General features: G+C 42.8%; 1 protein-coding gene across 1 annotated transcript; it reads right to left on the reverse strand.

Moving 5' to 3' along the window:
* Positions 1-3,552: 3,552 nt before the first annotated feature.
* LOC126480952 (clavesin-2) lies at positions 3,553-54,712 on the reverse strand. Its single transcript, XM_050104379.1, has 7 exons — positions 54,543-54,712; positions 8,559-8,718; positions 8,410-8,471; positions 7,953-8,146; positions 7,547-7,663; positions 4,540-4,633; positions 3,553-4,278 (listed from the first exon to the last, which is right to left on the reverse strand). Exons 1-7 carry the CDS (start codon positions 54,709-54,711, stop codon positions 4,103-4,105), a joined length of 972 nt encoding a protein of 323 aa, XP_049960336.1. The 5' UTR covers position 54,712; the 3' UTR covers positions 3,553-4,102.
* Between the last annotated feature and the right edge of the window lie 17,377 nt (positions 54,713-72,089).

Consider the following 72,089-nt stretch of genomic DNA (forward strand, 5'->3'; position numbering starts at 1 on the left):
AGGCAGGAACAGAAAGCAATATCATATGAGATTTCAGTGGGACACTAAGGTAGAATGGAGTGGAGACAGGAGAGCAGAGAGAGGGGACTGACTGCAGGAACTAACAGAAATTGAGTTTTGTGTGAACAAATGAAATATTGGGGAGCAAATTTCCATTTTTATTAAGCTCATTGTTAACTTCATCTTAATCAACATTCTGTAAGCTTTCTTTATGCTTTTTCAGCTGGAGGGTTTTGTAACAATGATGGGCAATTTAATTTCATTTCATCATTACAGCATACTGTCTGAATTAAATGTAACTTTGTATTGCCATGAGATATCTTAATACCAGGCATTATCCATTATTTCTCTCAAGTCTTCCTCTGGTTTATTAGTCTGCATTTGCAAAGCCCCATTTCCTCCATGTCCTCCACTCTCTTTTTCCAGTGAAGGTAACTCTAGGTTTTAAAAGCTTGTCATTCTTTCATTTTTGCTATATTTTTCTCATTTAACTTGGGCTTAGTATGTTGCACTATCTGTAATTTCTGTCTTTATATAGTTGTTGTCTTAATGGATAGTTTCTTTCTGAATTGAATTTGGATACTTTGTCTTCTTACAGCTGTATTTATGTATCTCTGTTGCAGGTTAGTATTGCATGTAAACAAAGGTTCAAACAGTGTTAGTGGAAGAAGAACAGAATTATATATATACAATAAAGACACTAATTTTCTATTTAGAAATCAATTACCTTTCCTTACTTTTCTTTCTGAAAATTAGTTGATGGATTCTCATCACTTATTCTATACGAGATTGCATAGTGTGGTGGAACTGATGTTGACTACGTCAAGCATTTTTTTTTTTTTTTTTTTTTTTTTTTTTTTTTTACAATTATCAGGATACTCATACAAAAATTAAGCAAATAGCAATAGATACCATTCAGAAATGCTGAGCCTCCAATGTAAATAATGTGTCATGGCAAGCTGAAATCTGAGCCTAACAAGCTAACAAGGATGAAGAAATTACAACCACCTCAACTGTGCTCTGGAGTTTAGCTGGGATATTGCTCTTCCACATATTTATTAATGATTGGCAAATATGATTAGACTCCTATGTGAGGGAGTTATTCACTGCCTGTTTTATTTTTTTGAAGAATTCCTTCAAGTATTTTGTCTGCCTGCACAAATAGTCACTAACAATTGCAGTGGAAATGAAAGGAAGTGAATTCATGTAGATCACAAGAAAAAGACATGTGGTGGGTATACTGTATGCCATCAGTGATGAAAATCTCATGATTGAATCATGTGCATACCTGTCTATCATAACAATGAGAAACATAAATCAGGATGAATTTGTAAGAAGCATTTTTAACAAGGCTAGTCTTCTGTGGAACAACAAACAACTACAACTAAAAATAAATGATTAATATCAAAATGCTTGTGGGTTGGTACATGTTCTTGCTATTTTGTAGTTTACTCCATTTTGTTCTGTGATGTTTAGTTTGTAGGGCATTCAACTGCACAGTCATCAGTGCCTGTACAAAGTCCCAATTTTGACACTAGACCACAAGCTGCAGACAGTCTGTTTTGTTCTGAATGCTCTGTGGTACATTCAGCATCCAAGATTTCATTGATAGCTTTCTACCATTACATTTCATTACTTTTTTCTTTTATTGTTTGGAGGAGGTAAAAGGGAAATGTTTTCAAAAGGGGAGAGAGGTGGGGATGGGGGGGGGGGGGGGGCAGGAGTGGAAAAGGAGAGAAATAGAGAGAAATAAATAAAAAATAAAATAACATAAATAAAAAAGAGAATGGATGTGAGGCTGAAACGATGGCTGTGTAGTGATGGAGTGGGAGCATGGAAGGGGCTGGATGGGTGAGGACAGCGACTAACGAAGGTTGAGGCCAGGAGGGTTACGGAAAGATGGGATGTATTGCAGGGAAAGTTCCCACCTGCACAATTCAGAAAAGCTGGTGTTGGTGGGAAGGATCCATATGGCACAGGCTGTGAAGCAGTCATTGAAATGAAGGATATCATGTTTGGCAGTGTGTTCAGCAACAGGGTGGTCCACTTGTTTCTTGGCCACGGTTTGTCAGTGGCCATTCATACAGACAGACAGCTTTTTGGTTGTCATGCCTACATAGAATGCAGCACAGTGGTTGCAGCTTAGCTTGTAGACCACATGACTTGTTTCACAGGTAGCCCTGCCTTTGATGGGATAGGTGATGTTAGTGACCGGACTGGAATAGGTGGTGGTGGGAGGATGTATGGAATGGGTCTTGCATCTAGGTCTATTACAGGGGTAGGAGCCATGAGGTAAGGGATTTGGAAGAGGGGTTGTGTAAGGATGGACAAGTATATTGTGTGGGTTTGGTGTATGGCTGAATACCACTGTGGGAGGTGTGGGAAGGATAGTGGACAGGATATTTCTCATTTCAGAGCATGATAAGAGGCAATCAAAATCCTGGCAGAGAATGTAATTCAGTTGCTCCAGTCCTGGATGGTACTGAGTTATGAGGGTAATGCTCCACTGTGGCCAGATGGTGGGGTTTTGGGAGGTGGTGGGAGACTGGAAAGATAAGGCACGGGAGATTTGTTTTTGTACAAGATTGGGAGGATAATTACAGTCAGTGAAGGCTTCAGTGAGACCCTCAGCATATTTTGAGAGGGACTGCTCACCACTGCAGATTCAATGACCATGGGTGGCTAGGCTGTATGGAAGGGACTTCTTGGTATGGAATAGGTGGCAGCTGTTGAAGTGGAGGTATTGCTGATGGTTATTAGGTTTGGTATGGACAGAGGTACTGATGTATCAATCTTCGAGGTGGAGGTCAACATCAAGGAAGATGGCTTGTTGGGTTGAGCAGGACCAGGTGACGCAAATGGGGAGAAGTTGTTGAGGTTCTGGAGGAATGTAGATAGGGTGTCCTCACCTTCAATCCAGATAGCAAAGATGTCATCCATGAAACTGAACCAGGTGAAGGGTTTAGGATTCTGGGTGTTTAGGAAGCATTCCTCTAGATGGCCCTGAATAGGTTGCCATAGGATGGTGCCATGCAGGTGTGCATAGCCTACCCCTGATTTGTTTGTAGGTAATGCCTTCAAAGGAGAAGTAATTGTGGGTGAGGATATAGTTGGTCATGGCAACTAGGAAGGAGGTTGTTGGTTTGGAATCCATTGGGCACTGGGAAAGGTAGTGTTCAATAGCGGTAAGGGCACGGGCATTAGGAATGTTAGTGTACAGGGAGGTGGCATCAATAATGACGAGCAGGGCACCGTGTGATAAAGGGACAGGAACTGTGGAGAGTCGGTGGAGGAAGTAGTTGGTATCTTTTATATAGGAGGGTAGGTTCCTGGCAACAGATTGAATATGATTTGTTTGTATGTCTGTTTTAAACATACAGTATCCCTTATGTCTTACATATTTAACTAGTGATCCTTGCAATCTAAAGATACAGGTAAGAGAAAATACATGTGCTATTTTCTTGCTACAGGATACAAACACTATTAAAAACTATTTTTTTATTCAGTTTTGTATTTTTAAATACAAGTATTTCAATATTTTATTTACATTACAGTATATGTTCTACAACTATAAATTAAATAAGATGTATGACCATTCAGTACAAAAAGTTAAAGATATGAACAGACAGTACTTGATGTCTAGAAAAAAAGGAGGAAGCTCTCACAGAAAATGAACAGATTGTACTTAAAATGTAACAACCATGATATGCACTGAGCCTGATTGTGATAAAGTGACAGGACTAGCATTTACCAGCTCTACTGCACACTAGATGAGTATTATCAAAATCAGCACCCAGCTACAATGCAGCATCCTTCTTTTCCCTTGATAACATTAACATCCATGCACAATAAATAATATCATTAAGCACATTTGCTTTTTTTATTTTTCAGTACACAAATCCCTGAGGAACCTTGCTTTAACGAAAGGATCACTGGCTACTTCTCACTGTCTGCTGGCTTAGTTTTGAAAGAATTTTAAGGCAGCTCTTTAGAAATAATTTTAACTAAACTTTTTTGTCTTTAGAATATGTAGATAATTGAGGAATGATAAATCCCAAAATTGAATAGATTCATTTCATTTTGAGTTTGTGGCAGCTCCCTATCAATCCACTTCAAGTTTGCGAAAACTGCCATTTAGAGCCTCAATCCCAATTATGCTTTGGTGTTTACCATTCTGAGTATTTTTTCTTCTGATTATTCCTTGGTCACTCAGTATCTTCATATTTTCTAATGCCAACAATGTGTCTCTTTTGGCAACAAGTTCCTTCTTCCAGAGATCTGCAATAAAAATCATTTTCATTACTGTAATTATTGTCTGTAACAAGAACACTGTTGTAAGTAAGATGCTTAGATATCAGTTCTCTGTTTCTAACAGCAATTAATTATTCATACTTCCTCCTTTCCTCTTTTTTTCTTTCAATCTAGCATCTGTCATTACTGTTAAACGGGTAAGAATATGTTAGTTGCAGTGTAACATATCTACTGTTAATGAATCACTTTTTAAAAGGAGAATCACATCTCTAAAAAATAAAATCTTACCTATCATTTCATCCATAGGTATTTGTCCACCATACTCTTTAGGGAGTATGTCAAGTCCTACCGTGTTTTGAAGGTTGCCCAAGGACTCATGCATCTGAAAGGGAAGAGATTGTATTGAGTAATAAGCCGCATAGGATGGATGTGGTTTACTTAATAAATCATGTCTCATAGCTAAGTCTCCAGCATTTATTTAACAAAAAAATTAATTTTGAGTTGGATTATTGAAACTGGTTATGCAATTTTGGATGAGAAATACCTTTCCAGGTAATAGGTAGCTGTGCTGTGGTTGCTGGGAAAATAACTCATGTTGGTGTATGCTTAAAGCAATGAGTCATGGTGAGTTCATATTGCAAACAATAAAAACTCCAGTTCTCTATACAGTATTTTGAAGGACATTTATGGAGCATGAACTGGGCTGATTGATTGTTTGACACTATGAAGCTTAACTGATCAGAGCTTGTTGTCTCATTGTTTCACATTGTAGTGTCTTATCACAGCCATTACTGGGTTAGAGAAATTTAAAATAACTTATTACAGAATCTTAGAGCTAACATTCAGGTAGCTCACACTAAAAGCAATCAATCTGCTATTGTATTTAACAGTCACTGCCACGATTTTATTTTACAGATGCTTTTATTGAGTCACATTTACACAACATAATGCACACATTACCAGTTTTGCGAAGCTATAGTCATTTTCTAATGTGATGTTGTTATACTAATTGTCAAACTGTGCTTCATTAAAAAAAGAAAAAAAAAAGGACCATGTACTGTACAACACTTAAATATGTTTTGATACAGTTGAGATAAATAGCTACATCTACTGGGCTGAAATAGTTATTGCCTCAGCAATAAGTACGTCATTCAAGATGTATATGACCCTTCACTATTATCAGTGGCATTGCTGTGATAGGAATGATTCCAGTTTATTTTACTGTAGCCTTTTGTCTCGCATCTATAAAAATGAATAGAAATAGTGTTGGATAGTTATGTTGATTTTTGCTGATTATCAATTAACTGCATTGTGACAATTAATGTATGGTATACTACTGCAGCAAAAGAAGGTTATAGGCAGCTGAAACTGGTAATCTGTACATTACTTAGTGCAGTTGCAACTGACTGTACGATATTTGTTAATTTTAGTAATCAGAAAATGAGGCTGCTGTTTCTGCATTAGATATTGTGTTAGTGTTTACTTCCATGGTATACAATGATATTTGTTAATTTTAGTAATCAGAAAATGAGGCTGCTGTTTCTGCATTAGATATTATGTTAGTGTTTACTACTATGGTATACAACAATGTCCACCACTTTGAAAAAGAAAAAGAAGAAAGAAAAGAGGGGGAGAGAGAGAGAGAGAGAGAGAGAGAGAGAGAGTAGACAATATCGGCAAACATGACTTCTTAAGTAATAGAACCTAGTAAGTTGTCCTCGATGGTGAGTGTTCATCGGAGGTGAGGGTATCATCTGGAGTGCCCCAGGGAAGTGTGGTAGGTCCACTGTTGTTTTCTATCTACATAAATGATCTTTTGGATAGGGTGGATAGCAATGTGCGGCTGTTTGCTGATGACGCTGTGGTGTACGGGAAGGTGTCATCATTGAGTGGCTGTAGGAGGATACAAGATGACTTGGACAGGATTTGTGATTGGTGTAAAGAATGGCAGCTAACTCTAAATATAGATAAATGTAAAGTAATGCAGATGAATAGGAAAAAGAATCTTGTAATGTTTGAATACTCCATTAGTAGTCTAGTGCTTGACACAGTCACGTCGATTAAATATTTGGGCGCAACATTGCAGAGCGATATAAAGTGGGACAAGCATGTAATGGCAGTTGTGGGGAAGCCAGATAGTCATCTTCAGTTCATTGGTAAAATTTTGGGAAGATGTGGTTCATCTGTAAAGGAGACCGCTTATAAAACACTAATACGATCTATTCTTGAGTACTGCTCGAGCGTTTGGGATCCCAATCAGGTCAGATTGAGGGAGGACATAGAAGCAATTCCGAGGCGTGCTGCTAGATTTGTTGCTGGTAGGTTTGATCATCATGCGAGTTTCCCTCGTTCTGTTTGGGAGTGGAACAGGGAGAGAAGATGCTAGTTGTGGTACGAGGTACCCTCCGCCACACACCGTATGGTGGATTGCGGAGTATGTATGTAGATGTAGATGTAGAACTTGCTGCATCAGTTACAACACTCAGCTCCAAGTGTCCAAATTAATAAAAAGTAGTTGAGGGAAAGATTTATACAGTACTGACATTTGTTCACTTTTAGACAGATTAATAGAAAATGATAAAATAGGTGCAAATTGTACTGAAAGTAACAAATGCATGGGTAGAACTGTGTAAATATCAAACAGTTTGTTCTTTAGTTCAAGAGGTATTAAATATTTTGTATCAATAAGTGACATATTCTCAAATAGTTCAGCTCCTTTGGTGTCTGTGTGTAGTTAAATGTGGATTTGATCATCCATTCTCCTTCCTCTGGAAATGCTGTGTGGCTAGGGCCTCCCGTCGGGTAGACCGTTCGCCTGGTGCAAGTCTTTCGAGTTGAAACCACTTCAGCGAATTGTGTGTTGATGGGAATGAAATGATGGTGATAAGGACAACACAACACCCAGTCCCTGAATGGAGAAAATCCCCGACCCAACCGGGAATCGAAACCGGACCATTAGGTGTGACATTCCGTCACGCTGACCACCCAGCTACTAGGGGCAGATTCTCCCTCCTCTAATATGTAATGTTGTTCAGTATTTTAATTATATGTGTTGTAATAACTAATGGTGCAACATTTTAGCAAAATTGTTAAAGGGTACAGAAAGAAGAGTCAAAAAATATCTAAAGATATGGCAGTTCAGATTAAATTTTGTGCCACTTATTTTGATTATTCAAGCAAGGCCAAGCGACAGAGGAAAATTCAAAAAGAAATTAGAACAATAAACTCAGTCAATGAGAACTTATTGCTATTATAATAGTAAAAACAAATTGTAAACATGATAAAATGTACTTACTGTAATTCTGTTCTTTATCTTGTCGCTCAGTCTTGTTCGTGCAAAGTCATACACATATCGCACTGGGGCAGGAACATTTAGTAAATGAACTTCTTTGTGCCTCATTGGCACTGATTGCTGTAAATTCAAAAATAAATTACATAAAGTATATGTGTCGGTAGTACCTGTTCAGTGAATTCAGTTGTAAACAACTGAGCATAACTATCATCTTAAATTTAAAGCAGTTTTACACAGAAATTTATTGTGTTTCTACTTTTGAAATCTCTATAATACCTTAAATTATCTACATTGATATCAGGTAAATGACAGTTGTCTCATTAATATTCAGCATCTCATCACAGCTGTACAATTGAAAAGTCACATTTACCTTATTTAAAGCTCTGCTACACAGTCACAAATGTCTTACCTCTCCCCACTTAACAATGGTTGCAAACTCCGTTGGTGTAAGGAAGGTAATGAGTGATGGTGAGAAATTGGAAATATCACCAATGTGTGTTACCCCCAGCACTTGGTTGTCTTCATCTTCCATAAGAGCCTCATATGTCATCATGAATACTCGCCCTACATCCTGAATTGTATGCTTCTTTGGATCCAGCTTACCTTTAAAAAATAATCTACATAGTTCACACTGCAGGAGAAATTTTTCAGCTAATGTTCCAAAATTTCATTGATAAAAGAGTTATCTATTCCAATTTGGCACTCCATAATGAAGAAGTGTATCTTGTGCATGGTAAAATATGCTATACATTTATTACTGCAGAATAATGGAAAGCAAAGTTCTTTCAGAATATTAATATTACTAAAGTTATTATTATTATTATTATTATCATCTTTATCATTACTTTAATCTGAAACTTGCATACCTGCTGCATAGAAAATCACCCTACGACCATTTTTGTCCCTTCTTGGTAAAACAAACATGAATCTGTGGAGAATGCAATTGGTTCAGTTTTATGAAATTCACTTTAGTAAAAGAGGAGTCAACATATAACTGCATATTGATTTTACATACCCACGTCTGATAAGCTCATCTACTCGTGAGTCTAATGGGTCAAGTTTTGGTACTAAGTATGAGAATGTCTTCTTAAAATTTAGGTATTTCAGTAGGACCTGTTGAGCCATTGGTAAACTAAACTTCTTTACACGAAGAAAACGAAGAAGGAAGCTGTTGTCTGTAAAAAAAAAAAAAAAATAGAAAACAAACAAATAAATTTCATTGCCACATTTAACATAGTAAGGATCTAACTGGGGATTATAATGAAGGAAGTATGTGAGAGCCAGAGTTTTCATTCAAAACTGATTTGACAACAAGACAGAAAATGTGATTAAAATATAAGCATGATGAACTGTGTTCATATTCTAAAGAATTTGTTCTCACAGTGTTGCCTGGGAGCATAACATGGTGCCAAGCTGAAGTAATAATTCTGAACTGAAGAGAAAGACAAATGTTTAGACAGACACTGCAGTGTGCTCAGTTAAATGAAACACACAACCTATTTCAGAATAGTTGCAAAAGCAAAATATACCCCTATTATTCTTCTTTGGGCTTGGGTGTTCACTAGGGAACAAAATCTGGGCTGTAGTGGACATCTCTATTTTTATGTAGTTACTAGCTGAATATCCAGCATTTTTGGGTATGTAGTTATTCCAGCCTTCTATTAATCCACATCTTCCTCCCTCCTCTCTTTGTCCTCCTGCTCCTCCCCTCTAGCCCAACTCCTTATTCCCCAACTCTCTGCCAATCTCTTACTCCCTGCCTCTGTCTGTCTCCTCTTTCCTTTCTCTGTCCACCTTCTCCTCTTTTCTCTCTCAGTTCACTTCTCCTCCCCCCCCCCCCCCACCCCCTCTGTCCATCCCCTCCTCTCCCATATCTGTGCCCATCTCCTCCTTCCCCATCATTATGTGTCCATCTCCTTCTCTCCCCCCCCCCCCTCCCCCCCCCCCCCATTCATCCCAATGTGGAGGCTGTTTTTCTTTCCACATTAGATAGTAGTTAATTTCATGTTCCATGGATCCGATAAGTAAGTAACATGTGTACCAAATTTGGCTGAAATTGTTCCAGGGAATTAGTATGAGTTTTTTATCCATGTCTTTGCCCATGTAAGGACATGTCAAATATATTTCACATACACTTAATACATTTCACATGTATTTGTAGACAAGTTTTACCTGTATCTCTATTGAATTTCGACATGCAGTTTCATTTTCATGCAACTTAATGTTTAGGACATCGTAACTCCTGAACTATGTTCTGTACAATGATATAATTTTGCAGGTGTGTCCAGTGGTATGTGTGGTCACTGTCTGAAAAATGTGCTGTGAACAGTGTTAGTAGTACAGAAGTAATAAATTAAAAATTTCATGCATGATGTGGTAGATTTCATGTATCTCTGTATTTGAGGCCATAGCTCCTAAACTCTGTGTCATACAATGAGATATTTTTCTAGGTACATTCAATCACAGATGTGGATACTCTCTGCAAAAAGTGTTGTGAATAGAGTTATTAGCAAAGAAGTAATAAATTTAAATGTCTTGCTTGATGCAGCAGTTTTCACACAACTCAATGTTTATGAAATCATATCTTCTGAACTATCTGCCATAAAGTGATATAATTTTGCTGGTACATTTTGTGGTAACTGTCTATTAGTGTGTTATGAATACAGTTAGTAGTGAAGAAATAATAAATCAAAACATCATGCTTGATGTGACACATTTACTGCATGAACAGCAAAAATATAGTAAACAATGAACTTTCCTCCTTTTATAATTTTGTGGGGGTCATCAAGCAGAAGAAATTTCTTAAGGGTTTCAAATTGTGTGTCAGTTCTGTTGCAAGTCCCTAAGCACTCACATTCTCAAATGCTGGCTGATTAAAGAATGAGTACCGACACGTCATGGGCTACACCCCCACCCCCACCCCTTTGAAGTTAGGTGGTTCTTGCCCCCACAGTGATGATTTCCAGACAGTAAGTTATATGTTTACCAATGCTGATTAAGACCATCCAGTGCTTTATGAGGAGACGTGGAATGAACATACATGCATACATTTGTACATACATACTATAAAATGGTTGTATGTAGACTAATTTTCACAAGACTTAAAAAATGGAAACATCTTCCAACAAAACTCTGATTTACATGCATATGAATCTAGGCTGAACCTTAGCCTACATCTAAAGATGGTAAGTACAAACTTATGCAAAAGAGAAGTAAATCATACTGGAGTTATTTTGGATAATCATTTGCCCTCTTATGTAAAATGCTTACTGACATTAAATACATTTAATGCAAAGATGAAACAATCCTTGCTTGACACTGCTTCTGCTCTGTCTCTGAATTTCTGGAACACCATATTAAGTAAATCTCATTTATTAAATATTGTTAATTATGTATTATGCCACTTTATAATATAATTTGATTATATATTCTCACTTAATAACTAAAGCTATTATATGTACATGCAGTGAAGTATGTAAGTTTATATTACGATGTACTGTACTTGTATTAAGTTGATCATGTGGTCATAGTGTCTACTGTAATCGTAAATCAGTTTTTTACCTCTTGTCCCATATGTGAAAACAACATATTAAATTGATTTCCTGGACCAAATAAATAAATAATTAATGTGCTTTTCATGTTTCTGGGACATCTGTGAGCATATCAATATAATATAGTAGGCCATGGTGTAATTCAGAAGTTGATTTCAATTGAAACTATTGTTTCTTTGTAAAATATTTAATAAAATATTTTATGACAATATATATTTCCCAACACATTTTAACCATTTTCATTGCATTAATATGTATATATTTTGCATGTTGCTATTACATAAAAATCTTGGCTTTAATGGTTGCTTACAAGATAATTCAAGCTAGAACACCACTGAATAAATTGCATCAATGTTGAATATATAAGAAGAATGACAAACTTGTTTGATTCATGAGAGAAATCTTAGCTGGAGAACATGGGAACAAGGACAACAAATACTAAGTGATAAAGGAAATCATGCATCAAGTATTGGTAGAAAGTTTGTTCTCTTCAAAATCTTTTTTATCAATTGTAATGATGGTGTCGGTATATCTCACAGTGTGTTCATTGTTGTCCTGTTTCTAATGAATTGTGCTACCTCCCACAGATCTAATTAGACAGTTAGAACAATAAATTTTCTGCACTATGTCTATGACTATTCTCCAGTGTGCTCCATATTATTTACACAGTTAACTGGAACATACAATTGTGTTAATGACAGGGCATACAGACTTCTGTTATTCTTTTCATGCTCCATACTGTAATATTAGTAATTTTCACCTCACAAACATTAATATATGCTCAATAGTAAATGCCTGATGGCCTAAAGTTATCGAACAATTGTAAAGTAAAAGAAATGAACCATCGCATCACAGCGACAGAATCTATTATTCTTTATCTTTGCCATTCTTATGCGGCACCTGTAAATCTCTATGTACATGTATCAATTAACGATATAAAAAAGAATTCTGTTGTTTCAAGACAATGAGGCATTGGGCACCTCATTTTTTACTGTTTGTATTCCATGAAAGGTTGATGCGGACGTGCTGTGTTCCGCATTGGTATTTTATATTTTATGTGAAAATATTCAGTAAATATGCTAATTGTTATTTTTCCAATCAGAAAACATGTAGTTTCTTGTAACTGATTACAAACAGACAGCATCAAGAGGACATTTTGACTGTTATGTATAAAGTATTTAACCACAACGGTCATCTACTGTAATTTAATATGAAAAGGTATGCACCATTAAAAAACATGTGTTAAAGATAAGTGTGCTTATTTTAGTAAATTAACCTTGATGATTTTCATCTCCTCATTTACTGGAATGTTAATTATTTGTGTTCGTTCATCACCAGAAATTACGATCATGCTGATGGGCCAAACGCAACATGAGGCAGAAGGAACATTATTGTTTTCCTATTATTTCTGAATCAGCTCTTTTTTTTTAATTGTGTAGTGTTGCATTTCTTTTAAAGTCTATAAATCTTCTGGTCCCTTAGTGTTGTTATGGGTATGACTACATCGTGACTATAAAAACGCACAATATGATGTTTCTTCCGAACGATCTCAAATAAATCAATCTGCTGCTCTTATTCAAAATAATCCAACCAGGTATTTAATGCTCAACGTATGTTATTATAATAGTGTAATCAATCCCTGATTCTGTTGCCAAGTGGCCCATCTAAATATTCAATTTTTCGACATTTTTCAAAAAAATTATAAAATAACAATTCTTTTTCGTTTTGTCCCCCAAGAGCAACGCTACAATACATGCAATAAATGAGAGTGGAACTTAATATTTGCTGTAGTAAAAACTTGCCTGACATCTTAATTGAAACAGCACGTAACAACAAGATAAAACTTTTCACAAGTGTTTTACACAGATGCACAGGCTCACAGATCACTTACAAATGTAATGGAAAATGGTAAACTCTTTTTATTTATCTATGTTATCTATGATCTTGGAGTGAAAGAAAAGGCTACAGGGAAGCAAGATAGCTATAAATTGCCCACATCTAATGAAAAGCACCCATGGAGAACTTCAAAGGGTCACATTTAATGGACGAATGACCATCAACAATGTCTTGTCAATTCACTTCACAGGAAGGAGCAGGGACATTCAAATTAAATTCAGGAACTAAATACTCTGATCTTTCCTCCAATAGCCCATCAATTAAGCATGGAAATACTCAGTGGAATGCACGAAAAAGTTTAGAGGAGGCATTTATCCACCTGTGGATATCAAGTGCATGATGATGATGTGCATAGGAAGGAGTATAATTCTGAAGATGGTCATTTGTGTGCTGTGAGCTCATATGAGGCTTGCTAAATAAAGCCCAGGGTACTGCAAATGATGATTCTTTTGCTGAACCAGAAGGTTTGTCACAGAAATGCAGGAATATTGTGACATAGTAAATGAAATGATTCATGAGTAATTTGTAAGCATAAAATACTTTAAAGGAACTGGCTTTTGATTGTACATTTAATTCTGTAGGTGTGCAATGCTAATGATCATCGATGTACATTTGTCTTGACACCTCTAAAAGTACCTAAATGTTAGGAGGCTGCTTCAGCAACTGTCTTCTTCCAGAAATTTGTTTGTTGTTTGGATTTCAGCCATTCAAAGCTGAGTTTGTTAGTGTCTCGTGTGATGTCAATTTCACATAAAGCTTGCCTTTTTCTTTGCGTTTTTTGCATCACAAAATAAATAAATGCTATATTGTACTGTATGTTAACCAGGGACCTAGAAATGACGGAGAGGCTCCGTCCCCGCCGCAGCCGTCTACAATCCCACGATGACTACGGCAGTCCACTTCACCCCTCCGCCGCCCCACACCAAACCCAGGGTTATTGTGCGGTTCAGCCCCCGGTGGACCCCCCAGGGAATGTCTCACACCAGACGAGTGTAGCCCCTATGTCTGCATGGTAGAGTAATGGTGGTGTACACGTACGTGGAGAACTTGTTTGCACAGCAATCGCCGACATAGTGTCACCCAGGCAGATGGAAAACTGCCTAAAAACCATCCACAGACTGGCCGGTTCGCCAGACCTCGACACAAATCTACCAGGCGGATTTGTGCCGGGGACCAGGCGCTCCTTCCCACCCGGAAAGCTGTCCGTCAGACCACACAGCCAACCGGTCGGGCTAATGGTATATTACTAAAAACACATTTTGGATTCCTCTATTATAATATTGGGCTGTCTATCTGTTTCCCCAACATCTAAAACATTTATGTTAAAATGCATATTTATACCATGGTGCGTGCATATATCTTTGAATTTCCCATTTTTTCTCTGAGAAAATTGTTATTTTTGTGTGTTTATTTCCTCTGTTACTGTAAAAGTCAGTACAGAAATGAACAGAAGGTATTTACAAATAACTGGCTTTGCTTAATATTCACAAAAGTAATAAGATACATGTACTGCAAGCTAAGTAGAAAGTGTCAAGTCACTTTACTTAGACAAGGAATTGGGTTCATGAAACAAACTCATTGCCACTGTTAAGTTTTCACTCCGGTTCGAAAATATTGTCGATCTGCATCTGGATTTTGGAATTGCTTTGCAATGAAGGTCCATGTCTCATTAAAGTGAAGTTAAACTGCTAACACGCGCTGGCTGTGAAGTTCCCGTTCTAGACACGTTAGAAATTTGGGTGGAAATTCATTCAGTTTAAAGTAAAGCACTCTACACCACTTTTACCCTGTCTTTGCTGTTCATTCAGTTGTTGCTTTCAAGTGTCTTAAGACCAAAAACTCGATTACTGCTTCTATGACTTCATTGCGGCTATTTAATATTTTATTACTGATGTATCTATTGTACTTATTTTAGACTTATTATAATTTATTTTCAAGCCTACTTTCAAACCTGCAGTGCTAAGTATTTCCATGCTTATTGAAGTTCATTCGCTCTAGAAGCAAACAGAACAACTTCATCAGCAAAACAAAACTGGTTCAGATATTTTACATTAAGCGTATACTTGACTGACTTCCTCAGTTTAAGGAGCTGAAAACATCCTCTAGGACTGTTGAGAATATTATTGATGATATGGAAATTTCACACTCTCTTGGTGTAATATAATGGCAGCTCTTACAATGGCAAGTTTTTTCTTTCGTATATTATTATAGGTCAGTCAAAGTGTGGGAAACACTATTGATATCTGTACTGGGAGTTTTGGTCCACATGTCAACAATCGAAATAACTAGTAGATGTCAAGTCCAAAAGCGTAAGGTCCCTACCGGCGGTTTCTGAAGCTTTCTCTCGGTTGTAAGACAACTGACAGAATTGAAATCCTCTCCACTACATTCCCAATTGGAATATTTCTCCATCTGTCTATTTTGGGAGGGAATGAGAAATACCTACTTCTAGGATATAAATAGTCAAGCGTCTATAATGACTTGCTGTACTTGAATTAGATTAGTATCATTGTTGGCTCTAGAGGAAATATCCTAAGATGGTAACACAGATAACTGTATGCTTGACAAGCACAATGCGAAAGCGTGATTGCATAAGCATGCACAAACCCTCGTCTCCATGTGGTTCAAGCATGCTTGTAGACCTAACGTGTGAGTCTTTTACGGGAAATGTCGATCTCATGCAACGAAGCGCTGGCTTTGGCAGCCTTTTTGCTTGTAGCGTGAGAAAAACAAAAAAAGGAAACGTGATAGGTATATGGAGTAAAGAGTGGGTAAAGAAACGTAAATATTATTTCCATATTAACTATTCTCGGTGGACAGGCTACGCAAACTGCCTCATAGAACTGCTGATTTCTTCTCTTTCTCTCTCTACGTAATATTGTATTTTTTCATTTGACAAATTATACAACCTTTATACAGGATGTATTTTAACAGGACTAAATAAACATTAAATCAAACCAGTCATTGATGAATGCTTCTACAAGCCTCCCTATTCTTGATATAAATAATCCAGCATGCCCACGCTTCAACGATTGCACAAGCGAGCATAATCGGAATTCGATCAAGCATCAGACCTGATACTTGAGCCAAGATACACAGATTAGAATGCTTGGGGAAGCACGGTTGCTTGTCACTAACGCAGTTACGTGTATTATCATCTTTAGGTAGCACAAATGTGCAGTTATTAATTACGTACCGGTAACTCAACTGTAACATCACTCAAGTACTTCTGTAGGAATATTAGAACATCATTCTTTAACGTAATTGAGATGAAAAGTTACAATATTTAACAATGAAGATATTTTTTAAATTCTATAATAGCCATTAAAGACCACGTTAGGTGGTCCTGTTTTGCAGCCTTCTTTGCAGCGCAAAATTTGCATTCTTCCTCTGGCAGTCTATCTGCTTTCGTATGTCTTTCACCTGTTCAGTTTCTGTTCACCTTTGAAGCCTTTAACGCTGGTAATCGCTGATCTATACTTTGCCTGATGTGGGGTGTCTTCGATTTAATCCAACACGCTCAAGAGACTGTCTCACCTCCTTGAACTATTTGTCGGACAATTTGGGTCTGCTGTCAATTAGGAAAACTTGTGATGTCAGCTTCGATTTATCCATCATACGCAGAGGTCCATAAAATTTTAGTCTTTTTTTTCTAATACTCTCGATTAATCTGTCATATTCCTTCCTCGTATTGTGTAACCAACTATTCCTGCTCTTTAGACACATTATCTTGCAGAGAACATTTCTCTCGAATTTCTCGACGTCTCTCCGTCTCGACAATCCTGTCATTTAAAGGCGTTCACTAATATACAGACACACTGTTTTAATACCAGTGTTGTAGTGTTTTAGTTTTACTGGCCTTAAGGAGTACTTTCTCTTGTATAAAGCATGTGTCCTACGAAAGACATTGGCTACATTTTCTCATCCAGTTGCTGACATTTCTTTCGTTAGTTTTCAGGTGTTCGATTTCCCCAACATATTTAAAGCTATAAGCTCTTTCAGCCTTACCGTGCTCTGTCTTTAGGTCACGAGGGACAGCTTCGGTGAGTGTTACATATTTTGTTTTTTGAAAGAAATTTGGCATCGACCCTTTCTGTTTTTTGTTTCAGTATGTTTATCTTCTCGGTAGCTCCGTTACCTGTATTCGTAGAATGGACTGCCATATTGTCAGCGAATTCAAGGTACCATTTATGGTTCTTCAACACATACTTTGTTGATAGGCCTTAACCTGTCCAGTTCTTTTCATTAGTCGCAAATGAACTTCCCCAAAACACAGCTCAAGAAATCAGAAGCAGCCCATCATCCTATCTGACCACCTTCGAAAGCTCCGCCATAAACTGTCTTCAAACAGGTCGACATTAACGTTAGCTTGATAATTGTTATTGTTTTGGCGCCCACTCCGAATTCTGTCGGTATGTCGATAGCGCTTCCCTGTCGACCGAATTGAATGCTATATTGAAGCCTAAAAAACTATTATCAGATCTTCGCAGGAACAGTCTTTCGGTACCGTACACGTTTCAGTCTCCACATCCACTCCGAGCATAATCATCCTATTACACTACTGGGCATTAAAATTGCTACACCACGAAGATGACGTGCTACAGACGTGAAATTTAACCGACAGGAACACGATGCTGTGATATGCAAATGATTAGCTTTTCAGAGCATTCACACAAGGTTGGCGCCGGTGGCGACTCCTACAGCGTGCTGACATGAGGAAAGTTTTCAACCCATTTCTCATACACAAACAGCAGTTGACCGGCGTTGCCTGGTGAAACGTTATTGTGGTGCCTCGTGTAAGGAGGAGAAATGCGTACCATCACGTTTCTGACTTTGATAAAGGTCGGATTGTAGCCTATCGCGATTGCGGTGTATCGCATCGCGACATTGCTGCTCGCGTTGGTCGAGATCCAATGACTGTTAGCAGAATATGGAATCTGTGGGTTCAGGAGGGTAATACGGAACGTCGTGCTGGATCCCAACGGACTCGTATCACTAGCAGTCGAGATGGTAGGCATCGTATCTGCATGGCTGTAACGGATCGTGCAGCCACGTCTCGATCCCTGAGTCAAAAGATGGGGACGTTTGCAAGACAACAACCATCTGCACGAACATTTCGACGACGTTTGCAGCAGCACGGACTATCAGCTCGGAGACCATGGCTGCGGTTACCCTTGAAGCTGCATCACAGACAGGAGCGCCTGCGATGGTGTACTCACCGACGAACCTAGGTGCACGAATGGTAAAACGTCAACTTTTCGGATGAATCCAGGTTCTGTTTGCAGCATCATGATGGTCGCATCCGTGTTTGGCGACATCTTGGTGAATGCACATTGGAAGCGTGTATTCGTCATCGCCATACTGGCGTATCACCCGGCATGATGGTACGGGGTGCCATTGGTTACACGTCTCGGTCACCTCTTGTTCGCATAGACGGCACTTTGAATAGTGGACGTTACATTTCAGATGTTTTACGAACCGTGGCTCTACCCTTCATTCGATCCCTGCGAAACCCTACATTTCAGCAGGATAATGCACTGCTGCATGTTGCAGGTATGTTGCAGGTCCTGTACGGGCCTTTCTGGATACAGAAAATGTTCGACTGCTGCCTTGGCCAGCACATTCGCTAGATCTCTCACCAATTGAAAACGTCCGGTAAATGGTGGCCGAGCAACTGGCTCGTCAGAATACGTCAGTCACTACTCTTGATGAACTGTGGTATCGCGTTGAAGATGCATGGGCAGCTGTACCTGTACACGCCAACCAAGCTCTGTTTGACTCAATGCCCAGGCGTATCAAGGCCGTTATTACGGCCAGAGGTGGTTGTTCTGGGTACTGATTTCTCAGGATCTATGCACCCAAATTGCGTGAAAATGTAATCACATGTCAGTTCTAGTATAACGACTATAAAGGTCGGATTGAAGCCTATCGCAACTGCGGTTTATCGTATCGCCACATTGCTGCTCGCGTTGGTCGAGATCCAATGACTGTTAGCAGAATATGGAATCGGTGGGTTCAGGAGGGTAATACGGAACGCCGTGCTGGATCCCAATGACCTCGTATCACTATCAGTCGAGATGACAGGCATCTTATCCACATGGCTGTAATGGATCGTGCAGCCACGTCTCGATCCCTGAGTCAACAGATGGAGACGTTTGCAAGACAACAACCATCTGCACGAACAGTTCCACGACGTTTGCAGCAGCATGGACTATCAGCTCGGAGACCATGGCTCCGGTTACCCTTGACGCTGCATCACAGACAGGAGTGCCTGCGATGGTGCACTCAACGACGAACCTGGGTGCACGAATGAAAACGTCATTTTTTCGGATGAATCCAGGTTCTGTTTACAGCATCATGGTGGTCGCATCCGTCTTTGGCGACATCGCGTTGAACGCACATTGGAAGAGTGTATTCGTCATCGCCATACTGGCGTATCACCCGGCGTGATGGTATGGGATGCCATTGGTTACACGTCTCGGTCACTTCTTGTTCGCATTGACGGCACTTTGAACAGTGGACGTTACATTTCAGATGTGCTACGACCCGTGGCTCTACCCTTCATTCGATCCCTGCGAAACCCTACATTTCAGCAGGATAATGCACTACCGCATGTTGCAGGTCCTGTACGGGCCTTTCTGGATACAGAAAATGTTCGACTGCTGCCCTGGCCAGCACATTCTCCAGATCTCTCACCATTTGAAGAAGTCTGGTCAATGGTGGCCGCGCAACTTGCTCGTCACAATACGCCAGTCACTACTCTTGATGAACTGTGGAATCGTGTTGAAGCTGCATGGGCAGCTGTACCTGTACACGCCATCCAAGCTCTGTTTGACTCAATGCCCAAGCGTATCATGGCCGTTATTACGGCCAGAGGTGGTTGTTCTGGGTACTGATTTCTCAGGATCTATGCACCCAAATTGCGTGAAAATGTAATCACACGTCAGGTCTAGCATAATATATTTGTCTAATGAATATCCGTTTATCATCTGCATTTCTTCTTGGTGTAGCAATTTTATTGGCCAGTAGCGTTTGAAGCCCGCTAAATATTCCCCATGCAAGCGATCAATTTGCTCCTCTAGCTTCGTTGGCAGTGCTTTGAATAGTAGCCGGCCGGGGTGGCCAAGCGGTTCTAGGTGCTACAGTCTGGAACCTCGCGACCGCTACAGTCACAGGTTCGAATCCTGCCTCGGGCATGGTTGTGTGTGATGTCCTTAGGTTAGTTAGGTTTAAGTAGTTCTAAGTTCTAGGGGACTGATGACCACAGCAGTTAAGTCCCATAGTGCTCAGAGCCATTTGAACCATTTGAGTAGTAATTTATGTTACAGGGGCGATCGAAATGTGGCCGTAGTTACTGGGATCTGTTATTTTATCTTCCTTATATAAATGATGAATCCATAGGCGTCTGCTGGGGGGCAGGGGGGCGGGGGGAGAGGACAAGTGTGGGCATTGCCCTCTCCTGGAAGCTGGAGTACAGAGATTTTATTCAGTACAGAATTCTTATACATTTCTGGAAGTGATGTCACATGGTTCTGCTAAACCTAACTCCATGAGATACAATAAAATTTTTCTGTCACCTACAATATTTAGTTCTTGTAGAATGACACGTCTCGAAATTGGCAAACTCATTTACATCAAAAATGATAATTTTGGAGTCTTGCCACCCGTGGATAAATTTCTTAGCCGCCCTTGGAGGAATCAGAGGGAATTACTTTCGAAAAGAATTTTCGGAAGTATTTTTAAAATAAATGCACAGAGAAATAAACTGTACGACACGTTTAAAGAACTGGGTGGGTTCGGACACGTCTCTTGCACGAATCAGCTCTTCGCATACTATTGTCGTTATAGCGAAGTCGGGCACTGTTTTGGCAACAGTATTCTATTAGCCAAGAGCGACTGCGTATCCCGGCTAGGCACACGTGATGGTTTTGTTTGTTGCCGTGCGCGAGTAACAGGAGCCGCTGAATCAGCTCTTGCGTAGCCATCGAGTTCGTGCCTTTAGGTGACGACCTTGCGCTGCTCTCCACGCTGCGGATGAGTGACGGCTGACTCTGCCAAAAGGCGTCTCATTGTTCTACATTAATCGTCAAGGCAGTTTCAAAATATTTATCGCAGTTTGTAGCAGTAAGCTGTCCAGTAACAGACTTTTAACTCAGCTACAAAAGAGATCATTAGCGACCCAGCTCGTGTGCGCGAATGGTCGACTTAAATTTACTGCGAGATATCTAAGAAAGTGCAGCTCATCTAGAAAGCAGACTGCTTACAGAACACTTCTTCGACTCATGCTTGAGTACTGCTCGCGTGTCTGGGCTCCCCACCAGATCGGATTAAACAAAGACATTGAAACAACTGAGAGGCATGCTGCTAGATTTGTTACCAGCAGGTTCGATCGACACGTGACTATTACGTAAATGCTGCGCGAACTCAAATGAGAATCCTTGGAGGGAACAAGACATTATTTTTGCAAAACACTATTGAGAAATTTGAAAGGACCGACTTTTACGGGAGACTGCAAAAAGATTCTTCTACCGCCAACTTATTATAACTCGCGAAGACATAATAAGAGAAATTAGGGTTCGTACGGATACAGTTAGATTGTCGTTTTTCCCTTTCTCCATTTGCGAGTGGAATAGGAAAGCAAATGACTAGTAGTGGCACAAGGCACGCTCCACCACGCACCGTATCGTGGCTGATGGAGCACGGGTCAGCACAGCCGGTAAGAGGGAGAAACCAGAAATTGCCTCAGTAGCTATTAAGGACGCGTGATTACCAATTCCTGGTAGGAGTGCTTACTACACACGTTTTCGCTGTAACTACGAGCGCGTGGGGCAAGTGTGTGGAAAGGGCCTTGACATATCAGCTAGTGGAGAGTTTCTAGCGTGACCCGTCTTCCATCAGTGGATATTAACGAGGTAAAAAAATGTCTTGTGACTGGTGTAAGGGTTTCGATTTGAAGGCTCTTCAGCTGCTTGAGTGTCACATTTGCTACACACAATGCCTGGCGAAAAAGGTGAAGTACCCAGAACGGATAGTCAGATCTCAATGTAGCTTCGTACACTTATGCATCACCAGTGGGTATGGAAATCATTAGAGTTGCAATTCTCTGTGACAGAACGGCCATAAGAGTGCCTTAGAGTTGATTATATTTAGTCTTGGTTGCGAACAGCGCCAGATTTTGAGTGATTGATGTGAAGGACACGGATATGCTGGCTACTCGTGTTACTGGCTATTCATGTTATCAGCACCAGACAGAGTTTGGAAGAGGTCCCATTGTGGCTCTCCGTTTGGCTGGCTGGCTGAATCGTGCAGTGTCCAGATTTGGATGCCTTTGGATTTGGCATTTAAATGAAAACGTGAGGGCAGGGATACTTGCCGTTAAGGTTCCGATGAATGACGTCTAACCATTACAAGGGAGGATCGGTGTATGAGCACGAAGCTCATCGTAAACCCTACATATCTGCGTTTGCCATCCAAGAAAATGCAGTGGCCTTCTTTCTACATTCTGTGTCTTCGGCACCACTGGTCGGAGGCCAGTAGCAGACGGACTAGTGAGTTACCGCCCCATGCGTGGGCTGCTGTTAAAGTTACAAAACAAACGGCTGTGTTTGGAACGGTGCCGTGAACGGGAATCATGGACTGTTGGTGAATGGCGTCGCACAGCGTTCAGCAATGAGTCGCGTTTCTGTACTACCCAGGATGAGTAGACGAATATGGCGGCGATCTGAGGAAGAGTCCTTGGTTGGTTGGTTGGTTGGTTGATCTGTTGGAGGGGACCAAACAGCGGGGTCATCGGTCCCATCGGATTAGGCAAGGATGGAGGAAGGAAGTCGGCCGTGCCCTTTCAAAGGAACCATCCTGACATTTGCCTGAAGCGATTTAGGGAAATCACGGAAAACCTAAATCTGGACGGCCGGACGCAGATTTGAACCGCCGTCCACCCGAATGCGAGTCCAGTGTGCTAACCACTGGTCCACCTCCCTCGGTAGGAAAAGTCCTGTTCTTCTAATCTTTAGGAGAGGCAATGCGGCGTTATTCCCGGTGTCATGGTATGGGGGTAGGGATCCATCTGATATGACTTCAAATCAATCATATCACTGAGGAAACTCTAACTCCAAAACGGTACGTCATGAACGTGTGTTACCTCTCACACGGCAGTACCATGTTACCATTTTTCAATGGGACAATGCTCGTCCATGTGTGGCTAATATCTCTAATTGTCTGCCTGATGATGAGTTACTCCCGTGGCCAGGAAGACACCCAGATCTGCCCCCAATACAACACGTATCGGACCAGCTCGGAAGCCAATAACACTGTCTAGGGTGTAAAGGACTAGTGGCGAGATTGCCTCAGGAGAAGGTACTATGCCTTTATGACACCATTCACATCCGAATCAGTGTATGTCTCCAGACCAGAGAGGCTGCAACTTTATACTTACAAGTGGACTCATATTGCCAAATTATTTTTAAATTTTACTCGATTTCGTAATAACTAAAATAACATCACATACGCTCTCAACCTATGAAGTTCCACTTCGTTTTCTCCTCATCTTCACTCTTTTTCGTCACACAGTGTATTTTGTTAGGCAGTTGCACACTGAGTCTTACGTTGCTGAGAGTCTTACACAGACGAGCGGACGCCGTTCCAGAACTGTTCACTACAGAAAAGTGTGAGGGCGGTCACTGGGATTCGAAACGCCATTCACTCGCAAGCCATACTAATCACTAGAGGCGGTTGTGCTGAGCGTGGCGAGGACGAAACACAATAGCCACGCCAAAAATGTACCAAGAAAGAAGTAACGGAAGGTATGATTTGTTTTCTGTTTTCTGAAGGGACCAACGTTGTGGAGATTATTCACAGAATGCAGCCAAACTGTGGCGATGGATGTCTTAGTAAACAAAAAAATTTACGATTCGGTGAATCTTGTATCTATCTGTGATGAAGAGCCGTTTGGTAGGCCGTCCATTTCGAAAACGGACAGGAGCCAACTGAATAATTCGCGATCGTCGTACCAGAATTGGTGATACTGTGCATGTGTTGATCATTAGAGATCCATGGAAAATTGCAAGTGCTGAACCGTGGCTAAACTATCGCGATGTTTATACTAATTGGCTACAGTGCCACCAGGCGAACACAAACAGGAACGTTTGTAAACGCTGAAATCACATTTGCGGTTGTTTGAAGAGGATGGGCCACTTCAGTCTCATAGCAAACCTTTGATGAGATGTAGGTCCACCACTACAAGCTACAGAGTAAGTGGCAGAGCATGGTGTAGAAACAGCCCTCTTCACCTACAACAAGAATGTTCAAAAGGTAAGCTTCTGCGCAAAAGTTGAAGATGACAGTGCTTTGGCATATGAGAGGTCTAGTGTTGATTCATTACACTTCTAAGGGCCAAACAGTGAATACTGACAGTTATTGTCAGCCCTCAAATCCCAAAGCAAGAGAGAGAGGTTTTCAAAAGGAGGGCTTTTGCTTCTGAGCAGTGTTCGCCCTCATACACTAGGTGTTTTCAATAAGTAATGCAACAAATGTTTTCTGAAAGCAGGTTGGTTTTATTCAGGATTCCAATAAACCACATTATTCCCCACTCTTTTGGCTACAAAGCCCTATTTCTCAGCATTATCTCTTTTCAGTGCGACGGCCTTACGCCATCGTGTTAGGAGGTCATGTATTCCCGCATGCTATCACTCTACTAGTCGACGTCGGAGCCAACGTTTCCTCCTCATCATCCACATACTGCTTCCCGTGAAGTGTATCCTTCATTGGACCAAACACCAAATAGATGGAAGTCGGAAGGTGCGAAATTCGGTCTGTAGGACGGATGAGGGAGAACAATCCAATGAAATTTTTTGTGAGCACAACCAACAGAGACGCCTGTTGTGCAGCGAGGTGTTTAATTGAGACCACCTCGAATGAGAGTGTCCGCACGTTCCAGCACTACAGGAGTCGGCCGGCCGGGAGATCGGTCAGGCTCGCGCGACTTTGTTACGGTGATGACAGACCCCTCGCCCAACGACTCGTCGTGCTTTTGTTCACTGCCAGATCTCCGTAGACATTCTGCAAACGCCTATGAATATCTGCGATGCTGTGGTTTTCGCCACAGGAAACTCAATGGCAGCTCTCTACTTGGAACGCACGTCAGTTACAGATGCCATTTTGAAGGTTACGTATAGAGCCGCCACATGTCGAAACTTCATGAAACTATAGGGACTGAAGTGGAATATTCCACGAAGTCCCGTAGCAAATATCGAGTTTTTTCAACCGAAATTGGCCAAGAAGAAAAAAATGTTGCATTGCTTACTGAACGCTCCTCGTAGCTGGAAAAACAATCTAGACCTAGATTTTTAACTTTTTGGTGAAACCAAGTTTTCCACGGATGACGAGGTTGTGGAGGTGGTGAAGAGGAGTTGTGGACGATGCCACAAAGCTTCTTCCAGGATAGAATGTTTGTCAAGAGATGGACCAGGTACATAGAGGTTGAGGGAGATTATGTAGAGAATGATGTCACTAGTAATATTCTTTTTCTACCAATTTTTTTTACTTTTTGTCTTCACCTCGTATTTCCTATAAATATTCATGTCTACCTTTGACGATACAGCGATCATCTGAGATAGCTAATTTGTTCTTGCAAGCTTGTTAGCATAGTGTAGTGGCCCTTTGGTGGCAATGTGAGTACAGAAACACTGGGGGGGAAAAGGCGCCCTTACCCCTTGGCAAGGGGGGTCGCTCCCCCCCTCTAGCTCTCCCCCCCTCTAGCTCTCAGGGAAAGGGAAAAATATAGAGTACTGGGGTGTTTTTCTTTCAACATAATGATTTAAAAGTTGGTGTTATGCTGGTTTTCAACAGGGTGGGAATTGAATCTTTTTATGGCTACTTACAAGTTGCCATTCGTCTTCAAAATATTAAAAATACTCTACACCCTCAGATCTACCCCCCCCCCCCCCTCCCCACGCCATCCCGTCCTACACACTATCGCAAGGGCGCCCTTGCTGAAATGCTGGAGGGTACACGTTGACACGACCACAAGCCAATATATTAGTGGTATAGCGAGAGTCCTGTACTCGTAATTAGCAGAACGTTTTCTTTCCTGGACATTCTCTCCATCTAATGCGGCCTTGTTCGTCTTAGTGGTGATGAGGTGACAACTACGTTGCTGAAGGACGTAATCTGTATAGCATAGCTCTCCTGACTTGACTTTTTCAAAATTATTTTACCTATACTCATAGCATCTGTTATTTCGCCGAAGCCACTGGAATCACTTCTCTCAAGTGTCTTGTGGTAGCTGGGCAAATCAGTTTACAAGGGCCTACAGAGATCTTACGTCTGAGCTTGTGCTATGGAAATCATTTTTTCATTCTCTGCTAAACGGGTTTACAGGTATATGGTTGCTTCTCATTTGATTCTCTTCGTGCAGTCGAGACGTTAGTGATAAGCGACATTCAATTCCCCAGAACTATTAGATATATTAGAGTGTATGCAGACTTGTTACTCCTAGGTCCGATCAACAAGTGGATATTACGGAAATGCTCCATGAACTCAAATGGGTATCCCTGAAGGGAAGCCGACACCGGACACTTTTGAGAAATTTCATTCTTGGTGGGCACCACAGCCTCAAAAAATCTGAGGAGAGGCATCATTCATTATTCAGCACTACGAAGCTTCGGGCGTGACCCATTTTCAAATGCATCTGTAATAGATGTGAAACATTGCCCTCGTCTCGCCATGCAAAAATCGCGTGTCACGCGTCCTGCATACACTTGTACACATGTGTCAGTGCTATAAACAGTTGTGTGTAGGTTTGTTTCGTAGCTATGCGTCACCAGATCGTCCTCTTTGGCGACCATGCCACGCACAATTACGAATGGCGCGTGATTTTTCTTCTGTGTCGAGACAGGGACGATGTATTCATACCTGTTATACAAGGTATCGTCAGCCGAGCTTTCTCTGGTGTTTAGGCACGTATTTGCAATATCGTTTCTGCAATGTGTAGCTGGGGTCAAACCAGAATAAATACTGCCCACGCAAAGCGTTCGTTCCTTTCCCGTCACAAACAAAATTATTTTTAAAGTGGAATTTTACGTGCCCATTCTATAGGGCGGCTCCAAATTAACCTAGTGCGGTATTCGTTTCATCAATATGTATTAACAGGTACTGTAAAATATGACGAATAACCGGTACTCAAACAGTGACAGCTCTGTCACCGACATGCGGCAGCGCTGCTCAGTGGCTGCTGCAGTACTGATGGTGCTGAATAAAGTACAGTTCTAAAATACAGCCCGATGGAACGATGTCTCTCCTCAAACTCTTGAGAAAGTTTAAAGAACTGTCATTTGCAGCAGACTGCATAACGATCCCACTGTTACCAACATACATCTCGGGTGAGGCCCGAAAATATAAGCTAAGAGAAATTACAACTCGTACGGAAGCGTATACGCAACCATTTTCCCTTGTTCCATTTGCGAATGGAACAGGAAAGGAAATGATTAACAATAGTATACGGTACCCTCCACCACGAACTGATTGGTGACATAGCGATTATGTATGTACACAGAAGTAAAGCTGTGAGTACAGGACGTGAGTCGTGCTTCGGTAGCTCAGTTGGTAGAGCACTTGCCCGCGAAAGGCAAAGGTCCCGAGTTCGAGTCTCGGTCGGGCACACAGTTTTAATCTGCCAGGAAGTTTCATATCAGCGCACAATCCGCTGCAGAGTGAAAATCTCATTCTTATGTATGTACACTACTGGCCATTAAAATTGCTCACCACGAAGATGACATGCTACAGACGTGAAATTTAACCGACAGGAAGAATATGCTGTGATATGCAAATGATAAGCTTTTCAGAGCATTCACACAAGGTTGGCGCCGGTGGCGACACCTACAACGTGCTGACATGAGGAATGTTCCCAACCGATTTTTCATACACAAACAGCAGTTGACCGGCGTTGCTGGTGAAACGTTGTTGTGATGCCTCGTGTAAGGAGGAGAAGTGTGTAACATCACGTTTCCGTCATTGATAAAGGTCGGATTGTAACCTATCACGATTGCGGTTTACCGTATCGCCACATTGCTGCTTGCGTTGGTCGAGATCCAATGACTGTTAGCAGAATATGGAATCTGTGGGTTCAGGAGGGTAATACGGAACGCCGTGCTGGATCCCAACGGCCTCGTATCACTAGCAGTCGAGATGACAGGCATCTTATCCGCATGGCTGTAACGGATGGTGCAGCCACGTCTCAATCCCTGAGTCAACATATGGGGAAGTTTGCAAGACAACAACCATCTGCACGAACAGTTCGACGACGTTTGCAGCAGCAAGGACTATCAGCTCGGAGACCATGGCTGCCGTTACCCTTGACGCTGCATCACAGACAGGAGCGCCTGCGATGGAGTACTAAACGACGAACCTGGGTGCACGAATGCAAAACGTCACATTTTCGGATGAATCCATGTTCTGTACACAGCATCATGATGGTCGCATGCGTGTTTGGCGACATCGCGTTGAACGCACATTGGAAGCGTGTATTCGTCATCGCCATAGTGGCGTATCACCCGGCGTGATAGTATAGGGTGCCATTGGTTACACATCTCGGTCACCTCTTGTTCGCATTGACGGCACTTTGAACAGTGGACGTTACATTTCAGATGCGTTACGATCCGTGGCTCTACCCTTCATTTGATCCCTGTGAAACCCTACATTTCAGCAGGATAATGCACGACCGCCTGTTGCAGGTCCTGTACGGTCCTTTCTGGATACAGAAAATGTTCGACTGCTGCCCTGGCCAGCACATTCGCCAGGTCTCTCACCAATTGAAAACGTCTGGTCAATGGTGGCCGAGCAACTGGCTCGTCACAGTACGCCAGTCACTACTCTTGATGAACTGTGGTATTGTGTTGAAGCTCCATGTGCAGCTGTACCTGTACACGACAAGCTCTGTTTGACTCAATGCCCAGGTGTATCAAGGCCGTTATTACGGCTCGAGGTGGTTGTTCTGGGTACTGATTTCTCAGGATCTATGCACCCAAATTGCGTGAAAATGTAATCACATGTCAGGTCTAGTATAGTATATTTGTCCAATGAATACGCGTTTATCATCTGCATTTCTTCTTGGTGTAGCAATTTTAATGGCCAGTAGTGTAGATATAAGTCTGAACAAGTATCTGCGTCTTTACAAATGCAGTACGGTATGATGGTTCATTATTAGTCTTTTGTCGCTGAAAAAGCTCACAGTATTCGGGATTTTTTTCAAAGTCCTTTAATTTGGCATCCGGGGACAGGAATCTCTGATTTACACCGATTCCTGTCAGTCTCACGAGGCATATTTCATTTGCTTCTTTCAAATGCAAAGTGCCCTTTACCTGCGTGGACGTTGAAATCTGATAAGACCATCCGGAATGTGCTCCAAACCAGTGAAATCGTATTTTCCCAACAGCTTCAAATACCGTGCATTTACTCAAATGCCTGTACGTCGTGTCGACACATCAGCCATTGATTTCTCAATATGTAGGTTGATTCGAAACCTATTGCTCGAGGTAATATTTTGCATGACGTGTGCGTGATATCCATGCTGGTGTCGAAGAATCTGGGAAAGTCTTACGTGTTACAACCTCGCTACTGAACCGGCTGCCTTGAGGCTTGGTTTCTACTTTACCGCGAACGTGCTTCATCGACATGCAACATCCGTGTTTCCTAGAAGCATTATATGTAACCTCGCCTTCCTGTACGCCGTCGAATACATCTGCTGACTGTGCAGAAGCTCCGTTTTCGTTTAAAAAGATAACAGCGCAAGGAAGAGGTGATATTGCGACAAACATTAATACAGAGCTCTCTCATTAACAACGAGAGGAGGTATTTTTAACTCTATGCCCCGTTAAATACTACTGCAGCTACTGGTAACCTAGTAGTTGCTAGTGGGAGAAATTCAGTGGTAGATTTGCGTTTCAAGTCTGGTAAGCACGTGTCACAGATATAAGTGATTAAAACTATCCATTTTCGAAACTTTAGGAGACCTGTCTGTCCTCATAGCCGAGGTCAGCAAAGCACGTCATGCAAGATGTTCAACACGGTGGTATTCGGTTCGATTCCTGATGGTCGAGAAGTAATTTTTATCTCCAGTATTTGCCCGGAAAAAATGAGGACAGGTGATGACGTTAAGTTCTTGACCAGCAACCTAATCTGCAGTGTCCTGAAATTAATCTCATACCTCTTGTCTGTACGTCAGACAGAGGGCGTGTGACACTTGATGATGAGTTGGGGGCGGAGAGAGAGGGAAGGGGAAGACGTTAATATCAGTGACCTGCTTAGCATTACTCGGAGGGGGAGCATAATAAGTTTATGTGTTTAGCCGGGTGCTAATCTTTAAATTGGACACCACTTCGGCGACTTACGTGTCCCTCATCTACCCCAGTTATCCAACTGGGAAAAGGGAGCACCTGAACACCTACCGTTCCTGGCGATTTCTCATATCGTTGAGAGGTGAGGGCTAGATTACAGGCAGACTGAAAATTTCCTTGGACCGGGATTCGATCCCGAGAACTCTCAGTTTCCAGGCACATCCTTCCCTACGAGATCACCAGGCTCGACAGGGACCGGCTTTCATCCTATTTCTCGCTTTCTTTGAACACTCATCTATATTAACACGAATCTGATGTCCTCGAATGCTTTACGGAAAGTAAAATGGTGTAACCCTAGAAGATTGCTGCATTCCCGCACGAAATTCTAATGTGGTCGAAATGACCTGCAAAGTTTTGCTAACATTCACTTGTAGGATAGGGATAAAGAAAGGCAAAGGTCCCGAGTTCGAGTCTCGGTCCGGCACACAGTTTTAATCTGCCAGGAAGTTTCATATCAGCGCACACTCCACTGCAGGGTGAAAATCTCATTCAGGATAGGGATATTTTTGTATGGAGAACAAAGTTACTGAAAGCTTTCAAATAGATAAAAAGTTATTGTAAGGACGAAGAATAAAGTTAGAGATAATTTTCGCGTATTACAAAATTACGTATATAGTCCTCTTAATTATACAATACATATTCAGAGTGCTGTATCCGCGAATAGCCGGATATCTAAGCAAGCATCAGAACCCGAAAAAAAGGGTGAAGCTGCAAGGCGGAAGGGCCGTCTGTGGAAGAGAACGTGATACCAAGCGGTAGTCGAGCTAAACACGGCTTACTGACAGCGGACGGGACACACGCTAGGACAAGGGACAAGTCCAAAGCGACCTATGCAACGACGAGGTGCAATAAAATGATTCAAATGGCTCCAAGCACTATGGGACTTTAACATCTGAGGTCATCAGTCCCCTAGAACTTAGAACTACTTAAACCTAACTAACCTGCCCGAGGCAGGTTTCGAACTTGCGACCGTAGCAGCAGCGCGGTTCCGGACTGAAGCGCTTAGAACCGCTCGGCCACAGCGGCCGGCGACGAGGTGCAAAGCGGAAACCCTAGCCACAACGATGTCGACTGTTCAAGAGCAAGAGAGAGGCAATCCGAATCGCGACCAGGGAGACGAACATTCCAAGTGAGGTTGCTATCGAATAGCCCGTTGTACAGCGACGACAGTCACCGACAATGTCAGATACGCATACAGAACTGAATGAACGTTCTTCTTCCTCCTCTAACTTTTCAGTCCCCCCCTCTTATGGAGGAAGGCGAGCTGTTTGAAGGCGGTGTTTTCTATTCGCACGCTATCCTGTGTTCCTGGGAGCGTTTCTCTCCCAATTTGGCATTTATTTGGAGCAGATTATTGGAGACAGTTCTCGTATTCACCTTACAACCTAAGGGAACCTCCGAAAACCGTGGCCAGTTTATACCGCCTGCGAGCACCACTACGGCCGCGTGGCGACGATCCTATGCCTTCTACAACAGTCGGCACACGGACCGTGCTGTCGAAAGTCAGCGTTGTGCGTGACGAGTTCAACGTGCTGCTAAACGCTCAGATACGACGCGACTTGTGCATACGGTATATGTGCCTCAACGTGGATACACGACCGCAGCGCGCTCCAGCGGCAGTTTGGTGTATCTGGCTCGCAAATCGGACTGTTTACGAACTGAACGGATTTGAAATTCCGATATTAGCTGTATTAAAACGCACATCTGCTCCCTTGTCCATATGGTAGTTACGTTGTTCTGTCTGTAGTATAAATAAATAAAAACTTCAGTATCTATGGACATGGTACAAGCCAAAATAGAAAAGTACGATAGCCAGTCAACAACGACATCGGCGTATAAAAATTCCATTACAAATAGTTCGATAAAAATTCTTGCTTCTTCACTGATCCTATTCAGCAGCAGGATATTTACAACATCATGTAAAATACGACAATTAAAACAAGAAAGTGCAAAATATCTTGTTGCAAGTAGCGCAAGCTGTCTTGAACAAAAATGGTTCAAATGGCTCTGAGCACTATGGGATTTAACTGAGGTCATCAGTCCCCTAGAACTTAGAACTACTTAAACCTAACTAACTAACCTAAGGACATCACACACACCCATGCCCGAGGCAGGAGTCGAACCTGCGGCCGTAGCGGTCGCGCGGTTCCAGACTGAAGCGCCTAGAATCGCTCGGTCACAACGGCCGGCCAGCTGTCTTGTAGATGAAGCCAATCGAACAAACTCACTCCTTATTTTCTGTTGCTTAGAGGAGGAGGAGGATATTGGTGTTTAACGTCCCGTCGACAACGAGGTCATTAGAGACGGAGCACAAGCTCGGATTAAGGATGGATGGGAAAGGAAGTCGGCCGTGCCCGTTGAAAGGAACCATCCCGGCATTTGCCTGGAGTGATCTAGGGAAATCACGGAAAACCTAAATCAGGATGGCCGGACGCGGGATTGAACCGTCGTCCTCCCGAATGCGAGTCCAGTGTGCTAACCACTGCGCCACCTCGTTCGGTTCTGTTGCTTAGAAACGGCATATATATACCCTGTATCAACCTACAAAACATTAGTAATTCTGGTTCCCACTGGCATTAGCTAGGGTGGAGAAAAATTGTGTCACGAAATTTTAACCGTGGATAGCTGAGGCCAGTAGGAACCAAAATTACTAATGTTGTGTAGGTCCACAAGGCACAGTTTTTAGACTACGGACGGAAATTTGGCGCCACGTGCTCCGATTGGCCGGGGGGGGGGGGGGGGGGGAAGGATTGGGAGGGGGTTGCCCTGTTTCCGGATGCTCTGGATAACGCATGACGCGAATGCTTTGTCTGCCGGAGATAGCGTTGTATCCAAAGCGAGGGACTTTTGTATGAGTGAACCGACAACCATAGCGCTGCCCGTCAACCGACGAATTCTTTCTTTCATTTAGTCTTGATCCATATTCTGTGATCATTAGAATGGTCATTGCACAGGTGCTGTGATTCCTACTCACTCTTCTATATGGAGTGCAACGTCATCAGTGAAACTTACCATTGATTTATTTCATGCTGAATATTAAGCCCACTGCTGAACCTTTCTTTTATTTGCATCATTGGTTCTTCGGTACACAGATTGAACATTAAGGGAGAAAGACTGCATCCCTATCTTATCCCTTTTTAACACGGCCAGCAGCTTCTTTGTCCCAGGTTCCCTCTTGGTTTTTACACATACTGTATATTATCTGCCCGCCCCTAGAGCTTATACCTTTCTCCTAAAAATTTCAGTCTTGCACCATGTAAGTTATCAATTGTTTTTCGGGCGAGAAATACAGTTTTTCTTAATACTGCTGTCCAATGTCGCGTTCTCTTGGCCTGACTCTGAGTAAGTTTCTTTTTCCTTTTTTTATTTAGTTTATGGCTGTTCTTCTCCAAGGGATACAGAAAATACTGAAGAAGTAAGGAAGAATAGGCTATTTTAAACAGAAGAACGCTTTTCTTCGCTCAAGGCGCATAAACCGGATTTCAGGGCTTACGGAAATACACAGATTAATGTCGAAGGACCGGCTACATGCCTTGGTCGAAGGATACGTTGCACCCGCAGGTGGCTTCGCGGCCGACAAGTCTGGGGCCAACGCGCCGCGCCGAGAACTTAAGGCCATCCTTTCCCCTCCTCTTCCGCGATTGACTGAGAATCGTGACACGCGACATTTTTGGACATGTTGGGCTTTCCTGTTATGTGCGTCATGTCTTTTCGGAAGTTTCCACTGAAGTAACGCCACAGTACCGTACTCAAAGCTACACTTTTTGAGGGGAGAAGAGAGGGAAATATTATCCGATTCCTTCTGAAGGGAGAGATGCAGCAAGAATAATTTTTACGATTAAACGCAAAATATCTAAACATTTCAGTTTCGAGGACGAGTGTATTAACTAACACAGAGCTGCAATGTTCCCGCCGGCCGGAGTGGCCGAGCGGTTCTAGGCGCTTCAGTCTGGAACCGCGTGACCGCTACGGTCGCAGGTTCGAATTCTGCCTCGGGCATGGATGTGTGTGATGTCCTTAGGTTAGTTAGGTTTAAGTAGTTCTAAGTTCTAGGGGACTGATGACCACAGAAGTTAAGTCCCATAGTGCTCAGAGCCTTTTTTTTTTTTTTTTTGCAATGTTCCAACTTAAACAAATATGTGGTCAGATTTGGTGCGTAATGATGTTAAATATTTGACATAAACGTCTTTTCGTTAGTCTGCAGATCGCTGAAACATTCCAATAAAGATGACGTGTAACTCAGTCCACACGTCTGATTAGCGTTTCATTTCATTTTGTAGTTAACGTTAGTTTCTTGAAGACTGCTGCATGATATTCGCTTGCTTACGTTCAGTGTACCATTACAACAAACGAAAGTAGAAAAAAAGAAGACAAAAGCATAAAGGACATGTCAGTATTATCGGAAATGTCAGGTCGATTTTTTAAAAAAATCCTCTGTAGTTTACAGCTGTTTCAGTGCAATTTGAAATGCATACGGTGTGTGCATCAAATAATGTTCCTTGTATGTGTGGGTGCTAGAATCACACAAGACTGTTTTGAACGTTTCCAACTTGGGCGACACACCAGTTCAGAGGGCACTGTTCATTGAATGCCCATTATCCCATCGCATTTATATTTTGCACAATACTTCAATTCAGTAAGAATTCCGTGACAAAATATGACAATATTACTCGACAGCTAGTATATAATGTACAGTGGATTGCATGTCGGTGCCGGCCGAAGTGGCCGTGCGGTTAAAGGCGCTGCAGTCTGGAACCACGAGACCGCTACTGTCGCAGGTTCGAATCCTGCCTCGGGCATGGATGTTTGTGATGTCCTTCGGTTAGTTAGGTTTAACTAGTTCTAAGTTCTAGGGGACTAATGACCTCAGCAGTTGAGTCCCATAGTGCTCAGAACCATTTGAACCGTTTTTTTGCATGTCAGTAATAAATAAAGTTGTATGGCATGAATGGTTGGGAGCCCGTGAAGGGCAGGTGTACCCGGCTAATTGGAAAGGTGAAAAGTGGCGTCAGTGCCGCGTCCTCAAGCCACGGAGTTCGCGCGGTTACAGCTTGGTTTAGTGTAGTCATATAATGCAGGACAGAAAAAAACTAATTACTAGTGATCAGCGCAGACCTAGTGCCGGTCCCTCTTATTATTTTAATGGTCTCATTCTCTAGATAAATCCAAATGTATAAGAATTTTTCCCTCGGCTACTGGACAATCATCTGCTATGCTTTTATAATTGGCCACACGTCGCATCAGAAAAGACAAACAATTATTTGTCATCAACATCCTACAATTAGTATGATGTACATTTCGTATTTCGAACTAAAAGATAACTGAAGCGCAATTCTGTAGTCTCGTTGTCTACTTTGACGGAAAAAATAATGGAGAGTTAATGAAACTACTGTAGATCGGCACAGATGTGCGTTTCATTGTTCTTCATAGTTTTTTTCTTTTCCTTCCTTGGCGGGCTGCGCTGCACTGTCAAGGTAATCCCCACTCTTTGGCTAAGTGGCTGGCCGGAGGCCAAATAAATAAATTTAAAGAGATCCCCACCCTTCGACAGCTGACAAGCAAGTCAGTAGAAAACGCAGCTGCAGTCAACAGTTGCTCGCCTTTAGCTAGTCTGTGCTGTCGTGTAGAACAATGTCGTCACTCTTTTATTGGTATTGTTTTGACTCTGCAGTAACTCGTCGAGTTTTGAAGTACAGAAGAACTAGGAGGTTATGGGTTCATCCCATAAATAGCGACAGACATTTAGGAGAGTTTTTTTCTTTATATGAAGAACTTAAAAACTATCCCGAAAAATTTTATTCAAATTACAGAATGAATCATAATACATTTCAGTATATGCTGCAGAACATTCATGACAAAATTTCTAAACAGAACACAAATTTTCGCAGAAGTATAACAGCAGAAGAAAAATTGTGTATAATGATAAGGTAAGATTCGTTAGTACACACTTTTTGGTTTGCAGTAGAACTTTGTACAGCATTCACTACATCCAATTAATTGTAGCCATGCTTTTGTATTTTAAATTTCACAAACGCTTACCTCTGAGGGGAAGAGAGTTTATGGGACTCCTGAGAATCATTAAGAAGTAATTAGCTTCGTCATTTTGGGTAATGTCTTGCTGTGCCTTCAACAAAGAATCGCAGAAATACTCCTTCAGAATTTTCCAACTTTTTTCTTCTTTTTTCTTCATGATGCAGCGCTTGGCAGTGGTGATGGTTCATCATGTGGAGCCACTGATGACCTCACAGAATTCTTTTCATTACCTTGTAAGATAGACAGATTGATAGGCGAAGAGTTTTGAGATAATGCCCTTTGACTCAGTGGTTCTATTTCCACTGATAAGGAGCTGCCACAGCATGACTTTACAATGCATTATCATCTGGTAGGGACACATTTCCGTCCCTCAGTGACACTCATATCTGTCTCCGTTTGCAAGTAAATGCGAACTATTCAGTGGCGGCAATGCCGCGATCGCTGGCAAGCTATTGTTGTAAATGCATGTAAATACGGTAGATTAAATAAATGAAATAAAAATAATTTCGCATGTATCATTATAATAAACGTAATTTTTCCTCACTGATTGTGAAATGTGAGGTAACATCTTAAAATAAAAGACGTGTGCAGTCACACTTGTGCTGAAAGCAGAAGGGAGACGTGTGATGCGTGTACTGCAGAAGCTGTAGTGCTGCTCCACAGGCTCGCGCCTGCGGTCGGCTCGCGCCGGCAATATTAAACACTCGGGATGTCGCCGGCTCGGCTCCGGGAGGCTCACGCCGTGTCGGCGCGGCCCGGCCGCCAGTGTGAACACCGCAATTCAAAACCATGTGTTTGATATCGAAGCGGGCGGCGGCCCGGCCAGGCTCGGCTCGGCCCGGCCGGCAGTGTGAACGCGGACGGATCACCGCCAACAGTGTCACATGCCCTCACTTCGAGAGACACTGCGGAGTGGTTTCATTTGAACCAAGACACTGGCGCAGAGTCTGGTGATCAGGAACTTTGCACCAGCGCCTCTCCTCCCATTGCTGGTCAAACAGTGAAGTGCAAATTTTATCCACCACCGGGATTCTAACCGGCTTACTTCCGAATCGAACGCCGCCGCACAGACGATCGTTAGCGACCTTTCTTTGCCATTGTATTGTTCTCGGCATTTGGTCTGTCTGGGCGTCACATGACATCCCTTCAAGTTCGTCGTTAAATACACCACTCAGTTTTTTTATCACATAGGGCAGCCAGTCCTCTGGCTACGGAGGCTGGTTCGGTAATAAATGAGAGCTTACGAAAGCATTGTACGAGGGCAGTTCAATAAGTAATGCAACACTTTTTTTTCTCGGCCAATTTTGGTTGAAAAAACCGAAAATTTCTTGTGGAATATTTTCAAACATTCCCGCTTCGTCTCGTATAGTTTTATTGACTTCCGACAGGTGGCAGCGCTGTACGGACCTGTTAAAATGGCGTCTGTAACGGATGTGCGTTGCAAACAACGGGCAGTGATCGAATTTGTTTTGGCGGAAAACCAGGGCATCTCAGATATTCATAGGCGCTTGCAGAATGTCTACGGTGCTCTGGCAGTGGACAAAAGCACGGTGAGTCGTTGGGCAAAGCGTGTGTCATCATCGCCGCAAGGTCAAGCAAGACTGTCTGATCTCCCGCGTGCGGGCCGGCCGTGCACAACTGTGACTCCTGCAATGGCGGAGCGTGCGAACACACTCGTTCGAGATGATCGACGGATCACGATCAAACAACTCAGTGCTCAACTTGACATCTCTGTTGGTAGTGCTGTCACAATTGTTCACCAGTTGGGATATTCAAAGGTTTGTTCCCGCTGGGTCCCTCGTTGTCTAACCGAACACCATAAAGAGCAAAGGAGAACCATCTGTGCGGAATTGCTTGCTCGTCATGTGGCTGAGGGTGACAATTTCTTGTCAAAGATTGTTACAGGCGATGAAACATGGGTTCATCACTTCGAACCTGAAACAAAACGGCAATCAATGGAGTGGCGCCACACCCACTCCCCTACCAAGAAAAAGTTTAAAGCCATACCCTCAGCCGGTAAAGTCATGGTTACAGTCTTCTGGGACGCTGAAGGGGTTATTCTGTTCGATGTCCTTCCCCATGGTCAAACGATCAACTCTGAAGTGTATTGTGCTACTCTTCAGAAATTGAAGAAACGACTTCAGCGTGTTCGTAGGCACAAAAATCTGAACGAACTTCTCCTTCTTCATGACAACGCAAGACCTCACACAAGTCTTCGCACCTGAGAGGAGCTCACAAAACTTCAGTGCATTGTTCTTCCTCATGCACCCTACAGCCCCGATCTCGCACCGTCGGATTTCCATATGTTTGGCCCAATGAAGGACGCAGTCCGTGGGAGGCACTACGCGGATGATGAAGAAGTTATTGATGCAGTACGACGTTGGCTCCGACATCGACCAGTGGAATGGTACCGTGCAGGCATACAGGCCCTCATTTCAAGGTGGCGTAAGGCCGTAGCATTGAATGGAGATTACGTTGAAAAATAGTGTTGTGTAGCTAAAAGATTGGGGAATAACCTGGTGTATTTCAATGCTGAATAAAACAATCCCTGTTTCAGAAAAAAAATGTGTTGCATTACTTATTGAACTGCCCTCGTAATATGAAATATTGCAGCAGGAAAGTTTTAATTTAACATCCTGTGAAAACCTAGCTACTAGAAAAGAATAGTTTGTTGCATAAATTTCCTTTACTTTACGTCTATGGTCACAAATTTTTTGTCACATGGCTACCGGTTTCGGTCTATAATGACCATCTTCAGATCTGTTTTATAAAAACATGTCCTGATGTACTGCAGGCACAGTGGCATCGTCAAATGCTAAACACATTAGGACATGTTTTTTTATAAAACAGATCTGAAAATGGTCATTACAGACCGAAACCGGTGGCCTGATGAAAAAGAATTGTAACCGTGTACGTGAAGTAGAGGTTGAAAATGGTTCAAATGGCTCTCAGCACTATGGGACTTAACATCGGAGGTCATCAGTCCCCTAGAACGTGGAACTACTTAAACCTAACTAACCTAAAGAGATCACACACATTCATGCCCAAGCCAGGATTCTAACCTGCGACCGTAGCAGTAGCGCGGTTTCAGACTGAAGCGTCTAGAACCGCTCGGCCACAGCGGACGGCCTAAAGTAAAGGAAATTTAATCTTTTTTCGGGTCACTGTTTTATTCTCGACCATGTCGCAGCTTGTGAAAATAGTTTGTTGTAATTTATTTTCAATTTCGCTAATGAAACCTGCTCCGGAATTCTGGTTTTTGTTCTGCAGCTCCGATTTTTTCCTTGTGAAATCGAAGTGTTTCGACATAGCGTTGCTTACCTTTTTTCTGCTGCTGTTGCTGAAGATTCGAAATTATCATTTAAAAGCTACTTACGACAACACTAGGTATCTGAAGTAGCTACCGCGACAGGAACTGCGATGTCTAAAAATCGCTTTTGCTGTTAAAAAATTACATAAATCTAGTTTCATTTCATCCTCGTCATAAAACTATTGCTTTTTTGTTGCTGAGTATTCGAAAAGATCAGTTTGAAGCTAATGCTCTATCTTAACTGCACACAAGATAGTTGAGCTTGGTTTATTAATAACGAGCTCCTTGCTGGGCTGTAAGACCGAAGGGATATCTACCGGTCGCCGTGTCGTCCTCTCCCTTGCCGCGTCGTGCCGATGCGGTATGAGGGGCACGTGACCAGCGCACCGCTCTTCCGGCCGATTTGCAGACTTTCCCGACCGTGGAGCTACTCCTCGATCAAGTAGCTCCTAAATGGGCATCACGAGGCCGAGCGTATGCCATACCAGTCCTTCCACCAAGGAAAAATCCTTAAAGTACAGGGGATCGAATCCGGGTCTTCGCATGGCAGCCATCTGCGCTGACCACACAGCTACGGAGGCGGACTCGCTGCATTAATGGGAACGGCTAAATATATTTTAACCGTCAGTGTATGACCAGCAGCGCGACGAGCTCCATAATGGCTGTTGTGGTCCAGCTGGTCATGGTTTCGCTATATAGAACTTCACTGTGGGGAAGGGAGGGCTGGAGCGAGATGCAACCATGAAGGAAGCAAGCAGAGAAGGTGAGGCGATTTGTAATGTACTTGTCCATCCTGTCAGTACGTTCGCTGCTCCCAAGTTTCCGTTGATAAGATCTGCTAAGCAAGTAAAAAGGAATCAGATAACAAGCCTTCCGTGGCTGCTTAATACACTACTGGCCATTAAAATTGCTACACCAAGAAGAAATGCAGATGATAAACGGGTATTAGTTGGACAAGTATGTTGTACTAGAATTGACATGTGATTACATTTTCACGCAATTTGGGTGCATAGATCCTGAGAAATCAGTACCCAGAACAATCACCTCTGGCCGTAATAACGGCCTTGATACGCCTGGGCATTGAGTCAAACAGAGCTTGGATGGCGTGTACAGGTACAGCTGCCCATGCAGCTTCAACACGATACCACAGTTCATCAAGTGTAATGACTGGCGTATTGTGACGAGCAAGTTGCTCGCCCACCATTGACCAGACGTCTTCAAATGGTGAGAGATCTGGAGAATGTGCTGGCCAGGGCAGCAGTCGAACATTTTCTGTATCCAGAAAGGCCCGTACAGGACCTGCAACATGCGGTTGTGCATTATCCTGCAGAAATGTAGGGTTTCCAAGGGATCGAATCAAGGGTAGAGCCACTGGTCGTAACACATCTGAAATGTAACGTCCCCTGTTCAAAGTGCCGTCAATGCGAACTAGAGGTGACCGAGACGTGTAACCAATGGCATCCCATACCATCACGCCGGGTGATATGCCAGTAGGGCGATGACGAATACACTCTTCCAATGTGCGTTCAACGCGATGCCACCAAACACGCATGCGACCACCATGATGCTGTAAACAGAACCTGGATTCATCCGAAAAAATGACGTTTTGCCATTCGTGTACCCAGGTTCGTCGTTGAGTACACCATCGCAGGCGCTCCTGTCTGTGATGCAGCGTCAACGGTAACGGCTGCCATGGTTTCCGAGCTGATAGTCCATGCTGCTCCAAACGTCGTGGAACTGTTCGTGCAGATGGTTGTTGTCTTGCAAACGTCCCCATCTGTTGACTCAGGGATCGAGACGTGGCTGCACGATCCATTACAGCCATGCGGATAAGATGCCTGTCATCTCGACTGCTAGTGATACGAGGCCATTGGGATCCAGCACGGCGTTCCGTATTACCCTCCAGAACCCACCGACTCCATATTCTGCTAACAGTAATTGGATCTCGACCAACGCGAGCAGCAATGTCGCGATACGATAAACCACAATCGAGATACGCTTCAATCCGACCTTTATCAAAGTCGGAAACGTGATGTACGCATTTCTCCTCCTTACACGAGGCATCACAACAACGTTTCACCAGGCAACGCCGGTCAACTGCTGTTTGTGTATGAAAAATCGGTTGGAAACATTCCTCGTGTCAGCACGTTGTAGGTGTCGCCACCGTCGCCAACCTTGTGTGAATGGTCTGAAAAGCTAATCATTTGCATATCACAGCATCTTCTTCCTGTCGGTTAAATTGCGCGTGTGTAGCACGTCATCTTCGTGGTGTAGCAATTTTAATGGCCAGTGGTGTAATATTGCGGGAGTTATTAGTCGTTGTGTCTATAGACAGCTATACTCTGTTCATCCATATTGAACCCTCGTGTAAACAAAAACGTGCTTTTTTGTTGACTATCGGCTTCACTGCTCAAGCGTCTGGTGTCGTAAGACCACTAAAATAGGCATTGTTATTATAGCGCGAAAGAAACTCTGATACATACTCAGTTAAAACATGGAAAGTCGTAAGTCCCTGTTCTAACCACTGTGACGTTTAACCCACGCCGTTTTTGTACCAAATTTCACAGAACAGTCTGTTTCACTACGGTTAATCCTGAATATAACTACATGAATAACAAAATTTTCGGAGAAATAATTTTACGAGTGGGGAGAAAGGGAGCGCGGGTTGCTTTTTTGGCAGTCCTGCTAGGCGCGCAGGATCACTTTGGTACGGTTCTGAATGTATGGAATGAGGATCAGAGCTCAACGTCCCATTGAGGACAAGTTCATTAGAACTGATGTAGAAGTTCTATTTAGGGAAACTGGAGAATTTAAATCTGCGTGATAGGCCGGTGATACGAAAACACCACTCCTCCTAAATGCGATTCAAGTGTTTCTGCCGCTACGTCACCTCGCTCGGAGGGAAAATAGTACCTGTATTTTTATTTATACTTTTAACACACAGATCTGACTCTCCTAGACAGCTTATCGCGGCTCGTCGTTTTCACAATTGGGAAGGCTATGGATCTGTTACGAAAGCCGTCAAAATCTCTAGTGCTGACGAAGCATACGTATATTTTGTCCTCTTCAATTATATTTCAAAATACATGTTTTTTTGAGGGGGACGGGTGTAACTAACACACAGATCGCGAAAACCGCCAACGAACCTAAAGAAACGAAAGAAACTAGCAAATAACACATTTTATAAGGCAAATATCGTTTGCAAGTAAGGAAATTCGTAGCAGCTGAAAGCAATGAAGCATGTTTCACACCCTTATGTACAAAAGGCAATGTGATAACTGGTTCACTGACTCATCATCACGCAGCCCAAAAAGCTAAAATTTGAAATTTGAAGAAGGTACTGTGGGCATAGTTTAAAAAGGGATTTTTCGAAATTATATCCCTATGGGGGTGAAACAGAGGAGGAAAAGCTATTTTTTTAAAAAAATATGTCGCTATTAAGGCAATTTTGAAGCAATAACTACAAATATTGGTATTTGGCTTCTCGGTCATAAATAAAAACGTACGTGTTTCAGCATTTTCGGACATTCAACTCCTGAGGGTAAAATAAATCATTATTAAATAATAATCAAGCATTTGTATATTTACATCTATAAAAACTGGTATTTGAGTTATCGAATAGAAATTTTTAAAAAAATTTCAGTGTTTTTGGAAATTCTACCCCCAAAGGGAGTGAAATAGGGGAATAAAGGTATCATGAAAAATATTTCATTATGAAATGAAAGCAGGATCGCGTTTTGGTCAGAAGTATATTCGGACAATACCATATTTCCATGGGCTTAATTAACGTGAAAAGTTTAGGTGTTGTAATTTACGAAGTAAATCAAAGAAAGTTGTTTAGCACTCACTACGACCAATCAGCTTTGTCAGAATTGCATAGAAGAAGAAACGGGTATTTAATACATTAATTTTTCAGGAGGCCTAATACATGTTCATTATTTTTGTCGTAGGCTTCAAATGGTTCAAATGGCTCTGAGCACTATGGGACTTAGCGTCTGAGGTCATCAGTCCCCTAGAACTTAGAACTACTTAAACCTAAGTAACCTAAGGACATCACACACATCCATGTCCGAGGCAGGTTTCGAACCTGCGACCGTAGCGGTCGCGCGGTTCCAGACTGAAGCGCCTAGAACCGCTCGGCCACACTGGCCGGCTTTGTTGTAGGTACTACGCAACTAATCATTACTGATGGCATAATAGATACCACGTTTAATGCGATTCCATTTACAGGAATATCTGTTAGAGGTGAGAGAATTCAGTACCACGTGTAAGACTGGTGTTAATAACTACAGAAACACTTAGCCGATTTGCCTCTTTTTTTATGACTCGCTATATGAAACTACACTACTGGCCATTAAAATTGCTACACCACGAAGATGACGTGCTACAGACGCGAAATTTAACCGACAGGAAGAAGATGCTGTGATATGCAAATGATTAGCTTTTCAGAGCATTCACACAAGGTTGGCGTCGGTGGCGACACCTACAACGTGCTGCCATGAGGAAAGTTTCCAACCGATTTCTCATACACAAACAGCAGTTGACCGGCGTTGCCTGGTGAAACGTTGTTGTGATGCCTCGTGTAAGGAGGAGAAATGCGTACCATCACGTTTCCGACTTTGATAAAGGTCGGATTGTAGCCTATCGCGATTGTGGTTTATCGTATCGCGACATTGCTGCTCGCGTTGGTCGAGATCCAATGACTGTTAGCAGAATATGGAGTCGGTGGGTTCAGGAGGGTAATACGGAACGCCGTGCTGGATCCCAACAGCCTCGTATCACTAGCAGTCGATATGACAGGCATCTTATCCGCATCGTGCAGCCACGTCTCGATCCATGAGTCACCAGATGGGGACGTTTGCAAGACAACAACCATCTGCACGAACAGTTCGACGACGTTTGCAGCAGCATGGACTATCAGCTCGGAGACGATGGCTGCGGTTACCCTTGACGCTGACTCACAGACAGGAGCGCCTGCGATGGTGAACTCAACGACGAACCTGGATGCACGAATGGCAAAACGTCATTTTTTCGGATGAATCCAGGTTCTGTATACAGCATCATGATGGTCGCATGCGTGTTTGGCGATATCGCGGTGAACGCACATTGGAAGCGTGTATTCGTCTTCGCCATACTGGCGTATCACCCGGCGTGATGGTATGGGGTGCAATTGGTTACACGTCTCGGTCACCTGTTGTTCGCATTGACGTCACTTTGAACTGTGGACGTTACATTTGAGATGTGCTACGACCCGTGGCTCTACCCTTCATTCGATCCCTGCGAAACCCTACATTTCAGCAGGATAATGCACTATCGCATGTTACAGGTCCTGTACGAGCCTTTCTGGATACAGCAAATGCTCGACTGCTGCCTCGGCCAGCACATTCTCCAGATCTCTCACCAATTGAAAAGTCTGATCAATGGTGGCCTAGCAACTGGCTAGTCACAATACGCCAGTCACTACTCTTGATGAACTGTGGTATCTTGTTGAAGCTGCATGTGAACTGTACCTGTACAAGCCATCCAAGCACTGTTTGACTCAATGCCCAGGGGTATGAAGGCCGTAATTCCGGCCAGAGGTGGTTGTTCTGTTCTCAGGATCTATGCACCCAAATGGCGTGAAAATGTAATCATATGTCAGTTTTAGTATAATATATTTGTCCAATGAATACCCGTTTATCATCTGTATCTCTTCTTGGTGTAGCAATTTTAATGGCCAGTAGCGTATGTTGACTTTGGCGCCATCTCAGTCTATTGTCGGAGTCTACATGAGTTCTGCGGTCTGGTAGCAGGTGTGAAGATGAAGGCGAAGAATTGTAGAAACAACAATGCTTGCAACAGGTGCTTTCCTTCCTATCTAATAGTAATCCAGTACCATTCCTGTGATCTTTTGATTATGCATCTGTCCTGCTTTCAAAAATGGTTCAAATGTCTCTGAGAACTTTGGGACTTAACATCTGTGGTCATCAGTCCCCTAGAACTTAGATCTACTTAAACCTAACTAACCTAAGGACATCACACACATCCGTGACCGAGGCAGTATTCGAACCTGCGACCGTGGCAGTCGTGTTCTGCTTTACTAACCTAAGACCAAAATTAATATTACCCAGGAAGGCAGAGCAGTGCTTGGATCCTTATTGGGAGGGAAGGGGCACAGATCCCCTTTTTTTTTCTCCAGTTGAACTTTTTCATGGTTTTCAGAGTACAGAGACGATTATCTCAACAACGTCACGGCTTATTGCACTCTCCATCACCGTCCGTCCTAGTTAATGCCTTTTCTCTTGTGACTTCGATATCGTCGTCGTGTTACACACCTTCTTCGTTCATCACCGGTTGTGCACAGAATTTCAAATTTTCAGTTGAACTAATTATTACTTTTATAAACGTAGGCTTCCGCGGCCATCGTCACATTCAATAAAAAATTTTTCTGGGTTTGTGACCTCATTGTCAATATATATAAAACTACATTCTTCAGGGTGTGTTTTTGCTTACTGTAAGCAAAAAGAAAAAAAACACCCTAAAGAAGGTCGCTTGCAACAGGGACCGAAACGTCGGTAGTTTTATGTATATTGACAATGCGGTCACAAACCCAGAAAAATTTTATTGAATAATTATTACTTTCTTGAATTTCAATTAAACAGACCTGAATCTGAAAGTGAAGAGACGAAAAGAAGTGTGTGATGTATCGAAGAAGGTATTATAAGTTACTAGTAAGTCAAAAAATAACATGGTTTTGTATTCGAAACATTTGAGGATGACTGCATGAACAAGAGTAAATGAACAGAAGAGTACGAATGGCGTAGTAGGCTGAACAGAATTTTCAAAACTAATCTTCTGATGTGTCTGAAATGGAAAGCTTTCAGTGTGTATTACTATTTTAGAAATACGATTGTTTGATTTTCACTTTATGATCACATACAACTAATTACACTAAAAACAGATGCCGGACTACAGATACGACTGTATGGCAGAATCTTAAGGAAATGTAGTTAATGCACGGAAGAAGTGGCCTACAAAATATTCACTGTATCGATTCTTCAGTATCGCTCGTCGGTCTGAGATCCTTAGAAGTTTGCAGTGCTGGAGATCCAAAAATCGCGCGCTCATTTTGCTGCGGTTTCCTTTAATAACCGCTGGAGCCTCACGGAGATCCCCGTCAAACTTCAAGCGGCAGGCGAAGAAGATAGCTTGCAGAATCTTCGTTCAACTGATACATAGATACCGTGGTCAGATGGGAGCCGTACTGGATATGATTGATAAAGGACATGAGAAATATCCAAAGAAGAGCAACGTGTTTCACTATCGGTTACTTTAGTAAACATGAAAGGGTTACCCAGATGTTCATTCAACTCCGGTGGCAGACGTAACAACAAATGTGTTGTGAATTACGGTGGATTTATTGTTAAAATTCCGGGACCATGTGTTCTTAGAAGAGTGAACCAATATAATTCGTCCTAGGTATATCTCGAGGAAAGACAGTTAATGTAAAATTTGACAGACTCGAGCTCACACGATGGTTTACCAAAATTGGTTCTTTCTGTGCACCATTCGCTGGTGGTACACGAAAGGGGGGATTGACCATGGTATACAAAGTTCCTTCCATCACACACGATTAAGTTGGTTGCAAAGCATAGATACTGATGCCTACAAAAATGGCTATTTTAAAATTTCGCCCCCGTCTTGGATATGATTCTGGGGACGCCCGTAACATCGGGTGTACCCCAAAGAGAAGTAATTGGACCTCTGTTGTTTTGAATATAAATAAACGATTCAGAACTGACGATCAGCAGCAGACTAAGACGCTGCAGTTGTGCACGGCAGAGCGCCGACGTTGAAAGATCGTAAGGAACTGCAGAAAGACTAGGAAAAAAATATCAGCAGCAATGGATAGCAGCTCTCTTTACATGAAGATAAATGTACGATAATTAGTATAACAACATCAGACAACAACTTCAGATTAGAAGATTAGTGAACATGATGAGCAGCAGCATGGACTATCAGCTCGGAGACCATGGCTGCGGGTACCCTTCACACTGCATCAAAGACAGGAGTGCCTGCGATGATGTACTCGACGGCGAACGTTGGTGCACGAATGGCAAAACGTCATTTTTTCGGATGAATCCAGGTTCTGTTTACAGCATCATGATTTGACACACTCGAGCTCACACTGTGGCTTACCAAAATTGGTTCTTTCCGTGCACCATTCGCTGCTGGTACACGAAAGAGGAGATTGACCATGGTACACAAAGTGTTTGGCGACATCGCGGTCAACGCACATTGAAAGCGTGTATTCGTCATCGCCATACTGGCGTATCACCCGGCGTGATGGTATGGGGTGCCACTGGTTACACGTCTCGGTCACCTCTAGTTCGCATTGACGGCACTTTGAACTGTGGACGTTACATTTCAGATGTGTTACGACCCGTGGCTCTACCCTTCATTCGATCCCTGCGAAACGCTACATTTCAGCAGGATAATGCACGACCGCATGTTGCAAGTCCTGTACGGGCCTTTCTGGATACAGAAAATGTTCAACTGCTCCCCTGGCCAGCACATTCTCCAGGTCTCTCACCATTTGAAGACGTCTGGTCAATGGTGGCCGAGCAACTGGCTCATCACAATACGCCAGTCACTACTCGTGATGAACTGTGGTATCATGTTGAAGCTGCATGGGCAGCTGTAACTGTACACGCCATCCGAGCTCTGTTTGACTCATTGCCCAGGCGTATCAAAGCCTTTATTACGGCCAAAGGTGGTTGTTCTAGGGACTGATTTCTCAGGATCTATGCACCCAAATTACGTGAAAATGTAATCACATGTCAGTTCTGGTATAATATATTTGTCCAATGAATACCCGTTTATCATCTGCATTTCTTCTTGGTGTAGCAATTTTAATGGCCAGTAGTGTACTAAGAAGTGATGCGAAAACGGACAAAATCAGTATTTGGGAAGACGATTCGAAAACTTGGGTTTCTCAAGGGCGTCCTGAAAAAATGCAATGCAATGGAAAAGGAGATAGCATAAAACTCTGGTGCGAGCATTTCTGAATTACTGCTACAGTGCTCACAGCCTTGTCAAGTAGGCATGACAACTGGCGAATTCAGATAACTGCTGCTAGAAACGAAACAGGTGGGTATAGCCCGAACGGTAGCGTAAGAGAATTGTTCGTGGAACTTAAATGAGAATCCTTGGAAGGGAGACGACGTAGTTGTACCGAATACCTGTATTCGAAGAAGACTTTGCAATCTTCATGTTGTCACCACTGTGTGTCTCAAGTAGTGATCATGCGAGAAAGGTGAGAGATTGGGTGGCGCACGGAGGCATATAGACAGTCATTTTTCCCTCACTCATAACTAGAATGGAATGAGAAATATTTAAAGATGGCAGTGCTAACGTTCTGCTGCCAGCATCCTGTATTTCGCTTAGGAATCACGGGGAAAAAGATAAGAGGGATTAGGACGCGCATGGAGGCATACAGTTATTGGTCAAACGTCTGAGCGGAGCGGAAACAAGACTCCTTCGAAATTACACAATGCATTGTTGTATGAATTTTCACAGCCAGACGAAGAGTGGGAAATGGTTAAACGGGGTATCAAAAATGGTTCAAATGGCTCTGAGCACTATGGGACTTAACCTCTGAGGTCATCAGTCCCCTAAAATTTAGAACTACCTAAAACCTAACTAACCTAAGGACATCACACACATCCTTGCCCGAGGCAGGATTCGAACCTGCGACCGTAGCGGTCGCGCGGCTCCAGACTGAAGCGCCTAGAACCGCTCGGCCACACCGGCCGGCAAACGGGTTTTCAAACTGCCAACGTGATATCTAATTTCCCAAAGAAATATTTAACTTCTTGAAAGTAATCTGGGTAATTGAAAAAAATTTAAATTCTAGTTCGAGGGAAAATTGAAATATTTCATTACCAGCTCCTGCTAGCTATGTAAATGACGTGACAAAAAATATGAAACCAAAACATAAATTGAAACGTCTCTGCTTTCTCTTGCTCTGTATACTCATAATAATGATAGAATAACGATCGATACTTACATATATTATATTTCATGCTTTTGGGACAAAACTGGAAAATAAAAAATTTAAAAAAAATGGTCAAATGTTTTGTGAAATGGTTTGTTTAGAAGTAAGAAATTAAATGTGTTAGACAAATATTTGGCGCACCTTTGCTCGAAATCATGTACAGCGAATGATGCGCCGATTGAGAATTTACAGTTCAATGTTTAACATAGAATCTTGGACTTTAGAGAGTTCTAGAGGATATTTGATGGAATTTCATTGACACGGGGTCCGTACGAACTTCCCCTCAGCGATATGATTCGTATTGATAGGGAGTGTAGGACATGAGTAGGACTTCAACATCTACTTGTACGCCTAGGAAGACGCAACTCTCAACCATTTTGACGTGCTTATATACTTGTATGGCCGCTAATACACACCGTGTTCGCAGCCGAGCGAGTAAACTCTTAGTTTCATAAACACGAGGTCTCTGCATCGAATTTGCTACTCGTACTACTTTTTTGTGTGTTATCTGCACCAGTATTCGGTGCTTTGCTCCGATATGCGTGTACGCCGCGAAATTGTGTGACGATAGAGAACCGTTTATGAATGTAAACCAAGTTTGTTTTGCGTCAGACACACTGAAAGAAACCACGGACATGAAAAAATTCGTCGTTCCTTACATCTGCTGTGTACCATATTTCTACGATCGGTATCATCCTGATTCGTTCAAAAATGGCTCAAATGGCTCTGAGCACTATGGTACTTAACAGCTGAGGTCATCGGTACCCTAGAACTTAGAACTACTTGAACCTAGCTAACCTAAGGACATCACACATATCCATGCCCGAGGCAGGATTCGAACCTGCGACCGTAGCGGTCGCGCTGTTCCAGACTGAAGCGCCTGGAACCGCTCGTCCACTCCAGCAGGCCATTCTGATTCGTGCATTGATGCATAGGTTACACTTTATACGTGTCGAAAATGTAGGTACAATAATGTAAATAAAATGACTACGCTGATTTGAATGAAAGTCTCATGTATCCTGTTTTCAGTTCCAATCTCCTCGAGAAAAGAACTTTCCCTACTTTTTTTCTTGTTGAAGCTTGAGAAAACAGTGAATGACTGATTTGATACTAAATCTTTTCACGGTCATAATCTGTTGTTAGCATTACGTGGGAATGAAAATTAAATTAATGGCAGCGAGATTCGATCGCGAGACCTCGCACATACGAAACGAAGCGGTTTTGCACGGTCGGCTGCGGATTCCGTAAAGACTAGCACCCTTACAAAGCTTGCAGCACAAGCACGCCTATAATTTTCAAACTAGAATTTCTCAAACACGGTTTATAGTTGTCCTTCCTGTTTACATTCGTCAAAATCAAAAAAATCGTTCAGATGGCTCTGAGCACTATGGGACTTAACTTCTAAGATCATCAGTCCCCTAGAACTTAGAACTACTTAAACCTAACTAACCTAAGGACATCACACACATCCATGACCGAGGCAGGATTCGAACCTGCGACCGTAGCGATCATGCGGTTCCAGACTGTAGCGCCTAGAACCGCTCGGCAATCCCGGCCGGCTGTCAAAATCCCAGACGTGCACTACATATCCTCTCAACATGAATCAAATCGGTGAGGGGAAATTCGTACTGTCTCCTTGTAATTGATCTCCTTGCGTCACCAGCGTATGAATACCTCAGTTGCTGGATATTATTTCGAGCATCATTCAAAGGCGCATGAAATGCTTCTCTAATGTTTCTTTTATTTTTTACTTTTATACGAGTTATTTCACAAAACATTTGACTTTCTCTTTCACATTTTTAATTATATTTTGCTGTCGCTGAGTACGCGAATGGATAGCTAAAATGGTTCAAATGGCTCTGAGCACTATGGGACTTAACTGCTGAGGTCATCAGTCCCCTGGAACTTAGAACTACTTAAACCTAACTAACCTATGGACGTCACACACATCCATGCCCGAGACAGGATTCGAACCTGCGACCGTAGCGGTCGCGCGATTCCAGACTGTAGCGCCTGGGACCGCTCGGCCACCCTGGCCAGCACGCGAATGGAATAGGAAGGAAAACTGGTAACTCGTCCAGTCTTTTAGGAGCGCCTACAATTTTCAAACTCGACTTTCTCAAAAACGGTTGATAGTTGCATCTTACTGTTTACATATTTCAAAATCCCAGAGGTGCACTATACAACCAGTTCTACATCTACATATATACTCTGCTAAGCACCAAGTGGTGTGTGGCGGAGGGTACAACTCGCAGCAAAGTCGTATCCCCCCCCCCCATCTGTTCCACTCGCGGATCGCGCGAGGGAGAAACGACTGTCTGAACGCCTCAGTACGAGCTCTTATTTCCCTTACCTTTGAATGATGATCATTACGCGATTTGAAAGTTGTTGGTAATAATATATGCTCTACATCCTCGGTGAAGATTGGATTTCGGTATTTAGTGAGCAGCCCCTTCTGTTTAGCGCGTCGTCTATCTGCAAGTATGTACCACTTCAAACTTTCTATGAGATCTGTATCGCTCTCGCGATGGCACCTGTTGATACGAATCGAATCGGTGAGCGGAAATTCGTACTGCCACCTTGTCAGTGATCCCCTTGCGTCACCAACGTATAAGTACCATAGCTGCTGTGTTATCATTTCGAGTATCATTCAAAGGCGCATGAGATGTTTCTCTAATGTATTTTATTTTCTACTTTTATACGAACTGTTTCACAAAACATTTGGCATTTTCTTTCACATTTTTTTTCTGTCGCTGAGTATGGAATAAGAATGGAAACTGATAACATTGGTTCGGTGCATCTACATCTACATTTATACTCCGCAAGCCACCCAACGTTGCGTGCCGGAGGGCACTTTACGTGCGACTGTCATTACCTTCCTTTCCCGTTCCAGTCGCGTATGGTTCGAGGGTAGAACGACTGCCGGAAAGTCTCCGTGCGCGCTCGAATCTCTCTAATTTTACATTCGTGATCTCCTCGGGAAGTATAAGTAGGGGGAAGCAATATATCCGATACCTCATCCAGAAACGCACCCTCTCGAAACCTGGGCAGCAAGCTATACCGCGATGCAGAGCGCCTCTCTTGCAGAGTCTGCCACTTGAGTTTGCTAAACATCTCCGTAACGCTATCACGGTTACCAAATAACCCTGTGACGAAACGCGCCGCTCTCCTTTGGATCTTCTACATCTACATCTACATCCACACTCAGCAAGCCACCTGACGGTGTGTGGCGGAGGATACTTTGAGTACCTCTATCGGTTCTCCCTTCTATTCCAGTCTCGTATTGTTCGTGGAAAGAAGGATGGTCGGTATGCTTCTGTGTGGGCTCTAATCTCTCAGATTTTATCCTCATGGTCTCTTCGCGAGATATACGTAGGAGGGAGCAATATACTGCTTGACTCTTCGGTGAAGGTATGTTCTCGAAACTTCAACAAAAGCCCGTATCGAGCTACTGAGCGTCTCTCCTGCAGAGTCTTCTACTGGAGTTTATCTATCATCTCTGTAACTCTTTGGCGCTTACTAAATGATCCTGTAACGAAGCGCGCTGCTCTCCGTCGGATCTTCTCCATCTCTTCTATCAACCCTATCTGGAACGGATCCCACACTGCTGAGCAGTATTCAAGCAGCGGGCGAACAAGCGTACTGTAACCTACTTCCTTTGTTTTAGGATTGCATTTCCTTAGGATTCTTCCAATGAATCTCAGTCTGGCATCTGCTTTACCGACGATCAGCTTTATATGATCATTCCATTTTAAATCACTCCTAATGCGCACTCCCAGATAATTTATGGAATTAACTGCTTCGAGTTGCTGACCTGCTATTTTGTAGCTAAATGGTTCAAGTGGCTCTGAGCACTATGGGACTTAACATCTATGGTCATCAGTCCCCTAGAACTTAGAACTACTTAAACCTAACTAACCTAAGGACATCACACAACACCCAGTCATCACGAGGCAGAGAAAATCCCTGACCCCGCCGGGAATCGAACCCGGGAACCCGGGCGCGGGAAGCGAGAACGCTACCGTACGACCACGAGCTGCGGACTGTAGCTAAGTGATAAGGGATCTATCTTTCCATGTATTCGCAGCACATTACACTTGTGTACACTGAGATTCAATTGCCATTCCCTGCACCATGCGTTAATTCGCTGCAGATCCTCCTGCATTTCAGTACAATTTTCCATTACAACCTCTCGATACACCACTGCATCATCTGCAAAAAGCCTCAGTGAACTTCCGACGTCATCGACAAGGTCATTTATGTATATTGTGAATAGCAACGGTCCTATGACGCTCCCCTGCGGCACACCTGAAATCACTCTTACTTCGGAAGACTTCTCTCCATTGAGAATGACATGCTGCGTTCTGTTATCTAGGAACTCTTCAATCCAATCACACAATTGGTCTGACAGTCCATATGCTCTTACTTTGTTCATTAAACGACTGTGGGGAACTGTATCTCCTCTGTCAACCCGACCTGGTACGGATCCCACACTGATGATCAATACTCAAATATTGGTCGAACGAGTGGTTTGTAAGTCACCTCCTTTGTTGACGGACTACATTTTCTAAGGACTCTCCCAATCCTCTGTCATGCTCAGTACGATGGCTTGCGGAATAGTTATGCAGAATTAGAGGATGAAATTGGACTAATGGTGGCTGGTCCAGAGATATGTAGGAAACCGTTCCTCCGATGGACTATCTGGGAATGGTGTTGTTGGAGACGTGAGTGCACGGTACAGGTGATTGTAGTTGTGGAGTGTGCTATGTAGTGTGGCGCGCACCTGTGCGGACATCGGCGACGTCGCGGTTGGCGGCGACCCACTGGCGGAAGGCGTGCAGCGCCTGCGCCCGCGCCGCGTCGTCCTCGCGCAGCTCGCTGCGGGCGACGGCGCGCACGCGCTCCATCAGCTGCGGGCCGGAGCCGTTGGCGGGGCACGCGCAGGGCTCCATGTCCGGCGAGCTACTGCCGCCTCTCGCCGCCCAGGCCAGCACCACCGCCACGGCCGGCATCCCGCCCTGCAACAGCCGATAGCCACTCGTCAGCCCGTTGCGCAAGGGCAGGTCGCGGCGCGCCCTTGCGTAAACACCTCCGCCTCGCGTCGCGCGGAGGTCGCGTCACGCGTGCCGTATTTCCGGACCTCTATTTCCCAAATGCCTCGTACCAGTCTTTTAGATGGACGCTTGCCATGTTATGATCACACCACGAACACTACAGCTAGGGTTTTTATGACGTAAAAATCCGCAAAAGTGGAGTGGGACTCGCGCACGGAGGACTCCGCGCACGGAGGACTCCGTACAAACGTAATCACAGGGTGCGTCTCTTAAATCCGCACAAATGAAACTTCTTTTTAAAAGCAAATTTATTAAATAATTACTTTTGAATACATTATGGGAGTGACAGTGATCAATGTGTTACAAATATTTACTATTAAAAACAGTCTTGATCACAATTTATTTATTACGGTGACCGGTTTCGACCACTACTGTGATCATCTTCAGACCTACAAGTCGTATACAAAGCTTTAATTAGAGGGCTACATACATTAAAGAAAATACATAAAGCTATAAAGCTATAAAACGATGAATTACCAAAGGGTAAGGACCTCCTTCTGCTGGACAATCACTACTGGAAAAACCAGTGCACGTCTTACTATACAGGGTGAGTTACCGCTGGATATATTTCGTAAACCACATCAAATACTGACGAACCGATTCCACAGACCGAACGTGAGGAGAGGGGCTAGTGTAATTGTTTAATACAAACCATACAAAAATGCACGGAAGTATGTTTTTTAACACAAACCTACGTTTTTTCAAATGGAACCACGTTAGTTTAGTTAGCACATCTGAACATATAAACAAATACGTAATCAGTGCCGTTTGTTGCATTGTAAAATGTTAATTACATCTGCAGATATTGTAACCTAAAGTTGACGCTTGAGTACCACTCCTCCGCTGTTCGATCGTGTGTATCGGAGAGCACCGAATTACGTAGGGATCCAAAGGGAACGGTGGCTGTTCGATCGTGTGTATCGGAGAGCACCGAATTATGTAGGGATCCAAAGGGAACGGTGATGGACCTTAGGTACAGAAGAGACTGGAACAGCACATTACGTCCACATGCTAACACGTTTTTATTGGTTTTTTCACTGACGCACCATGAGCGGTGAGGTACACGTACACACGTGGTTTCCGTTTTCAATTACGGAGTGGAATAGAGTGTGTCACGACATGTCAGGCCAATAGATGTTCAATGTAATGGCCATCATTTGCTGCACACAATTGCAATCTCTGGTGTAATGAATGTCGTACACGCCGCAGTCCATCTGGTGTAATGTCGCCGCAGGCTGCCACAATACATTGTTTCATATCCTCTGGGGTTGTAAGCACATCACGGTTCTTCATCTACAACTTCTACATGGATACTCTGCAAGTCACATTTAATTGCCTGGCAGAGGGTTCATTGAACCACCTACACAATTCTCTATTATTCCAATCTCGCATAGCACGCGAAAATAACGAACACCTATATCTTCCCGTACGAGCTCTGATTTCCCTTATTTTATCGTGGTGATCGTTCCTCCCTATGTAGGTCGGTGTCAACATATTTTCGCATTCGGAGGAGATAGTTGGTGATTGGAATTTCTTGAGAAGATTCCGTCGCATCGAAAAACACCCTTCTCTTAATGATTTCCAGCTCAAATCCTGCATCATTTCTGCGACGCTCTCTCCCATATTTCGCGATAATACAAAACGTGCTGCATTTCTTTGAACTTTTTCGATGTACTCCGTCAGTCCTATCTGGTGTCGGCCCCCGGTAGCTGACTGGTGCCGGCACGATAGCTCAGCGTGCTCGGTCAGAGAGTTAGCTACCCTTTGCAATAAATAAAAAAAAAAGAAACTGAGTGAACCGATCAACGAAGAACCCGAATGGGTGCCATCGGACGCCCGCCCAGAGCAGATTCAACGAGCAATTGAGAACAAAATGAGGTAAAAAAATAAAGTGGTCAGCGCGACAGACTGTTAATCCTAAGGGCCCGGGTTCGATTCCCAGCTGGGTCGAAGATTTTCTCCGCTCAGGGACTGAGTGTTGTGTTGTCCTAATCATCATCATTTCATCCCCATCGACGCGCAAGTCACCGAAGTGGCGTCAAATCGAAAGACTTTCACCAGGCGAGCGGTCTACCCGACGGGAGGCCCTCGTCACGCGCCATTAGTCCTATCTGGTAAGGATCCCACACCGCGCAGCAGTGTTCTAAAAGAGCACGGGCAAGCGTAGTGTAGGCAGTCTCCTTAGTAGGTCTGTTTCATTTTCTAATTGTCGTGCCAATAAAACGCAGCCTTTGGTTAGCCTTCCCCACAACATTTTCTATGTGTTATTTTCGATTTAAGTTGTTCGTAATTGTAATACCTAGGTACTTAGTTGAATTTACCGGCTTTTAGGTTAGACTGATTTATCGTGTAACCGAAGTTTAACGAGTTCCTTTTAGCACTCATGTGGATGACCTCACAGTTTTCGCACCATTCAGATTGTTGTTGTTGTTGTGGTCTTCAGTCCTGAGACTGGTTTGATGCAGCTCTCCATGCTACACTATCTTGTGCAAGCTTCTACATCTCCCAGTACCTACTGCAACCTACATCCTTCTGAATCTGCTTAGTGTATTCATCTCTTCGTCTCCCTCTATGATTTTTACCCTCCATCCTGCCCTCCAGTACTAAATTGGTGATCCCTTGACGCCTCAGAACATGTCCTACCAACCGATCCCTTATTCTAGTCAAGTTGTGCCACAAATTCCTCTTCTCCCCAATTCTATTCAATACCTCCTCATTACTTATGTGATCTAACCATCTAATCTTCAGCATTCTTCTGTAGCACCACATTTCGAAAGCTTCTATTCTCTTCCTGTCCAAACAATTTATCGTCCACGTTTCACTTCCATACATGGCTACACTCCATACAAATACTTTCAGAAACGACTTCTTAAACTTATATCTATAATCGATGTTAACAAATTTCTCTTTTTCAGAAACGCTTTCCTTGCCATTGCCAGCCTACATTTTATATCCTCTCTACTTCGACCATCATCAGTTATTTTGCTCCCCAAGTAGCAAAATTCCTTTACTACTTTAGGTGTCTCATTTCCTAATCTAATTCCCTCAGCATCGCCAGACTTAATTCGACTACATTCCATTATCTTCGTTATGCTTTTGTTGATGTTCATCTTATACCCTCCTTTCAAGACACTGTCCATTCCATTCAACTGCTCTTCCAAGTCCTTTGCTGTCTCTCACAGAATTACAATGTCATTGGCGAACCTCAAAGTTTTTATTTCTTCTCCATGGATTTTAATACCTACCCCGAATTTTTCTTTTGTTTCCTTTACTGCTTGCTCAATATACAGATTGAATAACACCGGGGAGAGGCTACAACCCTGTCTCACTCCCTTGCCAACCACTGCTTCCCTTTCATACCCCTCGACTCTTATAACTGCCATCTGGTTTCTGTACAAATTGCAAATAGCCTTTCGCTCCTTGTATTTTACCCCTGCCACATTGAGAATTCGAAAGAGAATATTCCAGTCAACATTGTCGAAAGCTTTCTCTAAGTCTACAAATGCTAGAAACGTAGGTTTGCCTTTCCTTAATCTATCTTCCAAGATAAGTCATAGGGTCAGTATCGCCTCACGTTTTCCAGTATTTTTACGGAATCCAAACTGATCTTCCCCGGGGTCGGCTTCTACCAGTTTTTCCATTCGTCTGTAAAGAATTCGCGTTAGTATTTTGCAGCCGTGACTTATTAAACTGATAGTTCGGTAATTTTCACATCTGTCAACACCTGCTTTCTTTGGGATTGGAATTATTATTTCTTCTTGAAGTCTGAGGGAATTTCGCCTGCCTCCATACATCTTGCTCGCCAGATGGTAGAGTTTTGTTAGGACTGGCTCTCCCAAGGCTGTCAGTAGTTCGAATGGAGTGTTGTCTACTCCAGGGGCCTTGTTTCGACATAGGTCTTTCAGTGCTGAAATTCCTTATAAAAGCAAATTTATTAAAACAAAATACGAGGGTCATTCAATTTATTAAAGAGACAAATTGGTCTGAAAAAAAACTGTTAGTAGGGCAAGTTGGTATCACTAGGATGAATCCTGATCAGCTGATGTTCCAAATTTGTTTTGTTTATAACCTCAAAAATACATTTCAAGATGGCGAGTCCGCTTGAAACGTCCCCATTAGTTGAACAACGTTCTGTTATTCGGTTTTTACTTGCTGAAGGCGAGAAACCAGTGAATATGTACTGAAGAATGTCTAAAGTTTATGGTGAAGGTTGCATGTATCGTGCAAAATTTTACAAGTGGGTAGAGCAGTTGAAAAATGGTCGCGACGCAGTGACCTTTCGAATACCGTTGCAGTTTCAACTCGGTTCAAGTTTGTACTGGCACAGTTCATAACATTATCTACAACAAGCTGAAGTACCGCAAAACATGTGCGAGATGGGTGCCAAAGGAGTTAACACAGCTACACAAGGAAACAAGGTTGAGAGTGTGCACAGAGCTAAAGGATCATTATGAAAGAAGGTGAGCACTTCCTCAACAAAATTTTAACTTGTGATGACACTTGGGTTCACTATTACGAGCCAGAATCAAAAAGACAAAGCGTCGAGTGGAAGTACACCGACTCACCTGTCAAGAAAAAAATTCAAACCCCAAGCATCGGCAGGAAAAGTCATATTGACGGTGTTTTGAGATGCTGAAGGTCCAGTTTTTGTGATTATCTCGAAGAGCAGCGTACAATTAACAGCCACTACTACTCGGATTTGCTTTTAAACAAGGTGAAGCCAGCCGTGAGAGAGAGACGTCGTGGATCCCAGAGGACAGGTGTGATTCTCCAGCAAGAAAACGCACGTCCTCATATTGCTCAACTAACCTGTGAAACCAACGACCAAATGGGCTGGGAAGTACTGCCTCATCCTCCTTACAGTCCTGATTTGGCATCTAGTGATTTCCATTTTTTTTGTGCTCTGAAGGAGGAATTACGTGGGAAGAGGTTCCAGGACAACGAGGCCGTGAAAAAACATCAAGATAAATAGTTCTTTGCAGCTGGAATAAAAAAGGTTGTAGCCCATTGGAACAAGTGCATAAATGTTCAAGGGCATTATGTAGAAAAGTTATTGTTTTGTTGAAATAAACGCTTTTTTCTCCAAACCAATTTATCTCTGTAATTATTGAATGACCCTCGTACAAATGAAAATGAAAATCCTTTTACATATAAGTAGTGGTATCTTTCAAGAGTATCATTACTCGATGTAACCCCTTCATCCGCAACGACCGCCTCCAATCTTGTCCTGAAGCGATCGCACGCACTCGTTAACACAGCGCTGTCCACAATCGCGAATGCTGCTTCGATAGCGGTGCGTAGAGCTGCGACATTAGGGTGCCTCGTCTTACTGGTAACTCTTTCGACTACGCCCCAAATCCGGGCTATTCGAGGGCCAGAACTCCTTTGACCACAACATGTTAACGTTATCAGAGAGACAGTTTTGGACTAAATGGCTCATGTGAGACGGGGCACCGTCTATTGAAAGACAGAAAGACATATTGTCTCCCTGAGGCAACAGTTACCATCCACAGTTTCACGACATTTGTCAAAACTCGCAGATAAACTTCTTTTGTGACACTTTGTCGCTTTCCGAAGAAATGTGGCGGCGTGGTATCACCCTCAGTGGACACAACACGTGAATCCCAGACTTCTTCGAAGCATTAAACTTGGCCACAATACCGTAAACAGTTGACCTCACGTACGCGAAGAATCGAACTATTTCAGTGGGCGAACATCCAGCGTGAAGACTCTCTATAATCGCGGCTCTTGGTTGTACTCCGCACTTGTCCGTAACATCTCGGCCATTCAGAGGTTCTGACTGTTTGCCAGATGCCTATGGCTTTCAAGAACGCCAATCGCGACCTCCGGCGGAACTGCGATATTGCTGGAAATTGAAACTGAAATTTGTTCGGATTTAAGCGCCGCTTCTGTACCTATGTAGAAAGTTCATCTATACCGGAAATAGAGAATATGAACGATATTTGCCTGTTATCAATATCGATACTGGTAAGATATCGGTCCCGGTACTTCCAACACGCTCGGGAACGTCAAAAAAAATTTTTTCCTGTGGTATAGTTGCAAATAAACAATTTTCGGATTTTTTTCGTTTACTTGTACTTTGAAACCCAGCTTTTTACCAAATTTTATGTGACGTAAATAACCGTACCTTTTGATTACGTTGACTTGGAAGCTTAAATTTTAAACACCGCCAAAGTACAGTAGGTCTTAGTATGTGATATAACGTCCTACTTGATATATCTACACTTTCCTGAGAAAAAGGGTTTTTAACAGACAGACAGACGGACAACAAAATGGTCCTTTAACAGTTCCATTTTTGCCAACTGAGGTATGGGGCCGTAAAAATCATCATAATTTGCACAAAAACATGGTGTTAAGACAAAAATTTATAAAAATGTACATAATAACATAAAAATAAGTAATGTTTGAGAATATTTCTAGTGGAGAAGATCAGCGGTCTTGATACAATATTTTAAAATATCTTTGTACCGACTTCTCTGCAGATGGTAAACTCTTTCACATAATTCACCTCTTGTGGAAACAGTGTAACATTCGTCGTCGTTTACTCTTACTTTTCATAGACATTGTAAAGTCTACGATCGTGTATGCCCCTGTTCAAATTCTACTGGTAAATGTTTCCAATCAATTAGGTCCATCTAATTACATTGTTTCTGAAACTTCCTAGCATATTAAAACTATGTGGACGTCCAGGACTCGAGCCCAGAATCTAGCCCTTCGAGAGCAATGTTCTTGCTACCTGAACTTCCCAGCAGCGACTAAAAGCCGGCTCTCACGATTTTATTTCTACCAACACCTCTCTTCAACTTCTCAAACTTCACGCAAGTTTTCCTGCGTAACTTTCTAGACTAGCATTCCTGCTAACAGCGATTTTGCGATGAATTGGACTAAAATAAACATTTCACTCCTTTCTGAGTAACCGTCCTGAGTGACAAAAACATCACACAATCCTAGATTTTCTGTCCAACTACAGGCCAGCACCAAGGTTTCGTCTTGTCACCTCCTATACTCAGCTAGCATCCCAAAACCATCACCTCCACCATCTCCAGCATGTTAATGACTCCAATCAATCATTCAACTTCACATCAACGAGTAGCCAGTGGTTCCATACCAAAAGCCCAGGGAGTAAATAAAGAAAAAACAGATCAAGCATTATGTCCCCGAGACACTTGCTTCACAATTTACGACCTTCTAATTTACCTAACTAAAACATTAAGATACCTTGGACTTACACTCCACAAGAAACCAACCTGGAATGCCTGCCTACAGACCATTCAAAAGAACGATCACAATAGAGTAAAACTACTAACATGGTGACGACATCCCACATCCATACCTGCATGATCCTCATCCGACACATCTTCGTCTGAGCAAATGTTGTATGAACCTCTGGTCCTATGAAGATTTCTCGCTCCCTTCCAATCATGGAGTGGCACTTATTGTTCCTCTCTTTCCATATCTGATTACATTCTGCCACCTGTAACCTGTAACAACTTATAAGGTACCCACTACTTCTCAAATACCCGAAACACTTTCGCCTTCTCTACTTTACGAATAAACTCCAGTCGCAACACCGTATTGTATCTTCCATCCATTGCACTAGAGGCAGCTACTGAGGGCAAAAATGAGAGAGGACGGATATTAGAATAAATTCTATAAATAACTGAAGAAATCAGGTAATGGGAGTACTATGAGAGGAAGAGGTTGGCATTGGAGAGGAAACTGTGGAGAAGCGTGAAACCATCCAGAAGATTGATGAATTACTTCTCCTCCCTCCCCCTATCATCCCTCTCACCTCCCCCCTCCCCAGAAAATCGCTTTCACTTTTATGATCCAACTAGCCTTTCCCGCATGGCTAAAAATGTGTATGCGTTTGGCTCATAAATTAAACACACCTCTTCACCCCCTCTCTGTGTCCACATCTTCTTCCTTCTGTCTCTGCACCTCATCCTCCCACTTCTGTCTATCTCCTCCTCCCAATTCTCTCTTCATTTCCTCATCTCCCACTTTGTCCATTTCCTTCACCCTCTCTCTCTGAACATATCTTCCTCCCCTCTCCATTTTACCATATCCTCCTTCCCCTCTTTCTTTCTATCTCTGCCTCCCCTTCTTACTTTTCAACTGCCCTGTACTTCTCTATACATTCCACCTCCCTCATGCTCTCCCCTCCTCCACTCTCTCTGTCGATTTTTTCCTTCCCTCCCTCTGTTCATCCTCTCCTCTGTCCATCTCAGCCTGTGCCCAGCCATGCTCATCATCATATGTAGTCCCTGCAATACAGTTCAACAAAGCAGGCTGATAATGCTCTCACAACTTGCCAGTGTTGCAAGGCAGGGTATAAGTAAGGGGCATGAAAATCAGTTATTTACCTCGATCTACAGGCCATCATGCAAAGTAGGGCAATGAAGCAGGCCTATACTACTCCAACGCAAGACACCTGTCATGCAGGGTAGCTCAGAAAACTGTTTCTTGCTCCTGAGATGTAGGCTGCCCTACAAATTAGATTGATTTGGCAAACCAATACTTTCCCACATAACATATCCGTCATGAAGTGTAGCCTATACACCAGGGGCTAGAAAAAACACGTTTTTCCCTTATGTTGATACTCGTTATCCCTGCTGTTTCCATAGCAAATTTGGTTTAAATTGATTCAGGGACTTAGGAGAAGATCCCAGGTATACACTCATATACTCTGCTACAGAGAGAGAGAGAGAGAGAGAGAGAGAGAGAGAGAGAGAGAGAGAGAGTAAAGAGAGAGAGAGAGAGAGAGCAGACAACAGATTACAGAGAGTGGCAACCTGTCTGCTGACAATCAGCACCTATAACAGAGGAATGTAAATGACAAATAAGTTAAAAATTGAACAGGATGTCAGAAGGGTTACAAAAAGGTAAAGTTTTATCATAGGACATTTGGCATGCAACATGTTTAACGCAGTTATAACATTGGCAGGAGATATGGGGGTAATAACAATAAAAGGGCAAAAATATAGAGCAGTGGCAGACCAGCCAGGTGCTTTACCTCTGCGGCACACCACGTTGTCGATGGGATGGTAAACAATAATCTCCGTCTATGGCGCACAAGTTCACAACACCTCAGTTTCCTATGCTCATTATGAAGGACAGTGTATTTCGAGAGCTGAAACTGAAACCGTTCGATATTTTTCGTAATTTATCTGCGTTATCATTTTATTACTAGTTTGAAACGAAGATTGTGGTTTATGGTTTGTAGTGTTTCCAGAGGTCTAATTAGGTACAAAAGATGATTTATTGATTGTGAACTGGCAAAAGCTATTCATTAGAACGAACATTTTAGTGAGAGATTGATCGGCATCATAGCCTGAAGTCCACAATAAGTTAAAAATTGAACAGGATGTCAGAAGGGTTACAAAAAGGTAAAGTTTTATCATAGGACATTTGGCATGCAACATGTTTAACGCAGTTATAACATTGGCAGGAGATATGGGGGTAATAACAATAAAAGGGCAAAAATATAGAGCAGTGGCAGACCAGCCAGGTGCTTTACCTCTGCGGCACACCACGTTGTCGATGGGATGGTAAACAATAATCTCCGTCTATGGCGCACAAGTTCACAACACCTCAGTTTCCTATGCTCATTATGAAGGACAGTGTATTTCGAGAGCTGAAACTGAAACCGTTCGATATTTTTCGTAATTTATCTGCGTTATCATTTTATTACTAGTTTGAAACGAAGATTGTGGTTTATGGTTTGTAGTGTTTCCAGAGGTCTAATTAGGTACAAAAGATGATTTATTGATTGTGAACTGGCAAAAGCTATTCATTAGAACGAACGTTTTAGTGAGAGATTGATCGGCATCATAGCCTGAAGTCCACAATAGGTTGAAAAGTGATAACTTTGTTGTGAGTATGCTAAGCCCACGAATGTGACATTATGAAAAGAAGCTTGGCCATATTTACCAAACAGTTGAAGTTGTTATTTAGAAGGCAATTAGTAATCACAGGGTTATGTTCGTCTCACATTACTTTAAATTACCATTTTACTATACATTGCGTGCCACAAATTTTATTTTTATTATTATGGTGATTATCGTGTAACCTTTTGTTATTACACCAACATTTTTTTTCAAGTACACAGCGCATTACTTCTCCGTTATCACGTCAGGATTTGGTTCAATTGCTTCCGTCTCTAGCTGCTAAATACGTTATCTGCCTACTGCTCTACTGGGTTATTTACAAACAGCTGCTGACACTCCTTTACAACTCATGCCAAGCGCAACTCAGCTAAATATGTATGCAACGGCATTGTTCATGTCCTGATGAAAGGGAGCTACGTGCTCGCGGTATCTGATGCGTGCCACTCTGCCCTAATAACACGAACAAGACAAGGCATTAATTCAGCCTATGAAAATGAGCGACGAAAAATCGATTTACATGGACTGAGGAACAAAAATGAAAGTGCAGCCACCTGGTAGAGTATCGTACAGAGCTCAAATTAATTATTACAAACACTAGGTTTAAGAATCATGAAAGAAGTTTTTTTTGGATGAAGAAACCTGGAAACATCGGAAATACATTATACAGGCCGGGAAAGATTAGATTAGCTTAGATTAGTACTTGTTCCATAGATCATGAATACGACACTTCGTAATGATGTGGAACGTGTCAGGTTAATAAAAGGTGTCAATACAAGATATTACATTAGACAAAATGTTACATGACACTCGATAATTTTTTTTGTGTGTGGAGGTTGGGAAATTACCCACTTACTATATCCAAAAATTCATCTAATGAGTAGAAGGAGTTGCCATTAAGAAATTCTTTTAATTTCCTTTTAAATGCTATATGGCTATCTGTCAGACGTTTGATGCTATTAGGGAAGTGACCAAAGACTTTCGTGGCAGCATAATTTACCCCTTCTGAGACAAAATTAGATTTAACCTTGAGTAGTGAAGATCATCTTTTCTCCTAGTGTTGTAGCTATGTACACCGTTATTACTTTTGAATTCGCTCGGATTGTTAATAACAAATTTCATAAGTGAATATATATATTGTGAGGCTACAGTGAAGATTTATAGCTCTTTAAATAAGTGTCTGCAGGATGATCTTGGATGAGCTCCGGCAATTATTCTGATTACACGCTTTTGTGCAATGAACACTCTTTTACTCAATGATGAGTTACCCCAGAATATGATGCCATACGAAAGCAGAGAATGAAAATAGGCGTGGTACGCTAATTTACTCAGATGTATATCGCCAAAATTTGCGGTGACCCTAATAGCATATGTCGTTGAACTCAAATGTTTCAGCAGATCCTCAGTGTGTTTTTTCCAGTTCAACCCCTCATCAACGCATACACCTAGAAATTTTGAATATTCTACCTTAGCTACCGATTTCTGATCGAAGTCTATATTTATTAATGGGGTCATTCCATTTACTGTGTGGAACTGTATATACTGTGTTTTGTCAAAGTTTAATGAGAGCCCATTTGCAGAGAACCACTTAATGATTTTCTGAAAAACATCGTTTACAATTTTACCAGTTAATTCTCGTCTGTCGGGGGTAATAGTTATACGTGTATCATCGGCAAAAAGTACCAGCTTTGCATCTTCGTGAATATAGAATGGCAAGTCATTAATATATATTAAGAACAGCAGAAGACCCAAGACCGAAAATACTGTGGTAAGCAAAACTTAAGAACGAAAGCAGCTTTCGCGTGATGAGTGACTGCCAAGTAAAGCAGTGCGATGAAACTTGGACCATACGTAGGAAGAACCTGTAGAGTATAATACAGAAGGGAATTGAAGAATCAGAGATACAACAGTTTGCTGGTAGGTACGTGGCATTAGATGTCTACGCACAGGCCATGTAGCTCGCGTAAATAACGGGCCGCTGATTTGGGTGCGCGCTGATGGCGCCCGATAGCGACTCACATGGGTTCCTTAGGATTTACATCAGGCGAATTTGGCGGCCAAACATCAATATGAGTTCACTATAATGCTTCTCAAACCACTGTAGCACGGTTCTGGCTGCGATAAACGGACAGTTACACTGTTGGAAGACATCAAGCACAAAGGGATGCGGGTGTTTCGCAGTTGTCAGCATGTCTTCGATTATTACCACAGGTCCCATGCAGGTGTTGGAGGAGAATGTCTCAAAAAACTAAATTCCGCTCGAACAGGGAATGCAATCCCAACGGTTCTGGCCGGCCGCCGTGTCATCCTCAGCCCACAGGCGTCACTAGATGCGGATGTGGAAGGTCATATGGTCAGCATACCGCTCTCCCGATCGTATGTCAGTTTACGAGACTGGGGAGAATGTCTCCTATAGCAGAATACTACGTCCACAACCTGTATTCATGGCTCGCTGCAAGTTCCAGGATGCCGTTCACCTCGATGATGGCGTTTACGGAGACAACCATCGACCTAGTGCAGCAAAAATGTGGTTCAGCCGAAGAGTCAACACGTTTCTATTTATCGACGGTCGAATCCCAATGATCATGTGCCCACTGCAATCGTAATTGACGATGTCATTGGGTTAGCATGTGAACACGTAAAGGTGGTCTGCTTCGGAGCTCCATGTTCGACAGTGTACGATGAACGGCGTGCACAGAAACACTTGTGCGTGCACCAGCATTATACTGTTTCGGAAAAAATGACACAGATCACCATTTATCCTGTTTACAGAGCAGACAAGCCTCTGTGAACAGCCGTGGACGTCCAACAATTTAGCGCCTACTGGTAGTTTCGCTGTCCTTCCACCTCTTTCCCTAGGTGCTCACGAAAGAAACACGTTAACTTTCGACCGACTTCGCCAGTTTCGATATATTCGTTCACAGGTTCTGCATAATAATAATGTGCCCATTGTGAAAATCGTTTATCTTGATGGATTTCCCTATTTGTAGCCCATATCTCCGCTAGAGTGATCCCCCGTCCGCGTGTGCTCTGCTTATATACATTACTGGGCATTAAAATTGCTACACCACGAAGATGACGTGCTACAGACGCGAAATTTGACCGACAGGAAGAGGATGCTGTGATATGCAAATGATTAGCTTTTCAGAGCATTCACACAAGGTTGGCGCCGGTGGCGACACCTACAACGTGCTGACACGAGGAAAGTTTCCAACCGATTTCTCATACACAAACAGCAGTTGACCGGCGTTGCCTGGTGAAATGTTGTTGTGATGCCTCGTGTAAGCAGGAGAAATGCGTACCGTCACGTTTCCGACTTTGATAAAGGTCGGATTGTAGCGTATCGCGATTGCGGTTTATCGTATCGTGACATTGCTGCTCGCGTTGGTCGAGATCCAATGACTGTTAGCAGAATATGGAATCGGTGGGTTCAGGAGGGTAATACGGAACGTCGTGCTGGATCCCAACGGCCTCGTATCACTAGCAGTCGAGATGACAGGTATCTTATCCGCATGGCTGTAACGGATCGTGCAGCCACGTCTCGATCCCTGAGTCAACAGATGGGGACGTTTGCAAGACAACAACCATCTGCTCGAACAGTTCGAGGACGTTTACAGCAGCGTGGACTATCACCTAGGAGACCGTGGCTGCGGTTACACTTGACGCTGCATCACAGACAGGAGCGCCTGCGATGGTGTACTCAACGACGAACCTGGGTGCACGAATGGCAAAACGTCATTTTTCGGATGAATCCAGGTTCTGTTTACAGCATCATGATGGTCGCATCCGTGTTTGGCCACATCGCGACGAATGCACATTGGAAACGTGTATTCGTCATCGGCATACTGGCGTATCACCCTCTGAGATGGTATGGGGTGCCATTGGTTACACGTCTCGGTCACCTCTTCTTCGCATTGACGGCACTTTCAATAGTGGACGTTACATTTCAGATGTGTTACGAACCGTGGCTCTACTCTTCATTCGATCCCTGCGTAACCCTACATTTCAGCAGGATAATGCACGACCGCATGTTGCAGGTCCTGTACGGGCCTTTCTCGATACAGAAGATGTTCGACTGCTGCCATGGCCAGCACATAATCCAGACCTCTCACCAATTGAAAACATCCGTTCAATGTGGCGGAGCAACTGGCTCGTCACAATACGCCAGTCACTGCTCTTGATGAACTGTGGTATCGTGTTGAAGCTGTATGGGCAGTTGTACCTGTACACGCCATCCAAGCTCTGACTCAATGCCCAGGCGTATCAAGGCCTTTATTAATGGTACTGATTTCTCAGGATCTATGCACCCAAATTGCGTGAAAATGTAATCATATGTCAGTTCTAGTATAATATATTTGTCCAACGAATACCCATTTATCATCTGCGTTTCTTCTTGGTGTAGTAATTTTAATGGTCAGTAGTGTAATATTCTGCCCTTTGTGAAAGTCGTTTATCTTAATGGATTTCCCTGTTTTAGCCCATATCTTTGCTAGAGTGATCCCCCGTCCGCGTGTGCTCCGCTTAAATACTTTTGTTACCGTCTTATGTGCCCGAACGCCACCAGGTACCATCCAACGTTGCGGTGGGCAATAGTCATAATGTTTTGGCTTAACTGTGTATAGTACCTTTACGATCATAGTTACCGTCTGCAATATCAAGACTCACCTATTATTGCAATTACATAACCCCTGACGAACGCAATATGCCGAAATGAGCTCACTGTAATTTACATTTGTATGTAGGATGTTTAGGTTTTTATGTTGGTAACGCCATGTAGCGCTCTATATGAAAATAACTGACTGTGCTGTGTGCAGTCTGTGGCTGGTTTGCATTGTTGGAATTTGCTATTTTAGTGTTGGGCAGTTGGCTGTTACAGCGCGTAGCGTTGCGCAGTTGGAGGTGAGCCGCCAGCAGTGGTGGATGTGGGGAGAGAGATGGCGGAGTTTTGAGAGCGGATGATCTGGACGTGTGTCCATCAGAGACAGTAAATTTGTAAGACTGGATGTCATGAACTGACATATATATACCAGTTTATGTGTTAGGAGCCTTTTCTAAAAAAATGTTTTGAGTGTAGTCACAAATTAAAGGTGGACGATAAACAGTACAGACAATAAGAGAGGCTTTGGATATGGATCGGACAACTAACGAAGAGATACTGAATCGAACTGGGGAAGAAGATATATACGTAATGACTTTAGAACAACATTGTTTGTTCTCTATCAAAATCTTTCATTTGCTAACTATGCCTATCAGTAGTTAGTGACTTCAGTAGTTAGAACCTTTTATTTACCTGCCAGTATTGGCGCTCGCTGTATTGCATAAGTCGAGTAACGAAGATTTTTGTGAGGTAAGTGATTCATGAAAGGTATAGGTTATTGTTAGTCAGAGCCATTCTTTTGTAGGGATTTTTAATAGTCAGACTGCGTTGAGCTAAAAATATTGTGTGTCAGTTTAGTGTTGATCAGAATAGGTAAAGAGCGAAATGTCTGAGTACGTTTAGTTCTGCTCAGCTGTTAGAAAATCAAATAATGTAAGAGGTTTATCAGCACAGTCATTCATAAATTTTTCTAAGGGAACGTTTCACATTATAAAACTCGCATAAACAGAAGTGTAACTGGTATATCATTATGATAATCATGTCACTACAATATATATTTTGCACTGAACGTCTCCCTCCCCCTCCGCAAAAAAAGAAAAGGAAAGGAAATCCATGGAGTGGCGCCGCACCACCTCTCCTCCGAAGAGAAAGTTCAAAGCCGAACCATCGGATGGTAAAGCCATAGCGACGGTCTTCTGTGACTGAAGGGGCTATTCTGCTTGATGTCCTCCCTCATGGTGCCACAATCAACTATGAAGTGTGTTGTGTCACCCTCAGTAAACTGAAGAAATGACTTCGGTGAGTCCGTCGGCACAAAAATGCAAATGAACTTCTCTTTGTGCACGACAACGCAAGGCATCACACAAGTTTGCGCACCCGAGAGGAATTAACGAAACTTAATTGGGATGTTCTTCCTCATCCACCTTACAGCCCTTATCTCGCACCTTCCTACTTCCATCTGTTTGGTCCAATGAAGGATGCACTCCGCGGGAAGCAGAACGTGGATGAAGGGGATGTTATTGATGCAGCAAGGCGTTGCCTCCGACATCGACCTGTACCATGCGGTCATATAGACCCTCTCAGAAGACTGGCATAAGGCCGTCGCATTGAACGGAGATTATATTGAAAAACAGAGTTTTGTAGCCAAAAGAGTGGGGAATAATTTGGTGTATTGGCATCCTGAAGAAAGTCAACCTTCTCTCCTCGCAACATTTAATATCAATTTATGTGTTAGGAGCCTTTTCTAAAGCCGGCCGGAATGGCCGAGCGCTTCTAGGCGCTACAGTCTGGAACCGCGCGACCGCTACGGTCGCAGGTTCGAATCCTGCCTCGGGCATGGATGTGTGTGATGTCCTTGGGTTGGTTAGGTTTAAGTAGTTCTAGGTTCTAGGGGACTGATGACCGCAGAAGTTAAGTCCCATAGTGCTCAGAGCCATTTGAACCATTTTTTGAACTTTTTCTAAAAATATTGTTTTGAGTGTAGTCACAAATTAAAGGTGGACGTAAACAGTACAGACAAGAAGAGAGGCTTTGGATATGGATCGGACAACTAACGAAGAGATACTGAATCGAACTGGGGAGGAAAAGATATTTATGGCACAGCCTGACCAGAAGAAGATATCGGTTGATACCACACGCCCCGAGGCATCAAAGAAAGTTAATTTGGTACTGGAGGAAAGTTTGGGAGGGCGGGAGAGGGAGGGGTAAAAACTGTAGTGGGAGACCACCGTGTGCCCACAGAAATTAGGTTGAAATGGACGAAGGCCGCAATAGTTCACCAGAGACAAAAAGACTTGGACAGGAGAGAGCAGAGTCTGGAACCGAACGACCGCTTCGGTCGCACTTTCGAATCCAACCTCGGGCATGGATGTGTGTAATGTCCTTAGGTTAGTTAGGTTTAATTAGTTCTAAGTTCTAGGCGACTAATGACCTCAGAAGTTAAGTCGCATAGTGCTCAGAGCCATTTGAACCATTTTTGATGCCAAAAACAACAACGAAGGCAAGTGCACCGCTGCCCATTAAAATGCAGTACCGTCAAGGTGGAGTGCAACAAAAGGCCAAATTTGGATGATGTATACTACATGCATTGTTGTGTAACTGATAAGCATTTGAGAGTACTCGCGCAAAGTAGGTAGTCCCTATTTACATCCTTTATATGAGGAAAGTATTAGGCACTGAGCTTCTCATGCAGAAATTGCTTTTGAATACTG

The sequence above is a fragment of the Schistocerca serialis genome, chromosome 5, assembly GCF_023864345.2.
Source record: "Schistocerca serialis cubense isolate TAMUIC-IGC-003099 chromosome 5, iqSchSeri2.2, whole genome shotgun sequence".
NCBI classification, from domain to species: Eukaryota; Metazoa; Arthropoda; class Insecta; order Orthoptera; family Acrididae; genus Schistocerca; species Schistocerca serialis.

Bases quoted from the DNA above. Each gene is read 5' to 3' on its own strand.
- LOC126480952 (XM_050104379.1), bottom strand. From the start codon at position 54,711: ATGGAGCCCTGCGCGTGCCCCGCCAACGGCTCCGGCCCGCAGCTGATG. The intron at 8,147-8,409 runs GTATGCAAGTTT...TATTTTTTAAAG, and splicing joins GGTGATTTTCTATGCAGCAG to GTAAGCTGGATCCAAAGAAG. The intron at 7,664-7,952 runs GTAAGACATTTG...TTGAATTTACAG, and splicing joins CCATTGTTAAGTGGGGAGAG to CAATCAGTGCCAATGAGGCA.